Below are 72,089 nucleotides of genomic sequence, written 5' to 3' on the forward strand. Positions count from 1 at the left end.
GGTGATGCATGGATGTAATTTTTATGGCCTGCATGTCATGATTAAAATTGCAGCAATGGGTTGTCATGTTATTGTATAACAACCTGCCTGCATGTTAACTTGTGATGCTTGATATCCTCATGTAAACTGACTACTATCTATTAAGTGTACTAGCTTAGTACATGACCATATAAGCTTCAAGCATGATGGTCAGGTGGACAGGAAGCGTGGCAATGGAGATCACCATGTGAAAGGGCCATATTATGTCACAATTAATTTGATTATCTGTGATACTTATTTATTTTCCTGTTATAATATTGTTCCATGTTTTTATATGTTGTGGATATGATTATCATGATATAATAATTTTTCTTGGAAAAATTAAGAGTAATTGATGTCCTTCCAATAGCTGCATTTATTAAAATTTTGATCGTTGGGCGGTAGGTCTGCCAAAATAGAGTGCCCTCAACTATTGCTATAAATAGGGTGGATGTCAGACATCCACACGTATATTATTGGTTTACTTAACGAAGCAATTAAAATGGCTTTGAGCTTTGGGGCATAGTGTTGGGCGCTAGGACATTGGATGCCACCCAACAAACAAGAGTCACATATAGATGTGATTAGCTAATTGTTGCTTATCTACATCATTAGTTTTCTAGCAGTGATGCTAAAGCTAAAACAGTTATAGAAATATATAGTGGGAGTGTCTTTTATTTAATTGTTTAATGAGATATTTACATAAACATAGTGCTGAACTTTCATATTTATTTTCTGTTGTAGATCATGGCACCCATCGCTCGTTCCTGTTTTAACTTACAATTGATTCTTGAGAAAGAAAAGCTTAGTGGAACGAACTTTATTGATTAATTGGTATCATAATATGAGAGTTATTCGCATGCAAGAGAAAAAAGAGTATGTTATAGATCTACCAAATAATGCCACCTTTGCTAATCATAGAGATTATGAGAATCATTGTAATGACTCTCTTGATGTTAGCTATCTCATACTTGTCACTATGACCTCTAGGTTTCAGAAGCAATATGAGAATACCAATACTCATGATATGATTGTGCGACTTCCTGTCATGATTGAGAACCAAGATAGAGTTGAAAGGTTCAACTCCTTAAAATCCTTGTTTATGTGCAAGCTAACAGAAGGCAGTTTGATCAATCCTTATGTGATTATGATGATTAGTTACATTGAGAGTTTGAAAAGCTTGATTTTTCTCTTAGCCTAGATTTGGCTACAGATGTGATTATCCGATCTCTCCCTGTGAGTTTTGATCCATTCATTATAAACTTTCATATGAATAGCATGGAGAAAAGCACAGCTGTCCGGTCCCTCCGCCACTGGACAGAGAGCCGCTCACAATGCCAGATCTCCCGCTCGGTGGCTCCACAATTCTGACCCTCTCCCCCTCCTGCTAGGGTTTTTTTGCAATCCCTAATCACTGATAGGCTCACCCTCGGATTTGGTGAAGGATTGGGACTATTCCTATGAGACGAAGTTTCAACAGGAAGTCCTGAAGCATTTCAAATTGGTAGTACATCACCCTTCTTCCTCCATCCATGGATCTTTCTTTCTCATTGCATTCTTTCGGCGTTTTACATTACGTTTGACCGAGGAATTGGCCGGATTAGCTCTTCAATCTTTCTTGGGCAGTTCTGCTCCTAGTTTCCATGTGACTTACCTTCAAAAAGGCATTTTCATTTCTCGGTGGCATCAAAGGCAGTGGGTTTTCATGTTTATGCCTTGAAAAGATTCATTGGTACCAATTTCGATGTTTACTTCCATCTGTGGAACAATGGTGTTGCATAACGAGCTCGTGATGAGCAAAGGCATCAGGTCAAGTGTGACAAGGAATGGACTCATATTCTATCAAGGATAAGTAAGAAGCTAATCAAATCAGCAGAGAACAAGGCAAAAAAAAGGGTCAATTTTGCAAAGAAGATTGTGCAAGACTCCCTGCCGATCAAACACAAGCCGGATTTTTCTTCTCCTAATTCAATGATGAAATTTGGCTCTTTTTTCTTCAATCTGGATTCTGTCTCGTGTCATCTTTAAACTATGGAACAATGCATCCCGATGACAAGATTTTCTGGTTCTCTGTGAAAGGATATAAGGATTGAACCTCAATATCAAATTCATGCTATTCTTTATTCAAAGCAGCAGGTAGTTCAAAATTCAAATCATGGTTATGTAGTTCAAACAGCTTTAATTCTGGGAGAAATTAGCGTTCACAGTTGGAGGAAAACTTGCAAGAGCAACTGAACCAATACCTCTTGTGTTGCACCTATTGCCTAGCACTTGGTCACAACACGTCTATGTTCACACAACAAGTCCGGGGCTAGATTTGCTACAATTATAGTCATATATCTCGTTGGTGCTACACTAGAATCAAACCGCATATTCTTTGGTCCCCACGAAAATCAGCGCCTAATGATATTGCAGCAAATCAACCTGGCCTTGATTCTAGTGTACCTTATCCGGGCTCTTCGTCTCCCTCAAAACCCCAACTTGAAGCAGAGCCCTCAGCTACGCTACAATCCACAAGCACAAAGATACAAATCTACACCTCTTTTTTTCACAGGGCCACAAGTGTAGATTTCAATCCCTCCTTCAATGCAATATCTTCAAAAAACAATGTTCTATCCTCATCAAGTGAAATCACATCCTCTGTGCATCAAGCAACAGTGGGACCTCAACTGCCACTAGAAATTGTGTTTGCCAATATGCAAGCTCATTCTCCTAGTAGTAGCATGCATGAAGGCCACCATTGTTGCTGAACCACCCATCCTAGGTTTCCTCAAGAGGAGTTGGGACTCTGTTTTTCAGCCGATAGTTGTCAGCAAAGTGGTCATGGGACTAGCTCCCTCCCCTGGTGATACGGTACACAAAATGATTTCTAGGCGGTTGAGTTTATTACCCTTGAAGTTTACAACAGAAAGAAGGGAAAGACGAATTTGAGTACTAACTTCAAAGAGGCAGATCAATCCTTAGCTATTGTCCCATAAAAACCAGTCCTTGATGTTGTCTTGCTGCAAATATGGGCCAATATGGACAACAATAAATCACATGAAAAGGCAACAAAAACCTAGGATGGCCTAGTGTCACATGAAGACAATATGTTGGTGGATGTCAACTCACTACAATTGCTATCCTTCTTTTTGATATCAACTGTGAACAATAAAGTCCCCATATCTAATACTCTCGGCATTGGAGGCTCTTCTGATTTAGTTTCAGATGTTGCAGGCATGACTCAATTTGAAGTTATTGCAGCACCACATTTGGATCAGTCAATTTCAATAGGCATACCTCTCCTGTTGGCGTCCTCTATTCAGCAGGAGCAAGCTCAAGGTACACTGCAGTTAGGTACACACTATTCTGTTGCAGGTTCAGGCAATAAGTCATTGCCTCCTAGACCCCCCCCCCCTAAGAAAAAGGTAAAGCACAACTCTCCACACCTGTTAAAAAGAAATCTGCCACTCCCATTATGGATAAAGAGCTTAGGCGTAGCCCTATGCTAAATATTGACAGAGCAAAGCAAATAGTGCAGTAAGAAGATATACCTCGCAAAAGGTGCCGACAAATGCAACAAGTCCTAGTAGTAGTAGCTCTGTGCAGGGTTCCATGGCACAAGGTCAGTCTCTGTCAGACAAGAATGAAGCTCTTTCACTGGATGCTCCTCCTACAGCTAAAGCTATACCAAGTCCAATCCCACTACTGTGATGCAGAGGTGGGGGATTGAACAATGCAATGTTCCTCCTGGAGAGGTTACATATGAAGTCCTGCTCAGGGACACCAAGAGCAATTTTACCAATTAATCAGAAAACTAAACAAAGTATGCGGGGTGGTGATTTCTTTTGGTTGGTTTTCTGGTTGGCTTCCTTAGCTGTGAACTTGTTTTGGTTAATGGGTTAGTTTTATTTAGCATTTGGTATGGTTAGTGTGAAACACAATATTTTGCATTTATGCTTGTGTGGCTGTAACTAAAGATGGCCAACTGGGTCGTGCCTACTGGGTCGGCCTGAGGCATGACACTGTAGGCACGGTCGAGGCACGACATGACCCGAGGTAGGTGGGCCAGGCCAACACAACACGACTAGACGGGCTGTGCCTAGGCTGATGCCTCGGCACGACGGCCGACACAGCATGACTCGATTTAGACGGGTCAGCACGGGCACGGCCTGCCCCGCCCGGCCACCTCGCTAGTCACCCTGTCTCGTCATTGGCTGCCTCGCCCTGCCCCGTCACCCCGTCTAGCCGCCGTGTCACCCTGCCCGGCCATCATGCTGCCCCATCTCGCCACTGGTCGCCCCGCCTCGCTGCCCGACCGCCCCACCACCAGCCGTCCCACCCCCAACCTCCCCGCCCTGTCGCTCAGCTGCCTCACTCTGCCCTGCCGTCATGCTGCCCCACCCTGGCCTCCCTGCCTCACCGCCGTGCTGCCTCTCCCCCAGCCTTCCTGCTAGCCACCCTGTCCCACCCTTGCGCCACCACCCCACCTCGCTGCCTTGCCATGCCTGTCGGGCCACTGAGCCAACCATGATGCAACAGTGCCCGGGCTGACCTGACACGACATGGTGGTAGATGGGTGTGCCGTGGGCTGATGGCGCAGCACGCGGGCTAGCACGACACGACCCATTACAGTAGCTGAGCCAATCGGGTCATGCCATAATTAGGTCGTGCTGAGTCGAGCCTGTGCTGGGCCTACCCAAGTGGCCCATTTGGCCATCTCTGGCTGCAGTAGATCTTCTGATACTAAATTAATAGCTACTTGTGTTTATCTGCTTGATGTTTGGTTTCCTAAACTTCAAACCTGGGCCTTAGTCTAGGTTCAATCATGGTTCCTTTTCCAGGAATGCTGTGATACTTGCATGATGTTGTTGGTTGTTGATGTCGCCACTATTTCTCACTTCTACATATTGTCGGATGCTGACATCACTCTTTGGTATACCTGCTCCCTGTCATCTCCTGGGTCTAGGACCAAGATTGGATGCATGTGTTTTCTATCCGACATACTGGCTATGTTGTGATTCAATCAACTACAAATACTGTTTACCAATGAGTACAAACAATAGGGACTGGAATGTCATGTGCTGGAATGTGCGTGGAATAAATGCGGATGGTAAATGGAAATCTGTTAAAGAGAAGATTGAAGAATCTGCATGTTCCATTGTTTGTTTGCAGGAGACAAAAGGGAAACACTTTGATGCCAAATACATAAAGATTTTTCTCCATGTCATTTTGATAAATATGATTATATCCCATCTAGTGGTGCTTCTGGTGGCATTTTAGTCATGTGGAACATCTCACTTTTCACTACAGTAACAGTTGACAAACAAGATTTTGCTATCTCAATATAGTTTACATCAACTCATAACATACATGGAGACTAGTTACAGTATATGATCCATGTCAAAATCCGGCTAGAACAACTTTTGTCAATTGTCTAAGAGGACAACAAATACCACCTGATGAAAACTGGCTCATCATTGGAGACTTTAATTTTTACACATCATTATAAGATAGAAATAAGCAGGGTTGTAATCTACATGACACTTTCATCTTCAATGATGTGATTGGTCATCTTGTCTTGGTTGAACTACCTCTCAAAGAAAGAGACTTCCTTGGAGTAATATGCAGGAAGATCCTCTGCTTGAAAAAGTTGATGGATTTTTCACTTCACTGAATTAGACAACTTCCTCCCTAGATACAATGGTCCTCCCTTTGGCATAGATAGTCTCAGATCATATTCCTTGCAAGGTAGAAATTGGAACAAAAATACTGAAGTAAAAAATCTTCAGATTGAGAATTTTTGGATTGAAAACCCAGGCTTCTATGATGTGGTGGCAAACACCTGGCAAACTGTAGTCTCAAATCTAGAAACTGCAAGTTATGTGGCTGCGAAGTTTAAACATTTGAGAAGTCAGTTCAAAAATTGGAGCAAAAAGCTATCAAAGCTTAATTTGCTGATTGAAAACTGTAACAAAGCCATCCTCTTCTTTGACACTCTAGAAGAGCTCAAAGCACTGTTCCATCTAGAATGAAACTTCAGGATAATTATAAAGGGGCACCTACTCACTTTATTGCATCATAAGTAATTATACCGGAAGAAAAGGTACATAGTAAATAGGGTTAGATTTGGTGATGAGAATTCTAAATTTTTTCATGCTATGGCAACAAAGACATACAGAAAAAAACAAGATTTACGCAGCTTACAGATATTGATGGATGGGTGGTAACTGAACATGCAGAAAAAGCTGCTGTAATCCGGAATTCTTTCAGAAATAGAATGGGTGTCTCTACTTCCCCACAAATATAGTTTGATCTTCAATCCATCATTTCTATAGATATTGATTTCAACAGCCTAATTGAACCCTTCACAAAGGAAGAGATTGATAAAATCATCGAAATCATGCTACCTAACAAAGCCCCTGGACCAGATGGTTTTAATAGACTTTTCTTAAAGAAGTGTTGGCCCATAATCAAAGAAGATTTTTATAAGTTATGTGATGATTTTCAATTTGGAGATCAATCTAGAATGTGTCAATGATTCATACATTACTCTTGTCCCAGAAAAGAATTATCTAGAAATAGTGAATGACTTCAGGCCAATTTCTTCATTGAATAGTAACCTCAAGCTACTAACTAAAATTCTAGCTGAAAGACTACAAAGTATTATCCTAAGCATCATCCATCAAAACCAGCATGGCTTCATTAAGTCTAGAATAATACAAGATTGCTTAGGATGGTCTTGAGTACATCAATTAATGTCATCAATAAGAAAAAGAAATCATCATTCTGAAGCTTGATTTTGAGAAAGCCTTTGACACAATGGAGCATGAAGCCATCCTCACCATAATGCAGCACATAGGTTTTTCGCATTTATGGCCTCAATGGGTCAAGAAAATTTTGGGGACAATAACTTCTTCTGTCTTACTTAATGGGGCACCTAGCAAAAAGTCCAAATGCAAAAGAGGAGTAAGACAGGGGGAACCCCCTCTCTCCTCTGCTATTTGTCTTGGTAGCTGAATTATTGCAATATATCATCAACAAGTCCTACCACCAAAACTTGTTCAAAGCTCAAATTCCACAAAGTGCATACATTGATTTTCTAATAATTCAGTATGCAGATGACACTCTGATGATCATGCATGCTAATGATACTCAATTAGTCTACTTGAAGTCTCTTTTGTAAACTTTTGCGACATCCACAAGGCTCAAAGTAAATTATAACAAGTCCATGATGGCGCCAATAAATGTCCCACATGAAAAGATTGATATTATGGCACAAACATTTTGTTGTCAAATAGGCAAGCTGCCCTTTACATATCTTGGATTACCTTTAGGAACGATGAGGCCAAGAGTGCAAGATTTAACACTAATCATGGACAGGGTGGAAAGGATATTAGTGGTTGCATCCTCCCTATTATCCTACACTGGCAGGCTACAACTGGTAAATTCAGTCATGTCTTCCTTGTCTACATACGCTAGGAGTACTTGAAGTTGTCGCCTCCGGTCATTGAAAATATAGACAGAACAAGGAAACAATGTCTATGGAGAGGAAAAGATATTAACAAGAAAGGTGGAAACTTGGCAGCCTGGCATAAAGTTTGCAAGCCAAAGAATAAAGGTGGCCTTGGTGTTGTTAACCTCAAACTGTAGAATGATGCTCTTCTGTTGAAACATCTACACAAGTTTTACACAAAGAGATACCTACCATGAGTGAAACTTATATGGACAACATATTACAGAAATAAGGTACCCCATGGATCAAAGAGAAGTTGAATCTTTTTGGTGAAGGATATTCTTAGACTCAATGTGCTCTTTTGATGTATAGCTAGATGTACTATTGGAAGAGGTGACATAGTTTTATTTTGGGAGGACCTTTGGGCCAACAATATTCTTGCTGCTAAATATTCAAGTCTTTTTTATTATGTCAAAAACCCAAGAGTGTCAGTCAGAGACATAATAAACACTCAAGATCTTCCATCATATTTTAACCTCCCACTTTTGCAGCAGGCATATGACAAGTAACTGGCACTGCAAGAAGAAATTTTATCTCTGCATCTAGAACATGAACAAAATGATGATTGGGTTTTTATTTAGGGATCCAATTCTTATACATCCCAAAAGCTCTACAAGTTGGCCTTTGCTAATCATCTGGTGCCTTCACCTATAATCTGGATTTGGAAATTCAAATTTATGCCTTGGTTATAATTTTTCATGTGGTTTCTGCAAATGGATAGGGTGAATACAAGGGACATGTTGAGAAGAAGCAATTATCCCCAATTCGAACAGCCATCAAGTTGTTCTTGTGTTATGTGCATATGCAATATGGCTGAAACTAGAGATCACTTACTTTGAGTGCCCTTTAAGTATGAGATGCTGGCAGAAGGTGCACATTCAATGGCAAAATGCTTGTACCATATCTGAAAAGCATAGCCAATGCAAAGAGGAACTTTCATCATCCTTTCTTTATGGAAATGTTCATCATTGCAACATGGGAAATATGGAAGCTTCGAAATGGGAAATTTTTTTAAGGCCAACTCCCAACACTGCATCTTTGGGTCTTGAGATTCAAGAACAAGGTCTCCTGCACTTCCATAGAATACCAGAGAACCTCAAGAAAAGCATAGCCCAATGGCTAAATCAGATTGTTTATATCTCTTTCTGTTTGACCTTTCTTCATCTCTTTTTCTCCTTTTCTATTTTAATAAAATTTATATATGCACTGTGGGGAACTCCCCCATAGTTTTTGCTTAAAAAAAGCAGAAGAGAAAGCGCAAGTCCAAGGCCAAGGCTTCATGTGAGATCTCAAGCTCAAAACTAGCACTGCTATTGCTAATGCATGTCACGACTACCATAAGACTAGCCTTGGCAGAGGAATTGCAAGATGTACTTGGAAGAACTCAAGAAAAAAAAGGGAAGTAAAACTTTCTCATCAGGTATAAATGTTATAGAAATTAATCTTGCTACCCCTCCTAATGATTCATGGGTATTTGATACCAGAGCGATGATTCATACTTGCAATTTCTTGTAGGGACTAAGGACTAGAATTTTTGCAAGAGGTGAGGTGGATATTCGTGTTAGCAATGAAGCAAAAATTATTGTGGTGGTTGTTGGCACTTACCCATTGTCATTACCATTAGGATTAATTTTGGAATTAAATAATTTTATCATGTTCTTGTCTTTGGCAAAAACATTATTTCTTTATCATATTTGAAAGTAGATGGTGGTTTTAAAGTCATAATAAAGAACAAGTGTTGTTCAATTTATTTAAATTACATGTTATATGGTCGTTGTCCAGTAGTGAATGGATTATACAAAATCTATAACATTAATGCGAAAAGGCTCCGGTCTAATTATTTAAATCTCACTTTTATTTGGCATTAACGCTTAGGTCATATAAATGAGAAGCGCATGGAGAAGCTCCATAAAGATGGTCTTCTAGATTCATTTGATTTTAAATCATTTGACACATACGAATCTTGTTTACTTGGTAAGATGACTAAAGCACCTTTCACTGGTCATAGTGAGATGGCTAATGATTTGTTAGTTCTTGTACACATAGATATATGTGGACCAATGAAATCTATAGCCAGAGGTGGTTTTCAATACTTTATTACTTTTACCAATGACTTTAGTAGATATGGTTACATCTACTTATTGATGCACAAGTCTAGATCCTTTGAAAAGTTCAAGGAATTTCATAATGAAGTATAAAATCAAATGGAAAAGACAATAAAATTTCTACCATCAGATCATGGAGATGAATATTTGAGCCATGAGTTTGGTGATTATCTGAAGCAATGTGGAATTGTTCCACAATTAACTTTGCCTGGAATGTCTCAATGGAAAGGGATATCCGAATGGAGGAACCAACTTTGTTATACATGGTTTGATTTATGATGAGCTAATATGATCTTTCATTGTCATTCTAGGGATACGCTCTAGAAGTTGTTATGTTCATATTAAACACGGTTTCATCTAAAGCCATTGAGAATATGTCATATGAGATATGGATCGGAAAGCATCATAGATTGTCTTTTTTTAAGATTTGGGGTTTGTGAGGCTTATGTAAAATGTTTGATGTCTTCTAACAATATTCTTATGTAAAATATTTGATGTCTGATAAGCTCACTCCTAAACCTGATAAATTCTTCATTGTTGAGTATCCTAGGGAAACCAAATGATATTATTATTTCTATAACCGGGAAGAATGCAAAGTGTTTGTTGCCTAGAATAGTGTCTTTCTATAGAAAGAGTTTCTCTCAAAGAAAGTGAGAGCACTGTGCAACTCGAAGAAATGCACGAAACAACCAAAACTATTTTAGCCCCTAATGAACCTCAATGGGATATACAAGATGTTGTAGAACACGTTGTGGAGGAACCAGGCCCAAGTAGGTCTGAAAGGACGCGTCGAGCAACTGAAAGGTTAACACTATTAACTGTTGGGGGGAAAATGAACCAGCCTGAGGATAATGATTGAAGATTACTATCCAGGTCCCTCCGGAGCCTTGATCTTCGAACCCTCAGCTAAAGGCTCGACCTCCGAAGTCATCTGGTCCCTTCGCGGTACCTCTTCGTACATACGGAGCCTTCCCTTGGCTTTTGCTATACTTTGATCCTGAAGTGTTCTTTTAAGGTAGTTTCTACACTTTGATCCTAAAGTGTTCTGAAACTGTACCCTGTAGGCCTGTCAATGACGTCTACTAGAAGCAGCAATTTGTCTGGAACTAATGGAGAAGGTTAGCTTCCCTGATACAAATGAAATGCTTCATCTTTGTTCTGACTTCATCATTTCTAACTTATGCCGATTAAATTCTATGATTACTTGCATTTCCAAAACATTTCTAATATGATGATCACTTTAGCTATGCAGGCCGACATGTTGGGAGTACTACGATCAGATGGTCTCTTTGCCTAGCGGATCCTTATACATCCCTGCAGTTTTAAGGGTTTGTATGTGATATATTGGCTTTTCTTTCTTGGATTATTGGCATCATAAGTTCATCACCTCAGTGTGTTGTTGCTGCTCTTCTTCAGAAGAAGAATTGATTATTGGATTATTGTCATCATAAGTTCATACACAATGGTTATTTGATTATCATTATCGCCTGCGTACATGAACACCATGGAAGTGCCACTGGAAGAAGGAAAGTTCAACCAGAGACGACAAATTAAAGGAGTCAAAATTCGTTGATGTTTTAGTTATTTTCTAAACAATATATAGTTTACTTGCTTGCCGCAATTTTACAGTTAAGACATAAGTTTGGCGTGATTTTAGTCTAGAGTGGTCTATGTTGTGTGTACAGTTTTCAGTACAAGCTCATTGCTTTTTATAGCAAGATATGAGAATGTTGTTGCCTCTTGAAAAACAGTGAAGTTCGACCAATTTCCACAATGATTTGTGAGATAAAGAAATTTGCGATCGCTGCAATAGATTGGGAAATGTAGGTTGAAGCTGAGGTAGAACAGGAGAAGGTTGTTGAAACCATTGACCGGTAGGTGAGCAGTTGTAAATGACTATCATTTTCCGAAGAGAAGCAAAAGCTGCTTTATACAACTGTGATTGCGGCAATTTCCATTTTAGATAAAATGAGTATAAACATTACTACAACATTATCAATTCTCACTTGCGTACATTTTTCTTTTCAGTTCCTTGCTCCTTTATGTGTTACATTAATATATGAACCCATCTATGATTTATCTTGGTCATAGTGTTTTAGGATCATTGATGTCACCCTGGTTGCAGTAGCAACAGTGCAACCAAAACCAGCGTGTTTAGCTTCAGAGAACAGAGGTATTCAAAGTTTACAGTCGTGGTAAAACTTTTAATATCTCACTCCAATGCTCAAGTCAAATAATAATTTGCTAAATTTAAAATAAGCAAGGATTGGTGGGTCTGCATTATCAACTATTAGACTGATGCGATGCTCCCTAAATTAATAGCTAATGTTCTAATTCCGTATAACAATACCTTAGCCTGAGAGTGCCTGCCATTTTTTATGCTATAATTCAGCACTTGACTTTATGACTTTATTACCCATCCTTGTAGGCACTAGTATATATTTTTTTGCTTAGTGGATACTAGGTTTTATCCAATTGAATGTTATTATTATATGTAGTTTCCTCAGTAATGATTGTAAGTTATTGTGATCTAATTACGTTCCCTATGATGCAAAGTTCTAAAGTTTAAGAAGTTGTTATACCACTAGGCACTGACTATTTTACCATTCTGTTGCTATCATTACAATCTATTTTAGTGCCACTAGCCTCGCTGTGCAGCTGAGTTGAGTTGCTATGTCAAGAGCAAATAGAGAAGACTATCCATTCAATGCTCATTGCTGGGACTTTGTTAAGATTCAGTAGAACTTTGGCCTGAACTTTTTCTACATGCTCCAGAACGCAAAGAATAACTTCATTTGTGCCTTTTCAATGGAAACCATCTCAGCGCATATGTGCATTTTAGATTTTTTTGAACTATCTAGATAGAATATTTAGAATTTATGTCTTATGTCGAGGGTTAGCTTAGCGTAGGCAGCACGGGTCAGCGGGCGCGGCAAAGTCGCGCTGCTTTTCTAGTATGTCGTACTAGATACAACTATTGACTTGTGGTTTGGAAAAAAGTTGTCGGGTCGCAACCGCTTACACATGAATCTAACGGGTTACACACTTAACATGTTCAAATATTAAGATACTTACATGATTGAAGCTAGTGCAAGTGGGAGATTGTTAGTGATATACCCTAGAGGTAATCACTAATTCTAATTGGATTTGTATGTGAGTTTTACGGATAATGATCTGTGAGGGATTAGAACCCTAATGGGTTTTCAATGTGGGAGCCCATTTATTGAACCTCGATTTTAGATTACCCTATGCCTCCTGTATCAGTTCCTAGATCAATAACTGATATACATCGAAGTCATACAATCGATTAGAATGTCTCCTGTATCAGTTCCTAGATCAATAACTGATATACATCGAAGTCATACAATCGATTAGAATGTCTCCGTAGGGATTAAGTCTTACAAGGGACTTACACTTTAATACATTACAACAATGGTCGATAGGCCATAAGAGAAAACTGAAGAGTGGAAGGAATGTTATAGCATGTCACCTGCAGGCAACTTGGGTGCGGACACAGTCTTAGTCTTCTAATCACCATATCCATCCTAGGTGAAGTCATACTCCGGCTCCATCTGAAAGTAGTAAGGATGAGTGTGAAAGGTACTCATTAAACCCTAATACTACTCAAGGTTTTCATAGATGCATAAGGAGGATAAACAAGGAAGTTAAGCCATAGGGTTATAGTTTGAGCAGAAAACAAGTTTTATATGCAAGGTGAATTAGATATAACTAGCAATTTCAAACAGCTGAACAAAGCAAGTTGATCATTATGGGGGGGGGGGTGGCCCTAGGGGAAACTATCATTTCCCTGTAGTTCTCATATTTTAAGCTAGTGGAATCTAGTCCTATGAAGTTCAACGGCTCCATTCCGGTGTTCTTCCAAAACAAGGGCTCACACAGTCCACTCACACATCAAGGGATACACATGCCCGAAACTAAGCATTGTGTGGCCGACACTTCGTATGTCCATGATCGTGGACATGGCTATTCAAATAGATTGGTGCTCTATATAGTATACACCTTTACTCACATGATATACTCGATATCCACCTATTGCACTCAGAGAAGCAAGACATAATGAGGCTCCTCAACTCCTCCTTCCTCATTGGGTCTGCTCACAGGACACTCAGGGGTTTTTGACCTTCACAACATTTTGGCCTTATCAAATATTATGGTCTCCAACCTGATCGCAAGCCTCACTTAGGCGCACTTGGTCTTATCCTGGTTCCTGTTGCTCTCAGCCCTCCGAGCAATGGTCCCAATTTACTTGGAAGAGAGGAAGGTCCAAGCCCTTACCATCATCTGGGACATGTGGTAGTACGATGGTGGCTTAGTACGACGACACAACAATTTGATCCTTAAGCGGCCGGGGAAAGCATCTACAAACAAGCAATCCTCCCTAGAGAATTGTTCACATGAGGCACCCTCCCCAGAGGACTACCTCGCTCACCCCCAACAAAATAATTTTCCTTACAAAGTTTCTAATAACACCAAAACCCATTATTTTTACCCACACATGCTATCAAACACCACACTTCACACTTTTTGCAAAAGCATGATTGATTATAGAAGAGTAATTGTTCATCTCCGAAGAGATAGTGGTATCCATCCTAAGCATACTAGTATCAGGGTAACATCCAAGCATTATTATAGTTAATGTTGAATTATCCTATGTTTAGCATGGCATGTGCCATTTCAATAGACAAGGTACGGCCAAAACAATTAGGAAATAACTACTACAAGTATTTAAAGGAAAGAATATAGCATGCGAGCATATTAATGTTGTCATGTTAATCATTTGAAATCATCATTTCAACGAGATCAAGGAGTAAGGACTTGCCTTCTTTAAGGTGTTCTTCTTGTTGACCCTCCTCGTATCCTGTGATCTTCTCCAGATAAGTCTTGCTCTTTAGTTCCTTTATCACCAGTCGCATCTTTGAGCTTCTCTTCTAAATTATGCAATCTATCACAGACAAACAAAGAAACAACTAAAGAATAATCCAACTAGAAACCAAATAAACTCCAAATCCAAAAGAACTCCAAAGAAAGGGGGAACACCGAAGCTAAGCTAAGTTCATGCATCAGGTTCCAGAGGGTAGGATCTACTACTATATACTACTATGTGAATCTGAAGTATGAAGACTAGATATTGGTTATCTGGCGAAAACCAGATCAAGTTGTTATTTTTTTGCACTACTATATGAATCTTAAAAGAAAACCTAATCAAATCATTATAAAAAACTTTATTTGATTTTACTAAATAACTAGGGTTGTGGTGGGGGTACATGGGTTCACTATGTGTTGGTGAGTGCATGTGCGCTGATAAGTTATTAAGAAACTAGGGTTAACTTCCTAATTAGGGTTATTGACCTCAACTATCTAGTTTCTAAGCTAAATTACTATGCAATTAATTACCAATTAAACCATTTTCTATTCCTACTAAGATACTATCTAAAGCCTAATACAAGATTAATTAAATTAATCTACCCTAAAAACAATTTAAAAGTAGCCATAGGGTTTAATTACAACCTACAACAAAAACTGCTCAAACTAAACTAAATTAAAAAAATTCAAATGAACTCTAAAATTATAAAACTGGCATCGATGCATTGACTTGAATTGATATGAATTTAGAAAAAATAATCACCAAAATTGGAGTTGAAATAAAGGAGAAATGGCTTTATGAAGATCTTCCAGAAATGTTAATTCCAAAAAAAGAAAAAGGAAATAATATTTTCAGAATATTCTTTATGTTTTTAAAAGTATTTCTAATTAGATAAATGATTTCTAGAAATTGGAAAATAATGGGTCACTGACAGGTGGGCCCAAGTCAACTGCCATAGTTGATTTGATCGACGATTAAAGGTCATTCAAGGGGTACTGTTTTACGGACTGAGTTCATGGGTTCTGTGACCCAGGTCTATGGATCTGGTCTACGGCTCATGGACTCGGTCCATGGTCTATAGCCCGAAGAGAACTGCGGTGGAGCTACTGGTGGGCTCCACATTGCCGGGAGGTGAACAGACCGACGATGGCGGCGTGCCAGAGATGGCACGGCGGCTGCAAAACATGGACGCGCGTGTGCATCTTCAGGAGCTACAAGCGCTGGCTGGGGAGTTCGTACGCGGCGTGGTGAAGCTCCCCGTGGGTTGGCCCTCACCAGTAGGGCCTTCGGCGACGGTTGGCGACGAGCGGAAAGCGGTGGTGGAAAGGGTGCTCGGTGCAGGGATGATTGCAGTGTTCTGGTGGCCCTAGGTAGCGCTCGTAGAGGTGCGCGAGAGGTGCCGGAACGTGTGGAGGAACTCGTCAAGCAGAGGGATGGCAAGGAGGGTCGCCGGCGATGAGCGCTGTGGCGGAAAGCAAAGGAGCTTGTGGCGTTGCAGTGTTCGGGGATAGAACAGGTGAGACGAAGAGAGAGGAGGATCGTGTGGTGCTCACCGAGGTACGTTACGGGTGCAGCGGCGGCCGGAGGTGAGGAGGATGAGGTCGGCAATGGTGGCGGCTCAGCCGATGGGCAGCCCGAAGAGGCGTTTGTGACCTGGTGGACCTCGAGGAAAAGGAGAAGAGGCACGGGTTAGAACGCTAGACGGTGAATCCGACAAAACAGAGAATGGCCGGGGAAACTCAATGGAGAGAGATCGGCGACGAAGAAGACAACAGCCGGTGAGCCTTGGCCCTTGAGCTCCGTGTTCCCGGCCCTTGGCTGCCTGCCCAACGAAGGGCAGTGCACGTTTAGCCTCAGAGGAAGAGGAGAGGCGTATGGTGAGTTGGTGACGCGATTCATCGGGCGAGGGCTTACAAGAGAGATGTCGTTGGCGGCGGCGCTCGGCGAAGAAGAAGGGCGTACGGGGTGGAGGTTCTTTAACGGGGGAAGTGATGATGCGAGTAGAGAAACGAAGAGAGTAGAGCGAGAGCTTCATCTTTGTATCCATGAGGGGAGCGCTAGGGTTTTGGATGCGAGACTCCGGCGCGGGGTGGCTCAGAGCTGAGGTGAAGGAGCGGGAGGCATGTCCATCCGGCTGGCATTGAACGCCCTGCTGTGTGATCGTGCACGCGGGTTGGCAAAGGAGGACAGTGGCGTTGGGCAGCACATTGGCTAATCGCGCGCGAGGGCGAGGGCTCACGCGTGCGGGTTCCCGAGGCTTGACCTGGGCACACGAGAGGAGATCGAGAGCAAGAGACAAAGAGAGCGCGGGCGGCGGGAGGTAGGGGATAGGCTACAGAGCGTAGGGGCCCGCGTGTCGGTGAGGGAGGTAGAGGAGCGGGCGAACTGGGCCGTGGGCCTTGTGGTCCGTTTCGAGGGGGAAAAGGAATTCGGTCCGAGCAAAAGAGAAAAGAAAAAGAAGAGTGGGCTGGACTCAAAGGGAGGAAGAGGATAGATTTGGCCCGAGGTGGAAATTTGAATTAGAAATTGAATTTAGGATTGTCCATGGAATTGATCTAGAGTTTAATTTGGGATTTGAAATCGATTTGAAAAAATAAATAGGATTATAATTTAAGAATTCAAAGTTGAAAAGATTCAAATTCAAAACCGTAGAAGTCTGATGAGTTTGGAAACAATGTAATTAAATTTGGATTAGATCTAAATTTAAATGTTGCATGGAAAATTGAACGAGTTTGAGATCAAAGTGTTTAAATTTGAATTATATTAAAATTTAAACCTTTGCATCAGAAAGAAAAATATTTGATATGGGATTGTTTGTGAAACACAGGATTGAATGTGAAAGGAATTCAAATCAAAACACAAAGAAATCAGAAAACTCCAATAAACCAAAATGCATATGAACATTTGTCACACCCTGATTTTCAGATTTCTCAAATTTCTAAAAAATTTCAAGATATATTATAGATTAAATAATTAGAATAGAAAAAACCTATTTTCTAAATTCAAATTCAAATTTGAATTAGGTTATGATTGTTTGTATGCATTCATGGTGATTAATAGGCATCCAGGATTTTATTTTGAGTTGTTAAGTTTATCTGGATTTTCTTGGATTTTATTTTAGCTCTTTTGGAATATATTTTAATACATTTGTGCTATATTTAATTTTCAAAATATCAAAATGTTTTCATGAGTTTAAGGCTGTGTTTGTTTGCTGCTTCTAAAACTGCTTTTGCTACTGGCAGAAGCCAGAAGCCAGAAGCCAGAACAAATGAGGTTCTGGAGAAGTGGCTTCTGGAAAAGCCAGAAGCCTGTTTCTGAGGAAAATGAACTAAAGGTGAGAAGCTCGCTGAGATGTGCTTCTCTGAGAAGCTATGTGCTGAGAAGCCAAAAATTTATTGTAGAAGCCAACAACCTATTTCCAAAAGCAGCTTTTCAGAAAAGCCAAAAGCACTGCTTTTCAGAAAAACTCAAAAGCAGAAGCTCAAACAAACACGGCCTAAAATATTTTTATTTGGCTTCTAAATGTTTTCAAAAGTTTGGAGAATGTTCTAGAATATTTAGGCTTCATTTGAAGTTTTATTTGGATTTTATTTGCTAGCTTCCTTTTGTGGAAATTACAAAATAAAAGAAAAAATCTCTCTCTCACTGGCCTGTTTCCCCTCTCTCCCTCGGCCTGGCCTGCTAGCCCGAGCCAACATACCGCTCCCACCTTCCCTCTCGCATGGGCCCGGCCACCTTGGCTGACTTACCCACTTCCCGCCTGGGCCCCGCTCCCAGCCCAGCAGCCACGCGCAGCTTTTGTTGTTCCGCCAGCCCGCAACTGAAGGCACCCAGAGGCCGATCCCCCTTTGCTCATCGTCTCCAAGTTGAATTCGTCGATAGCCGCTGAGTCCGACTCGAGCACGAGACTGCATCGCCGCCTTGGATCTCACCCCACCCAATCTCTCATGCCCATATATAGGCCCATAGGTGCCCTCGACATCCGCACCGCCTTCAAACCTTAGAGCCGCCTCTTCTCCTGAGCACCCAAACTCTCGTCGAATCCCCAACGCTACTGACGCCATAGCCACCACCTTCGTCCAAGCTCGCCGCCAAGTCATTCTAGAGCCGCTTAGCCTTACCTGAGCCGCCTAATAGATCCACCACCACCCCCGAAGCTCCTGCTGCCATCAATTTGGTTTCCCAACCACTGGATCTGCCTCGCCGACGAGCTCCCGTGTCTCATCGCTGCCTTGACCATCGCCGACCCTCTTCTTGAGCCACGCCACCCATGGTAAGCCTCCAAACGAGTTCCCCACACCCTCCCGTAGTTATTCCACCGCTCACCGTCGCCGCCGACAAGCCGAAGCTCGATTCCGGTGGAGCTCCGGCGATACGCTACCGCACCATGCTCGTTGTCGCCCTCTGTCCTCATTCATCGGCCGCCTCCCTCTCCCTGGTTGTTAGATCTAAAGGCAACAATTTAGATTAAACCATCCAAATACCCCTTCGCCAGCGAATAAAAGGCTCCCATGTGTCCTTTAACCGGTCAGCACTTATGCACAGTCAGTAGCAACCTCATACGCCACCTCATCATCCATGTCAGCATCTTTGCCGATGTGTCAACCCATGTGTCTGCCACCTTGGCACAACCAAACCTAGTCAACATGTCCAGTGAGCATCCACGTTAGCCAACCGAGGCCGAATAGCCTTAGATTTATATATAGGTCCTTGGCTAGTTTAAATAATTAGATTTAGATCTCGTATTTTTAAATAAAACTCCCTTTACTTTAATAAATTAGATTTTAGCCCTGGCTATTTTGCAAAAAGGCCCTTAAAACTTCAAAGTCTCATATCTTTTTTGTTTTAGCTTTGATTTGAGTGATTCTTGCGCTCAATTTTTTTCTAAAAACATGATCTATCCAACCATGCTAATTTTAGAAATCAATACTCATATCTCTATATTAGTTTTCCCTTATTAACATCTAGATCCCTACAATATGAGGATATTATTTTTGATTAGTAAATTTATCTTTATTGCATTGGCATTTAGGTGTTGGCCAGATATACATGTCATTGTATCACAAATATGAAATTATGATATTAAAATAATATATTAATTTTGTAGGTCGCACATATTAATACTTCAGTCAATCTTTTCTATCATTTCATGTGAAGTTTTAGTTCCTATCCCTTTATCTTTCTTTAAAAGAATTTTAGTCAATTTTGTCCTCTTTGTCCAGCCCAATCCAAGATCCTAGTATATTGTTCTATTCCTAGCATTTGTGCAAATTGGATTTTATTTGGTATTTATTCGATGTTGCTTTTGTTTGCCGATAGAATTTGTGATTAATCGACAACGCTTCAGATATGTTTAAAGGATTTCAAGACCAAAGTTCGACAACACTAAGTAGCACTGGGTAAAAAGTAAGTATACTTCTTGATCATATTGCTCCCATATTTTAAACTATTTTGTTTTACAAAATTGCATGCAGTGCCCACCTGATGGGTAGTCACATATGGTAGGGTTTACCTAGATATTCCCTTGTCATTCCTTGAAGCTTAAGTGGTTTATCGTTAGGTGTTTTTATGGAAAGAAATGTTTAGCCATGCTGTTAGGATATTAGGAAGTGTCATATACTTGACTAATGAACATAATCAATGATGATGGTTAATTTGTTAAAGATTTAGCAATATGGAACCTTATGCCTTGAGCAGATAGGTGTTGGTGATGATGATCATAGTTATATTGTTGGTTTAGTGTTTCCTCAAGTAGCCTATGTAAGGACCAGTTTATGAAGTAACAAACTAAGAAATAACATATCAACCACGAGCCCTATGGGAGGAGGCCTGACTTATTAATTAGTGGGTTTCAGTTTATGTGTGCCAAATGGTAGGAGTGGATGTGTGGGGACAACTCTTGAGTCAAACCATTTGGTAAGTGGTAGTGGACGTTTGGGGAAGGGATCTTCGATCCTCTGAACCATCTAGCGCAAGAAGGGGCTTCTAGGTTGGAAGAAGATTTCGTAAACCCTTGCGGTGAAACCTTAACGACATACACATACTGGAAGAAATTTTGTAACAGCCTTGCAGTGATTTTCTAGCCGCACACTTTAGGTAGTGTGATATGTGCCTGATTAGCACTGGCAGAATGAAGACTTTAGTCACTTGCTTGTGGGTGATGAAATCACTTCTCGTGGGGAAAACTGGACAACCACTGCAGAGTATAAAAAATATTATAATAGTCGTGTTCGCGGTTATGGGAGACTTAGATCCTTATATGATTAGTTGGTTGTGGGTATATAATGGTTATGGTTATGGTATGGTAGCACTGGTGGTACGAGATGGTTATGGTTTGTAAAGTGGGTAGCCTTGAGTGATAGTTATTGGGTCGTTTGGGTTACATTCATTTAACAACTGTTTAATGCTTTTCAATTACATTACTATTTTCTTTAATTGCATTTATGCAAATATACCATGTATCAACTTATCATTGATATAAATCTACATATCGTTATCCTCATGTATACTTGTTGAGCGCGACATGTGCTCATACTTGCTATTTTTTTTATGCTATGCGACATGTGTGGTGCTGCTCAGTGAGGAAGATGTTGAAGACTATCAAGATGAGGTTGTGATGTTCTAAGCGCATGTCTTCCGCTCGGTTGCCTACGGTGTTATTTGGCATCAGTACTTCTGTTCTGTTGCAGTTATCTACATAGAAGATAATATATATCAATTGATGTAAGAGTTAACGTTTATTCTATAAAAGTATTTCTTTTTTTCACTTCACCTGTCATGTCCTTATGTGTGTTGAACATTCTGGACACATATAAACCGTATCTAGTTTTATCCGTTAAAATCGGGTGTGACAACATTTTATACAAGTTTGAAATTATCAAAACCTAAATTTGAGTTGCACATTGCTTAATAAAACTAATAAAGTTCTAGTTTCATACTGATTTATAAAAAGTTCAATTTTTAGTGAAATTTGGCTATTATTCTAAATGCTAAAATTCAGATGTTACACCAATAGCGGGTCTATATAAGTGGCGATGTGAGAGCTATGGGCGAGACTAATTACACCACCCCGAAACCCTAGCCGCCATCGCGACTTCCCAATGAATCCTAGCTAGACAGACGGCACTAGCATACCGGTGTACAATGTTTCACCCCTGAATATGTGGATACCGTAGAGACACTGTTGCCATTGTTGCGATGTTGACCGGTGACAAGGACGGGGGAATACGTTCGGTTCATAACGAGATCGACTATACCCCCTACACCAATGCGCACGATATTAGATTGATCTTCTCCAACTATTATTTCGTTATACTATGTATCTAGTGATAATAATCTATACCCCTACTCATATAGTTTTTTAATAAATATAATAAATTTTTTATTTTACGCTAGCGTAGCCTACCCCGCTCCGCAACATCGAGATGAAGCGAGACTTTCAAGATCATCTTTTGCTTTACTCAAGATATCCCTCACGTGTAAGCCGTACTTTTAATTTATTTTCATATCTGCCGTTGTAAATATTTTTTGTTTCTTTTACATGCTAAAGGAGACATCATCCTCTATTTTAATACTCTAGTCACAAGAGAGTGACGTTTTAAAGAGTGCCATTAGAAGAGTAGGATTTATTTTCAACAAACAATGGCGGGAGGTATCATTAAAGGAGTGCCATACAACACTGGACACAACAGAGATGTAGTTGGTCATTCAAACCTTTTTTCTTTATGAGAAAAATGTGTATGGTTTCGGTTTAATGAATGGTTATAGTTTCAGTAATACAGCTCCAAAGCTAGACGGTTCCATTTGTGCCCTGGTAACAGAGTGTGTGCTCCGATAAATTTGACATTCCTCACCTATATTTTGTTTTCAAGTAGAGAGAGCTTTATTAGCTACTCATAGAAAAGTTACAGTGACACGGAGCGGCGAACAATCGCACCATACTATACGATGACAACCATTTCGCTAACCGTGCGAGCTCATATTTCTGCTCTCCGTAATCTGTATATGTTTAACTGCTACTCCTACCTTTGAAAGACGGCCTGCAAACTCAGCGGCCCCCCGAATTGTGAAGCATAACTCCGATCCCTGCGCCCTCCTCCGCCTTTGACCCTCTGCGCCTATTCTTATCATGGTCTGACAAGTCGAGTGGCTAAACAATGTGAGGCCAAAAGCTGTTCGGCCCCTTCAATCAAGGACGTCGTTAAGCTTTCCGTACCTCTGCACACGCCAAATTACCCTTGATCTCTATTTTGTGGCAAAAACTTCAATATTAGTTAAATTTGGCGCCTCGTTCTCTCTGTCTCTGTCGAGCGAGCTAAGGACGAAGTTGGCGCTCATTGCCGGTGGTGGGATTCCGATAAAGCATTCAAGCATGCCGCGGATCAAGCTGGTGTTCTTTCTTGCGCTGCTCGCGGCGGCGGCCCAGCGCAGGGCCATCGATGCGTTGATCGTCGACGGCCTGCAGGTGGGGTTCTACAACAGAAGGTGCCCGGAGGCCGAGGGCGTCGTCCGCGACGTCGTCAACTCTGAGGTGGGCATGGACCGCACCATCGCCGCCGGCCTCATCCGCCTCTTCTTCCACGACTGCTTTATCACGGTAACCAATTAACATGCTCAAACCGTCAAACGTACTCATCCATGCACATGACACCCGATCGTGACCGTTCGTGTCCATGCGTGTGCCGCCGGCCGGTATGTGCAGGGCTGCGACGCCTCCATCCTCCTGGACGAATCGCCGGCGGGCGACGTCCCGGAGAAGGAGTCGTCGGCCAACGGGTTCACCCTCCACGGCCTCAGGACCATCGATATCGCCAAGTCGACCCTCGAGGCCATGTGCCCGCGCAAGGTCTCCTGCGCGGACATACTCGCCTTCGCGGCGCGCGACGCCGCCGTGGCCGCCGGCCTCCCCGGCTACGACGTCGCGGCCGGCCGCCGCGACGGAGAGCGCTCCAACATGGACGACCTCCCCGGCAACTTCCCCGTGCCGGGCCACCGCGTCCCGCGGCTCACGGAGCTGTTCAATCAGCGAGGCCTCTCGCAGGAGGATCTCGTGGTGCTATCCGGCGCGCACTCCATCGGCGGCGCCCACTGCTTCATGTTCTCCAACCGCATCTACGGCTTCGCCAACGGCGTCGAAGTTGACCCGGGGCTGGATCCGGAGTACGCCGCGCGGCTCCGTCAGGTCTGCCCGCCAAGGACCCCCAACGACGACCCGGAGCGTGCGCCCAAGGTGAACTTCGACGCGCGCACGGGGGAGAAGCTCGACAACGCGTACTACTCCGAGCTGCTGGCGGGGCGCGGCCTGCTGACCTCTGACAGCGCGCTCATCGAGGACCCGCAGACGAGGGCGACGGTGGAGCTCTTCGCCAAGGACAACGCCCTGTGGCAGCAGAAGTTCGCCGAGGCGATGCAGAAGGTGGGCGCGCTCGACGTGCTCGTCGGCGAGGGCCGGGGGGAGGTAAGAAGGCAATGCCGGCTGGTGAACAGGGCCCAGTGGCCGCATCATCCGGCATTCCCGCGGCGGCCGTTCCCGCGGCATCCATTGGCCAACCTGATCAACGGATTCTTCCATGGTTTCCACTGAGGGCCAGTCTTGGCCTCCTTGGGGTTGGAGCAGCTTCTGCGGTGGGGTTACAACATTTTGCTCTGGAGATCCGTTACGTAGCTAGTTGCTCACGAACGTTGATCTCCAAAATAAGTGATGGCGTTTAGTACATGTCTTGATTTTTTGTTCTTTCCTTTGTTAGTGTCCGCGCAGTGTTTGCTATACAACATACGGCATTTATTTATTTGGGATATCTCAACTTTGGATCTACCTTTAGATTCATTCGTCCTCTGGTGACGATGAAGTTCTTCTTGGCCAAAGGAAACGTTCCCAGACGAGAGGCGGCGGGGGGGGGGGGGGGGTTCATATTACTAGCATTGACTTGACAGTGGGAGGAAAGGGGAGGGGAAGACGATGTGGGCCGTGTGAGTCGGCAGGAGGGGATCTGGTAGCTTGGCACCACCAGACACGGGGGAGAAAGCACCGTAGCAGTGGTGGTGAATGGTGGAGGACCAGGCGGCGACAGCTACCACATAGAGGGGCAGTAGCTGGGACTAGGGGTTGTAGGGCGGACCGGTTCCGTAGACAGCAACAAGGAGGCCACATCTGGGCGCCGCGAGTGTGTATGGGAGTCATAGACCCAATTCTCTTATCTGCTCTTAGCAAGTTCAATTTGTGCTCTTGGATCCTGTGGTTTCTCCTGACCTAGCCCAGACCCTTCATGTGAACCATAGCCCTAAAGTCGTTGCTGCCGCCTGCGGAGAAGGCGATAACCACATTTTCAGGCCATCTCAGCAATTCTGTATCAAGACATAAAACTTCTAGTTGATTGCTCTTAGCAATTCTGTATAAATAAATACTAGTGGTTTAGTAGAACATCACAGAAAGCAACATAAATAGCGCCAGTTGCCATCCAAACATCACCACCATTGTTTTTCTATCCTGGCACTTCCAAGTTCCAATAACAGGCACCACCAAGCCATCATCATGCCATACTCTCACTGTCAAGCCAAGACACAGCTTTCTGGGCTTTCCATACTCTCACTGTCGTCACACAGTTCCCCTGCCCGGAGAAGAATGCACGGACGGATGGGAGAAGCCAGAACCCTCCTACGGCGGGCTGAACAGTCACCAGCAAGTGCAGGCACCGTGGCACGCTTTGCTCTGCCATGGCCACCGCGAAACGGCAAGCTGACATTCATACTTTCCCCACACCCCAGGAGCAAGCAATATGTTCCATACCCTTGCTGGCAGTTGAACACTTGGGTCCTCTCCCCAGGTTGATGGGCAACGGACCAGATCCCTCTCTCAGCACCAGCAGCAGCACCATAGCACGCACTTCCGCTGATAGTAGAACGGTTACACCAGCACATCAGATTCTGACGATCATGACCATACCCTTGAAGCAGGCAAGCAGCGAAAATGAATAAGATGGACAGAGATGATCCTTTGCATGTGACATGCAACACAAGCTATACATAAACACCCACACACCATTCAGAACAGCAAATGCATATAGAAAGCATCAACACACGGATAAAAACAAAGAAAGATGTACATATAAGAGAAAGAGTCTCACTTTAGATAACATTTTAACAAAAGTAGTGGAGGGTGCAGAGGTGCAGCCCCTCCCGCATTTTAGTTTGTCTAGTTACTACGCAATAGATTGGAAAAAAGTGTACTACGTATTGCTTACTAATATCAAGAATGTCTCATCTAGCTTGTAGCTTTACAAGACAAGCATGCTGTTTGCGGTGGGAGCATAGTTGCAGTGGACGCTGGCTGAACTACTACATAGCATATATGACCACAGACAAATAAAGGCCTTCCTCCTGAACAGAAGTGATTTTGCTATCTACAGTGACATGTCACCACCCAGTTCATCAATGACTTTCTCAAGCTTGAACAACATATCTAGGGAAAGAAAAGCACCGAATCAATACAAGTGCATGAAATGAGGACTTAATGTACCGGTAACAACTAAAAAGAATGCTGGATTGCAGGTTAGCATGTATCAGCAATGCAAATGACAAGAAACCATTGTTCGATGCATTATGAAGGGCCAGGACATTGAGCAAGAGAAACATACCATGAAAGGATTCGTCAGTCATATAAGTCTGCAGAAGCAAAACATATGATGTTAGTACATAAAAATATGTAACATCAGGAAAAACCAACCAAAAGAATGTTGATGAGAATGTTACCTTTATCCGTGCCATTATATCACCTGTTACTTTACTAGCATCAATTCCCTCACCAGTATCCCTTCCTTTCTCAGCAGTCGTTTCTTTAGTGGCAACTGCAACTGCAGGAGACATTGTTTAGATATCAAGTGAAAAAAAGGCATCAATATGAACAAGCCCAAGATGAAGTTCAGATTATTCATACTATCATGAGAAGTATCCACTGCATACACCTGAAAAAATTACAAACATCAAAATCATTCTTAAGTAGAAACCAAGCAGGATTTTTAGATAGCCACAGCATTACCTCTTGAGAAGCATGGTTTGTAGTCACTGGATAGGGTTCCTCTGCATCTGATTTATATTTGTGTTACCAAATGTATAGACCAACAAAATCAAAATAAAGATACAACAATGTAATCGTCATGGAGAATTAGTTTACCTTTCTCACTCTCAGTTGAACAATTTGTCAGCATGTGAGTGAAACTAGGAGGGAAACCAGAGTAAATGTTATCAATGTTTCTAGCAAGGAGAGGTTCAAGAACAGGCCGCTCTGGTTCCTTGTGGTAGCTCAACGCTGGTGCCTCTGTAACATGATCTGATGCTGGCTCCTCGAAGCTTGAAGCATCATCGGGCCTAGGTACAGAACATTATGTTATAATAGCGGATACATTCTGCAACCTATAAACCTGAAACAGTTCAACTTTTACCTGTGGTGAAGTCCTTTAGAAGCAATATATTCAGTTGCTGATGAATCTTCACACATGTAGTCACTTCCGGATGGTATGATATCCATGGTTTTGCTTGAGCATTCCTGTATAATCCATCACAGAAATGCATTTAGTGCTTCAAAAACATTATACAAAGGAAAAGGCAAAGCTAATATAGTACTTAATCTTCCTTGTTTAGTCTGTCCATTAAATTTGTATCAGGCACACTTAGTAAATGTCACTACTATGATTCCACACCAAGTAAATCATCACAATTGTAATTTGGGTTGTGCAAGGATGGTAAACTATCACTGCTAGTTCATGTCAAGTTGGTAAACGAGAGACAACCTAAAAGGCATCATAAATGCTTTAACCCAATCATTATCCTTGCAATGGCAAAAATTAAGCTGGGATGTATTGTCTAACAGGAAGAAATTGATAAATCCTTCAAGGTTTGAAAGTAAAAGACTTCAGAAAAGTACAGCATTGAATAGAAAAACATTTTTAGAGTTGTTGACCAACAACTTCAAGTATTATTAGTGTTAGGAATATAGAGTTATTATCCTTTTTCATACTACTAGAGTCTTTATCATGTACTCCTCATATTGCTCCCATGATTATTATTAAATACAAATTACTATTACTAATATGATATTAGAGCTAGTCTTTTTTGAGACACTGCAACTCATCCCGTACATCTAACCCCCCGCTGGCCCCATCTCGTTGGTTGGCTCTCTTTCTCTCCCTCTTGGTGGCTTCTGCTTATCCAGCCAGACCGCCTCCTCCAATGGTTGGATTTGCCTTCTTTGCATGGATCGGTCGATTTGCCGCCGCCGTGGCTCCGCCTGTATGATCCACGACTCCTACCTCAATGCTGGTGTGCCGGCCGATCGCCTCTGCTGCCGCTCCCATAGTTGGCTCGGCCCGCCAAGTCGTCGGCCTTGTCCATGGAGTCGACAGCGGGATGGCGATGCCCATAGATGTGCGGGCGAGCTCTCCGCTCGGTCTTCCGCAGTTGCCGGCGGCCTCTGGGCACCTCTACAGCCTTGCTTCCCTTTGGCATGGGTGCCTGGCGACCTCCGCAACTCTTCTCGTTGTTGGCTCCACCTGGCCTTGCTCCTCTGCGGCCACCGGCTCCTCCAATCTGCTGCATCCTCCACCTCCTCCATGGCCGCCCCCGAAGTGGCCCTCCCCGAGCTCAACCTCGTGGAGGCGGATCCGGTCGTGGGGGCCCTCCCCGTGCTCGACCTCGTGGTGGCGGATTGTTTGTGTGTTGCAACTGCTCTGCTCCGCCAAGATGGTGGTGGAAGGGAAGTTGGTCGTCGTTGTTTTTGCAGTTGATCAGAGGACTCAACTTGACAGTTGTAATCCTAAGGGATGTTTCAGTATCGGGCTTCCATCTAAAACATCACTTCTCCAACTACAAGCTGAACGGATTTTGTGTATTTAGAAGCTGGATGCTCAATTCACAGATGCCCCAGGTGGCACAATGCAGATCCACTACAGGGTACTCTTCCATGTGTATCTCCTGATGGAAGATTTATTATGGAGACTGCTTCATTTGGAGGCTTGTAGTGCTGGTGATTTAGTTTTGGTATTATCTTGTTGTTGCTTGTTGCTTAGCTTCTTTTTCTATGATTAGCTTTTGTGTGACTAGCATGTGCTAGTATCTCGCTACTGCCAGTTAGTGTCTTAGTCTCGTATTAGAGTCTTTGCAATTCCATTGCATCCACATCTAAGTTTTAGTCTCTTTGTGTTCATCTATGTCGTGCGAGTCCACATATTCCTTTGTTAATTAGTTGATTTTTTTTGGGTGTGTCTTTGTTTAGCTAATCCTTTCCCGTCGTTATTGATACATTTGTGTCATCTAGGTCTTTCCGTAGCTTCAGTGACAACTTTATTTTGTTGTCTTGCTGCTTATCGTTGTGATTCTTGACCAAGGGTCTCTTTTGTTGTCATCATCATGACTCTACTTTTGTGCTTCGCTTTGCACATCCTCAGCTTGATTCGATAGGATTACCAAGACTCTACTCTACGACAACTTTGAAGAGACGATTTTTTTGGATGTATTAGTCTAAGTTTATTTCTTGTGTCACCTCTTTAAAATACAACGCTATTGCATACGTCTTGCATTTAAAGAGATGTTAGGAATATATATTCCTTATCCTTTACGTGTAGGTTACTAGAGTCCTTTCTCTGTACTACTAGAGTCCTTATCATGTACTCCCTCATGAGCTACTATGAATACAAGTTGCTATTCCTAACAACTAGTATTGTGGATCTAAAACTGCTGGTGATCCTTTGAAACATGAAAAATCTTCATTGCTCCAAAATATTTTTGTATGATGAATATATTCCTTTCTTCATTGAAAGAAATTCATAATCCAATTTTGTTTGGTATATTACATTTTCATTTATATAAACAGGAATGCAAGATGAGCAAGTACTATGAAAAGATGTCAAAATACAATCACAAATGTTCTCATGACATTCATGGATGTCTCCAACCATAACTTGTGAACATAAATTTCATTGTACTGTAATAACATGAACTTCAATTGCTAGATAAAACAGTATACAATATCCTAATGAACATTAAAAGAAAACAAAAGTCATCCAGGACAAATGAAATGCTCATAGAAACATACAAGATTAGAACAATGGCATCTGAAAATATCCAAAAAATAGGAGATTGCACCTTCACACAATTTAAGAACGACTCTGCATCACTGAGCTGTGGGAAACGTACAGCAAACTTCTGAATCTGCAGATAGATGTCATAAATTTTTTCTGCCATTAGAAAAGTGATCATGAAGTTAATTTTATACGTAGAAACATCTCATAGGAACTGAAACCCAACTAATGTGAATATATTCAGTCATGCAGGTCTACACAAGTTAAAACTCGCAAGATAACAGTGCAATGATGAAATCATTCAACAGAACAGTTGGTAGAATCACATCATGAACAAGAACACCTGCCTGTTTGGACTTATCACAAAAGCTCACGAACACCACCCTGCTACCTCTGATTGGGCACTGTGTCACACAGGTAACCTGAGGCCATGAGAAGTTGAGAATCGACATGAAGTGCTCCTCCTGTGCCATGGGCAACAAGTTAAGTAAGAAAAGGGAACATTTGACAAAATAAAAAGAATGGAACCGTATATGAAGTTACTAATACAGGAACAATACTTTTAAACTTCCATAACATCTGTGAACTGATACAAGATACTGCATTTATTGAGCACAATTTCACCATAGGAAAGTGGCAGGACATTCATAAACCAATGACTAACTGACGACCAGTGTTACCGGGACATGGGTGCGGGAGTCAGAGTTAGACTCGGGTGCGGGTGTTTGACTCGGCAAACTCGAGAATATAGGATTTGGGGATTCTTCTAATATATTGTTGTTCTTATTATTATTAATGTTTTAAACCTAAGTATATACATAAAAGATATGTATGGCATAGAGATATACATCTTCTTTAATACGAAGGGGAAATAAAATCATAGATTCGTAGTTCTGATTTAATCTACTAGATTCATCAAGGCTAAAAAGGAAAAAGAAAATAGAAAAGAATAAATGTTGAAATGGGCCGTCATTTTTCTCCTGCGGCCCTACTTTCTCTCCGTTGCCCTAACTCCTCCGGCCCGGCGGTCCCTTTCTTCCACGCCGCCATCGCTTATCATCTGTCATCTCCTCGACTCCCCGCTGCCCCCCTCCCGATTCATACCTCTCCCCCGCCGCCGCCTCCTCCTCTCCCCTGCCGCCGCCTCCTCTCCTCTCCCGCGGCTTGGATTTGGACGACGGCCGGTGAAATAGGATGGGCGATGTGCGCCAGGCCATTGGTGCGCGACGACGTGCTCGGCGCTAGCATGGCTTCTCGCTGCAGGTCTGTCTCCTCCTCTCCCAGTCTTGGACACGGCCACACGTGTCGGATGCGTGTCGCACCGCATCTGACGTGAGTCGACGCGTCGATACGTGTCGACGGAGCAAATTTTTTTGGACACGCGTGTCCCTGTAACACTGTTGATGACACTTACATACAAAGGCCTAACAAACACATATCCCACCCTAGGTCACAAAATGATGAATAGATTAGTACAGATTCAACTTCCCAGTCATAAAAGATTATTCAAGATTAACTTTTGAGAGGAAGTCTAATCATGCAACCAATGAGATCAGTCTACTGACAAGTTGTAGACTTTCAACTAAAGGAGCTTTCAGGCTTCTTCGATCTTATAAATCAAGAACACAATGTAACAAATATTAACTTTCCTCTGCGTAAAGGCCTCACATGACTCAGCAGGTGCATTCCTCCACACATACTAGTCCATTGAGAAAACATTTAGCTGTAGCACTTAACAGCAGAAACAGATACATCACTAACGCAATCATGCATAATGGTTACAAAAAGTCAGTGATACTTAATAGAATGATTAACAATACGCTGAGACAATGGGGCATCCAGACAGGTTACACAACATTAAACCAAGACAGACAACAGTGATTAAGGAGAACAACATTAATCAACACAGGACAACATAGCACAATATCCCACACATCTGAACCAGATTGATTAACAATCTGGCACATCACTCGTCCAAAAAAAGAATGACTCAGTTTATTTGTTGAGAGATCACAAACGGACCAGGGGCACGCAACATGCACAGGCACGAAAAATTAGGACGCTAATTGCTAGCATGTAAGCAACGACAGATAACTTAAAGCCTATACTACGATGGAACTTAGTACAGACAGGTCATGCTAATTATCCAAAACCATGCCATGAACTGAACAAAACCAGAACACCAACACATCCAAGAGCATATCATTCTATCACCATTGCGCCAATTGCTCGTTCGCGTGCGGACGAGCTAAACTTATCAAGAGAAACCTTGAAAAAAAACATGTACTTACAAGATCAAGCCACGCACCAAAATCGACATCCTCACGTGTTCTTGAACAAAATCAACCCACAGCACACGGCCATTTGCTCACCAAAAACCCTAAACCCCAACCAGGACACGCATTTAAAAAAAAACAGCAACGCGCGCGGAAATAAAAGAGGGAGGGGGTTCGGTACGGACGAAGGCGACGTCGCCGATGGAAACGGTGAGGATGGGGACCGCGAAGGGGAGGCCGGGGCGGGATACGCACAGCAAAGCGGGGGAGGCAGCGGGGAGCCAGGTGCCCTGGTGGCGGAGCTTGCCGCGGATAATGTTGCGGAGCCCGGGCGGCGGGGGCGTGGAGGGGTCCCGCTGCGGCGTCGCGAAGTAGCGCGCGTACTCCACCTCCCACTTCTGCCGCCGCAGCCGCGGCGGCGCCGCGGAGGCCGCGCGCGAAGGGATCAGCGCCCTGCTGCTGTCGCCGGCGGCCGCCATCGCCGTTGCGACGATGAGGATGGCGGAGGATGGGGGGGGGGGGGGGGGTTTGCTATTACGGGGCGGTTGGGGGTTTGCTATTACGGGGCGGTTGGGGGTTTTATATCGAAGGAGGGATATGGAACAGTGGAGATGTTTGTAGCGAATTGGTCCGTGCTGCCCATGTGAAAAGTGTTAGCAAACCATTGCTATACAGTATAATCCAGTAACCTATTAAAAAAATAATTATAAAATAGGTATAATATAGAGAAAAAACTGTTTATTCTTTATTTATCTTCGTTTACAATATGAGATATTGTCTCGTATATATAGTATTAAAAACCTCTAATAGATAAAATCAAATTTTTAAGAGATCGAGATAGGCTCACATTCGGTTGTAAACTTCAGGCTTTCTAACATTTTCTTGGGCATTTCTCATGAAATGAACATGTCTCATTAAAACTCTCCAAAAAATCAATGAAAAAAATTGAAAAAAAGAGTACATAGCTCGCGATATGGTTACACAAATTGCCTCGTTAAAAACCTGCACATAAGAAACTTCAGAAAAACTCATCCAAGGAAAAAAGAGTACAATCCATCTAAAATGCTTCATATAATCTTATGATTAGCTTTTGGGCACTTAATCTTCTTGACTAAGATTTAATTCCTTGTATCAGTATTATGTGAAAATTTTCTCACCCTGAAATGTGCAACTCTTTAAGCCTCATCATTCCAATGCCACAAACATATCTTTCAAAACTAGACGCAAGAACAGACTTAGTGAATAAATCTACAAGATTCTCATATGACTTGGTATATATTACCTTTAATCTTATGCAATTCATGAGCATTAAAGAACTTAGAGTTGATATGCTTCGTTTCGTTGCTTTTCACATATCTCGATTGCACTTATGCAACACATACAATATTATTTTTATAGATAATGATGGGGGTGTTATTAGTGTTCAAATCATATGACCGCTGGATATGTTTGATCACTCTTTTAAGCCATGCATATTTCCGTGTGTCTTCATATAAAGCTATTATTTTTAAGTGGTTCGTCGAAGCAGATACAAGACTTTGCTTTGATGATTTTCAGAAAATTACAGTTTTACCACGTAGAAAAACATAGCCAGTCTGTGATTTAGCTGTATGCGGGTCTGATAGATACCCGGTATCTGCGTATCCAACCAGACTTAAGTCCTGATTCTTTATGTAGAACAGACATATATCTTTTCTACATTGCAAGTAACACAGAATATCCTTAAAGGAATTATATTGGGCTCTGCACTGTATCATAGAAGTAGGTTTACTGCAAATGCTATGTATAACTTAGTGCAATTAGCTAGATACATCAGCGCACCTATTACACTTAAGTATGAGAATTCCAATCCTGATACTTCCTCCCTCTTCTCTAGGTCTATAGGGATCTTGATACGCTTGCAATAACCTTTAGACCATGGGGGTTTTGGCGGAAAATGATTTTTTAAAACCAAACCGCTCTAACATCTTTTGATTTTATCTGTCATATGCTCTAGCTACAGGCCTAAGCAAAATTTAGTTTTACCTAAATCTTTCCTTTCAATTCAAACTTCAACGAGCTTGCTTCCTCAATTTCCTCTTCTATACTGATGATATTCAGATCATCTAGTTATACAGATATTATATAAAATCCATTCTGAGACCTTCTTATGAATACACAAGAATAATCCGTATAATTTGTATAGCCTTGTTTTCTGAGAAATTCACTCAAACAATTGTACCTTTTTCTACCTGACTGTTTCAACCCATATAGAGACTTTTTTACACTATAAAGATATCTATTTCTTCTATCCTGATTCGGCAATGGTATTCCTTCAGCTACCTTCATATAAATATTCGAATCAAGGCTCCCATAAAGATATGCAGTCACAACATCCATCAACTTCATTTTCAACTCTAGGTTCACTGTCATCGAGATTAAATATCTAAAGGTAATACCACCCATCATCAGAGAATAGGTTTTTTCATAATCAACGCATTGTTGTTGAGTGAAACCTTGCGCAACCAGTTGTGCTTTGTATCTCACAATTTCATTACTTCCATTCCTCTTACGAACAAAAATCCACTTGTATCTACTGAAGGTGATATGCCCCAATCATAAACATGATTATATCACACGTCTATGTTAATATACTTTTGAATAATATATTATTCCAAGAATGAATATCTTTTACATTGATTGACAAGTATGTGACTTGTTTATGAAACTCTTTATTTATATCATGATGTTATTCTTAGTTGATCCCTGGTCATATATCATTATGATGATACATAAGACCGGTACATATATTGATTGATGATCACGTTTTATGGATCATATGTATAGAGATACCAAGTCAATAATATGGATATTTATGTTAGAGAACATGATGTTAGATAAACCCACTTTGAGATACTGCTGGGATTGTTATTTATGATGTGCCATCAGTTGTTATCTCAAATGGTGCACATGCAGGATCCTTAGACCTGAGATCGTCATTGATTCCCAGAATGTGTAGTGACATACTTTGAGGCTACAAAACGCTATTTCGTAACTGGTTAGTCATAAAGGTAGTTTTCGGGCTTGTCATAAAACATGTCATGGAGTGTGAGCAATCAAGATGGAATTTTCCCCTACTTGATAACGGGAGAGATACCTCTGAGCCCCTCGAGGTAGTTGGATCGAGAAAGTGCATGGCCATACCAATATGATTAAAGAGTTAGTCATGATGAATCCACTACTTGATCGAGTGAATGGTCGAGCTATCACAAGGGTGACACGTATCTCGCCTTGAGCTTAACTAGTATCGTGAGGTGAAGGGATCAGTGCATGTGTATATCAAGGTTCAGCCGATATGATCTTTTGTGTATACTCGGGAGTCAACATGTCCTGCTAGGGACCGATATTGATTTCGGTTTGGAAAGGATTTCTGAGTCGTAGCCGTTTGTACATGAACCTAACGGGTCACACACTTAATGGGTTGAAACAAAATATGCGAATTGGATTCGTATATGAGTTTTGATTAATTTGTGATCTATAAGAAGTTAGAGTCCTAAAGGGCTTCCAACGTGGGAGCTCATTGACGAGATCTATAAGGAGAGGTGTGGAAAGGGCGTGCTAAGGTTGAGCCACTCTGAAATCCTAGTCACAACCTTTTACACGATCTTCAAAACCTTAGATGCGCGTGCGGTGCTAGCACATCGGCGCTCGGCGTTTTTGCCCAGTACATGTGGATATCGTAGAGGCGTTGCTGCTATTGCGGCGCTGATCTTCTCGGCGAATTGATCGCGATGTGTTCAGGACTGGTCGTCGGTCGTGACAAACTGGTCAATGTACCTACTTGTCTGATCGCGGAGCACAACGCGACTACTTGAATCTTGTCGGACAGCACAACACTACCACTCAAAACTAGTCGAGGATGTGACAGACCTGATCGGAAGCTGGTCGAGGAACTGGTTGAAGAGCACGACCACCTGCTCGGAGTTGGTAGGGGAGCCTGACCACCTGCGCAGGGCTAGTCATGGATCTGATCGAGAAGTTGCTCGAGGAGTTTGACACGCATGATGTTGGATTGGTCTACTCCAATTCTTCTTCTGCTGCACTGCGCATCGAGCGGTAACGATCTATGATCTCCTACTAGCATGGTTTCCTGGATGAATGTGGTAGAGAAATTTTGTTTTAGGTTTGATGTTGGGAGGTGTGCGGCATACTGGCAAAAAAACCTCTCTTTGTTCAGGAACAATAGTTCAACTATTATTGCCTGATGCTAGTCTTCCTAATCTTACCTCATTCTACATTCAATGAGCGATGCAGTCTCAGAGTCATGATCTATAATTTTGGCAATTTTATTTGCAAACTATGAGTCAACTATTGTGGTTGCTATGTTCCAGAATTCCCCTGAATTCACATAGTTTATTGCTATTTCATCATGGGTTGCACTTTCAGGTGCTTCTACATCTTGTTCTACATAATTCCTTACTGTTGGAGCAATGTTATTTTGTTTACCAACATCAATTTCAGCGCGCACATTTTCGCCGATTTCTTCCTATGTGGGATGATTCAAATCCGATATGCCTATTTCCTTAGGTTCCATACCATTACCATGTCTTAACTGGCTCTCCCTTTTCCTTTGGGGTATTTTTTTAATCGGCTATGGTAAGCTCTCATTTCCCACTTTCACCAGACGTCTCCGGTTCTTTGAGACTTAAGAAACCGAATTTCTTGTCCTTTTATTATTTTTCGGAGTTCCTAGAATAAGATGAGGAGTACCTTCTTTTGATACTTCCTCTCTCTCCGGTGCATTGTGTCCAGGCATATGTGACTTAGTCACGCTCTTCAAATCACAAAAATGATTAGCAGATCATTTGCTAATTTCTACAAATCAATATTTTTTTGTATTTCATCATTTGCTTCACTAGTGCGAGGATCATGTGCCACAATTCCTTCGGTTTACTAAATAATTTCTCATCATTTTTCATCCAAGGGTATATTTCTTCCCCATAATGATGGAAAAATATTTTTATCAAAAATACAATCAGTGAAGCAGGTCGTATGCAGATTTCCAGTTGTTAGTTCTAAGTATCGAATTATGAATGCAGTCTCATAACTGACATATATTCCAACTTTTTGCAAATATCCTATAGCGGTTCGCTGTGGTGGCGGTATTGGCATATAACGATATGTCCAAATTTGCGTAAATGGGGAATCTTCGGAATTACCCCTTACACTAGTTGCATAAGTGAATATATGTTATATGAGGATGGTCTATAGTTAATGAGAGTAGCCACATGTAAGACTGCATGTCTCCAACATGTAGCAGGCAAATTACAGTGCTGCAACAAAGGTCTAGCACTGAATTTTATTCTTTTTATTAGTCCTTCGGCTAGTCCATTTTGAGTGTAAATGTGCGATACAAAATATTCAATTTTAATTCTCATACCAGTGCAATAATCATCGAATGTTTTAGAAGTAAATTCTCTAGCGTTGCCCATTCTAATGGATTTCATGCGATGATCCAGAAAACTATTCCTGATTTGTATGATCTGCGAGATCAATACAAAAGCATGGTTGCAGATAGATAATAGACATACATGTGATCACTTCGAGGATGCATTTATCAATACCATAAAGTACCGAAACAGACTAGGAAGAGGTTGAATAGGACCACAAATATCCCCATGGATTTGGTCTAGGAATGTAGGGATTTCATCTTGTACCTTTAAGGTAAACAATCTTATAATTAATTTGCTGATAGCACATGCAGGGCATACAAAATCTTCATGATTCGGGAAATTCTTCACATTTATACCATGACCTTATGAGTTAGTAATTATGTTCCTCATCATTCTAAGGCCAGGGTGACCTAATCTATCATACCATAGGGAGAATAATTTTGTACTATAAAACATAGTTTTCAAGATAGTGAACACTTATGGTACTTTAATGCGAGTGTAGTACAAGCTACTGCTCATGAAGGGAAGTTTTTTCTAGTATTCTCACTTCACTATCATGCTTAGTGATGAGTAGATACTCCTTACCATCTTCTTTACCAGTTTGTATATGGAAATCGTTAGCGTGAATATTTTTAAAATTTAAAAGATTTCTTGTAGATTCAGTGTACAATAATGCTTTTTTAATATGCAAAGTAGTTCCCATATATAGTATGACTGAGGCTCTTCCAGAACCTACTACACATTTATCACTTCCAATGACAGTAATCACTTTTTCAAAGCTATTTGTAATAGACTGAAAATACACCTTTTCTTTTAATATGGTGTTTGTGGTTTCACTATCTACAATACATACTTTATCCATACGAATGCCACACATATTTTATAAATAAAGCATTCAATTCATATGCGAGGAAGTAGTAACAAGACTAAATGCTTTATTAACTATCGAAAAAATATTGTTTGCAGCTAAGCTTGGTCTTCTAGAGCCTACATTTGTTCATTCAATCCTCCTAAATTCAGCAACTAAGTAAATGGCTAATGACTTTAACTCTAGATAGAGTCTGCGAAATATCTGGTCACTTCATCTTCAATGGCTTTCTTTTTCGCTTCATCCTTCATGACATCTTCTATGATAGTGGAGGAGGGCAAAGTAGATGCCTATGTATCCTTCATTTGGAGGTCTTTTACTGCCACTGTGGGAGCATCATCAACTTTCATATGAGATGTTTTCCCCCAACTACTACTGTTTTGTCCACTTCTAGTCCCATTGCAATGGTAAGGTGTGCTTCTAGCTGCTCCTTCTTCTTCTTCCAGTATGCCTCTACAACATGTTTTGGTGCTTTGCAGATTCGAGACCAATGGCCCCAAACACCGTACTTATAGCATGTTTGGTTCTGTTCACTGTATGGCTTGACTTCTTTCTTTGTCTTGCCATTACCATCACCAGCATTGACCTTATCTGCCACCACTTTTCTTTTTCCATTCCCACTCTTCTTATTGCGGTTCTTGCGTGTTTTGAAAGAGCTATGATTGACTTTTATGCCACTGCTCTTCCCTTGAGACTGGGATAAAAAGTTCTTGTTTATGATTTCATCATGAACTTTATGAAGCTGTAACACATTAATCAGTTCAGAATACTTCTTGTATTTTGATTGATGGTGATTGCGTGCGGATTCTGCTGTATTCGGGTGGAAAGTGGAGAGAGTGTTCTCAATTTTCTGCTCTTCTGTGATCTCTTTCTCACAGAGACACAGGAGTGTGTACATACGGTGCAACACCGAGTTGTACTCTCTGACATTCTTGAAGTCATAGAAATAGAGCCAGACCTATTCTTGCTCTGCAAGAGGCATGATGGTGTACTTAAGGCGCTCAAAACGCTCCTGCAGTGCGTCCCATAGTGTCTTAGCGCTAGTCATTGCCATGTACTTATCCTTCAAAGTGGGGGAGAGATGGTGGCGGAAAAAATAAAGTGCATGATCATTCTCATCCTCCGTGGAAACCATTGCACTACTTGTTACTAGGCTAATGGCAGCACATAGCTTTTTCGCTCCAAGTACAATCCAGACATTGGACGATCAAGTGAGATAGTTCTGTCCATCTGCACTAAGCTTAGTGAACTCATTGTTTGTGATGCGTGCCATCTACACAATTAATAATGCAAGCTTACTACTAGTAAAGTTGCATCATGTTGCTAAATAGGATGATTATAAATTTTCAACATCTTTTATGCTATTATATGAATTTTACTAAATTTAAATGCATAGCAAGCAATTTAAATAGTAAAAATAATAATCAATAGCATAGAAACAATAATAACAGAATTAAGCACTGCATAATTGCTACAACAGAAACAAAAATCATATTCTAAGGTACTTCTATGCAAAACAGAGGCACTGGATAAATTTCAGAACAACCAGGGGTCTAAATGCAAAAATTTAGGATTGCGCTCAAATAATGAAAAACCCTGGGGGCTAAATGCAAAAATCAGAATTTTCCTTTTCTTTTCTTTTCTTTCACCAGATTTTCCTTCTAACTGGCCAACCTGCTTACATCTTGGGTCGGCTCGGCCAATCCGGCCCGCGCGCCCTACTTATATGTGGTAGCTAGGGTTTGGAAACCCTAGGTTCCTCCCGATTCAATTTGAGTGGCAGCCGGTGGTGCATGATGTGGGGTGGCACCGGTGGTGCTCTGTGCCTGTGCGGGGGTGGCGCTGGCATGGCTCGCGGGGGGCTGTAGTAGCGCATGGTCCGGGCTGCGGCTGGTGGCAGCATGCAGTTGTGTCGCTTCGGGCAGTTGCGCATGCTAGCGACGTGGCTGGCGGCACGCTACAGGTGGCCTGTATGGAGTGTGGTGGGGCCACTTCAGGCAACAGGTGGTCCACCAGAGGCTGTAGCAGTGCAATATCCCGACGACGCCGCTTTAGGTGGCGCATGCATGAAGGCAGTGTGCGACAGCTTCAAGGTAGTGGCGCACGGTGGTTAGGGTGCACGGCGGGGAGCGCTCAGGGCAGTGCCGGTGGTCCTCCAGGGGTGCATCGGCATGACAAAGCAAGAAAGCCGTCGGCTTCCATGCCGGTGGTGTGACCATACACACCCCTTTTTTCCCCGATCTATGGTAGTGGCCTTCGAGCCACCGCATACTTTGCTTGAGGACAGCAACCGAATTTGGCTGGCGGCGTGTTCCTTTGTTTTTTGATCTTTGTAGAGACGACGACACCCAGTACTGACCAGCGGCGAGGTGGTGGCTGCGGGCCCCACCAGATCGGATTCGTAGAGTTCATGCAATTTCACTACTGGTCATCCATAAGTCCTACTGTTCATGCGAGATGTGATACTGTGATGATATTCATGAGGACTTGCTACTATTCATGCGATTCAGATCTATTTTTTTACAGAAAATAAATAGTAATAGCGAGTATGCGTAAGAATTGATTGTACCTTTCTATCCTTGCGAGCGATACGATCCGATTCCCTAGCTTGTCTCTGGCAGAGCTTCGTATTAATAATGTGTTGAGAAACTGCTGCTACCAAGTGTAGTCCAGCGACCCCTCGATAGAACAATTGCAAAGGAGACACAACGTAGCGGAAAACAGCTTATTCTTTATTCATCTCCATTTACAATGAGGGGTACTGCCCTGTATATATAATGCTAAAAATCCTTAAGAGATAGAATCAAATCTTTCAAGAGATAGGGACGAGTCCATATTCGGTTGCAAACTTCAGGTTTCGTAACGAAAAGCAAGAGTTGGCCAAGGAAAAAGCTTTTCTTTTTAGGGCTTGGCTTAGAGCAACGCTAGTATTGCCATGTTGGTTCTTACCGAACCTGACTGGTGAACCTAAGAGCATCTCCAGCAGATACATTTTCCTGCTCGCCATCGTCCCTTTTGGCTGCAGCCCAAGAAAACCAAAGTCCAGCTGCATCACCAAACGCCTCGCCATCATTGTGCACTCGCCACTTGCGTAGTGGCTCAACAAATATAGCTGCGTGTCTTGCCTCGCTATCCAGAGCTCCAATGACCCTACGTTTGTTCCTGTGGTTGACCTCCCTGTTCCAGCGCGCCAGGAATAGCGTGAGGAACATAGGAAGCTAACTAGCTATGTGTACGCATGTGTTTATTTTTTTATTTTATTGCCTTATTCTGTTTGATGATCTAAAAGTTGCACAATTCAAACCAATTTTTGTGGTAGCAACATAACTTGCCAAGAACCCATTTTGACAAGTTGCACATAAAAAATCTAAGCCAAACTTGAACAAAAATTCTTCAAAATGGGCAGCTTTTCAACTTTCACTGAAATTTTAAGAAACAGCCGTTTGACAAACTAGCTGTTATGAATAAAATATAGGTAAATAGGATATAGGGAGTAAGATTTAGCTAGACTGCTAGAATGTGAAGAAATATAGAGAGATAATCTTTTGGATTGAATTGCAAAATAGAGATATGCAAAGTGAAATTTAGTTAGCCCGCTGAAGATGCTCTAATATGCTTTGATCTCTCCGGTGTGAGCATCTATTATGAGGCCCCATTTAAGATTTCTCTCTTACTTTCCTCAACCTACTCCCCGTAACCACTGCCACCACTCAATCCATCACCCCCGCTAGCTGCCATCACTCAAATCCACCACCAAAATCAGTTGCTTCCCCCTGCTGGTTACAGATCTGTTTGTGCTACTCGATTCAGCTAGCCACCTTCTCCTTCCTCCTTTTCTTTTGTTTCTGCTCCCTCCTCTTTCATCCATGGACGCATGAAGTCAATTTTTTTAAATAACATTAATTTAATGGAGAATTGCAAAAATAATATATATTTTTGAAAAGTTATAAAAATAGTACCTTGAGTCGCTACTCTATTATTTAGCGAGGACAGCTAAAAAAACCCGGCTCCAACCGATTCGCTACTTTCATCCCCACTTTTACCCATTCGCCATATCTGGGGAGACCCTCCCCTTCGCCATTGAGCAACGGCCGTCACGGATTCGATCCTTCCCGCCACCACCCAGTAGATGAATCCTTATCTCCTTCCTCTTTCTTTCCAGTATGGGGTCAATTTTGAGGCTCTCGATCGTTGATTTCACCGGATCTGAGGGAGAGAGAGGTCGGAGAGGGGAGGAGTTGCCATAGAGGATGCCCGCTAGAGCTCCCGCTGCCCTCGAGCTCACGCCACCCGCGTCGTCCTTGAGCTCCCGTGCCCTTGAGCTCGCGCCAACAGCTAAGCTCCCACCGCCCTCGAGGTCATGCCGCCCGTGCCATCCTCGAGCTCATGCCACGCGCCCCCGCTGAGCTCGTTCCACCTACCGCCCTGGAGGTCACGCCATTGAGCTCGTGGCGCCCTTGGCCCACCCACACTTGGCCTCGGTGGTTCTCCTGGTGCTACATATTGCTGGTGCCTGCGTAGTGTTGCATGTTGTTGCTGGCTTTTGGCTGTGTGTACATGAGAGATTGCACAGCTTGGATGCGTGTTGTTGCTGGCTTTTGGCTGTGTATTGCTTGGCTCCGTGTGCTGCTTTTTGTACGTCTGTTGAGTGTTGATGAGTGCTACTTTAGTTAATAATGTAGGTAGCTTGTTGAATAGATGGATAGCTATATGCCGTTGTTGAGTGGTCAAAATATTGGGAGCAGCCAATTTTGGGATGACAACCAATTTGCAAGTCCACCTGAGAAACAAGCGATTGAGGAAATAGAAATTGTGCAAGGTACACTGGTCGTGAAACCAAGCAAGAAGAGAAGAAAAAAAATTAGTGAAAAGGAGGACATCCTTTTGTGTTCGGCATGGCTAGAAATCAGCATGGATCCTATACAAGGTGTTGATCAACTCGCACTATATATTGGCAGAGAATTCATGAGTACTTTCACAAGCACAAGGACTTCGAATCTGATCGTTCTGTCAACTCTCTCACGCACCATTGGTCTACCATACTAGAGAGTCTTAACAGGTTTTGTGGATGGTATGCTTAGATTCAAAATAGGAGGCAAAGTGGGACAACAAAGCAAGATCAGGTATATGTTGCATGCATGTGATTCTTCTCTAATTTTCCATAACCGTATATGTTCCTTGCATGTTTAACAACACATGTTCACTTGTGTAGGTACTTCAAGCATGTGCAGTGTACAAGGACAAAGAAAAGTACAACAAATCATTTAGCTTGTTGCATTGTTGAAATATCTTGCAGCATGATCAAAAGTGGAATGATAGATGCTCTGAGAAGAAATAGAAGATAACCGATCATGCAAGTTCGTGATCCTCTACTCCTGAAACCAATGGAAGTCGTCATGATGAAGAAGGGGAGGGTATTACTTCAGAGGCTGTGGTTCCAAGGCCAGATGGTAAGAAGAAGGAGAAATAACGACAACGTCGAGATAAAAATTCTGTTTCTCCTGGAGATAACCTCTACATGGATGCATTGGAAAATTTGTGAGGCAAGAAGAAAGAGGCCGAAGACATGAAAGAGATGAAGAAAAAAGAGTGCAATGATGAGAGACTTGCATTAGAGAAGAAAATCAATGATGAGAGAAATGCAATAGAGAAGAAAAACTTGAACTGAAAGAAAGAGATCTAGAATTAAGATGGAGGATTGAAGATGATAAAGTGATGAATCTGCATACCCCCACCCTGCATCTTCCTAACTCTCTTTTTATTCTTCCATTGCACAAGCAGCATAAGTGGCCAATCTCTTTCCACTACAACCTGCAGGTACATTTTCCATACTTAATTTTTCCTGAGCGGATACACCTCTCAGTACACATCATCTCTCCTAAGGTTGCTCATAATGCTAATGATAATCTCTTGTACCTCAGGGTCTATTTTGGAACCCCGCATCAACCAATCGAATAAATGCTCGACACTATTGTACATAGGTCTTAAAATACCCTTGTCCATTGACTCAAAGATCGATAGTACTACCCCTTTCGGACCATAAAATATTTTATTGTCCCCATAAAAATTATAAACTACCACCTATCCATTATACCTGCCAACCATTGACATAAAATCCTACCATTATTCTGGTAGAATAAAAAAAAAACATAAACCGACATCTACAATATTGCAACATTGATTAAAAATATGGTCCAATAGTTACTCTACATTGCCAAAAAAAAATCACCGAGTCACTACATTTTAAACCTCTAAATCCTACATCTATTACCTAAGTTCTATCTAAACTATGCCTAAATCCTACATCTAATACCTAATATATGTTTACATACTACATATAATTACTAACATATGCATACATACTAGATCTAATTACTAAACTAGTTCTAAACCTAGATCTATATTCTGACCTACGTCTAAACCCTATATCTAACGTCTAACCTATATCAAAACCTAGCACTAGTGACTATCCTACCAGGTTCTAAAAAACCGGTGTAAAAAATTACCTTTTTTTCTCCAACAGGGCTTCGCCTCTGATTCTTCCTCCCACTCATCCCTCTCTCAATGCGTTCTCTCCCTCTTGGCTGGGCGCAGAGCAAATGGCTATGTAGACATTGGCTAGGCGCGCATGGTGCTATATATATAGAAAATGTTTTTCCTGTTCAACAAACGACACCTTGTCGATGGGCCCGTAGGGGCGCGCGGCGCTATGTATACCAAAAAAGGTCTTGCCCGTTTAACGGGTGACACCTTTTTGGTGGGCTCGCAGGGGTGCGCTATGAGGAAGGTGTCACCTGTTCATCGATGGGCTCGTAGGGGCACGCGGCGCTATATATACCAAAAAGGTCTTACCCGTTCAATGAGTGACACCTTTTCGGTGGGCCCAGGGTGTGCTACGAGGAAGATCTCGTCCGATAAACGGATGACACCTTAATATGGCCGTCAGGTCACCTCCCTTATTAAATTTGGGCCGGTTTGACTGTGGGGCCCACAAGTAGTCGCCCGTTAAACAGACGATACCTTGCTCTCACCCATTGAATGGGCTATTGTAATCTAGTGTTGCAATTTGAAACGGACATATAATTTTGTAAATGTTATATATATATATTGAAAGTGCCTAGAGGGGGGGGGGGGTGAATAGGCTTTTTTGAAAATTAAAACTAAAACAGTGAATTAAAACTGCCGGATACTCCGGTGAAGGTCGGATACTCCGGTCTGGTCCGGAGTATCCGGTCTAGTCTGGAGTATCCGGTCTAGTCCGGAGTATCCGGTTTATACAGGAAATCAAGAACAACTATGAATTAAGGCGAGCACAAAGCTTCAAGAGTAAAGATCACAGCGAATGCTCGAGAAAGAACTCAATTGCTCAAGTGGCTTAATTTCACTCCAAACCCAAACTCACTAAATTTTGCAAAACTTAGCACTAGAGGTGGTTGGAGGGACTTTGAATGCTCTTAGAATGCTCAAGGAGTCTAGAGTTCACCAGCAACAGGAAGCATTTAATACCAAGGGGTGTGGGAGTATATATAGCCCTCTCTCAAAAATTAGCCGTTACTATTCTGTCAGACCTGACCGGAGTATCCGGTGAACACCGGAGTATCCGGTCCCAAATCCAAAAACGGCGTCAGAACGGTCACAGAACGTGTCAGAACTAGCCGTTACAATTCTGTTAAGTTACCGGAGTATCTGGTGAACACCGGAGTCTACGGTCCTGACAGGGCTATCAAAAAGACTAAGTCTGGAGACTTACCGAACCCTCCGGCTTCTCCAGGTACCGGAGTATCCGATGAACACCAGAGACTCGGTCTTTTTATCAAAAAGAATAAATATTAACTGAGACACCCCTATCGGAGTCTCCCTTGGAGACTCCGGTTAAAACATTTTCTCCTACCGGAGTATCCGGTGAACACCAGAGACTCCGGTCTTTATTTAATAAAAATAAAGGCCTAACCGATCGACCTCTGGTGGAGTCTCCCTCGGAGACTCCGGTCTTTTTCAACAAAAATAAATCGAAACCGAGCACCCTCTGCCGGAGTCTACCTCGGAGACTCCGAACTAAATACTGAGTACCGGAGTATCCAGTGAACACCGGAGACTCCAGACTTAGTGAACTTTGCAAAACAAACCCGGTGTTCGTGGGTGAGTGTGTCTCTCAACTTGTTGGTTCTAAAGGATATCTTGAGCATTGAGACACTAATAAAGCAATCAAATGCAACCCTCTTAATAGAGCGGCTATCCTAGACTCAATTTCAAAAATAAAAGAATTTAAATCCTATTGAGTACTCCTAGTTGCTTCTCCTTTCTTTTCGAAGAGCATCAAACGTCATATGTCTTCTCAATTTAGACCTAGACCTGTTCATAACTTAGATAAACATATTGGATCCTTAATCGTTTTGTCATCAATAAGCCAAAACCCACTTAGGGGGCCTAGATGCACTTTCAATCTCCCCCTTTTTGGTGATTGATGACAACACGATTAAAGCTTACAAAAAGATATTTGAAACAGGATTTTGAATTCTAGAAGATATGGTGAGCTCCCCCTAAATGTGTGCATTGATTTAAGATTGAGTTACACTCAAATGCACATATTCAAGATTTAAATTTGCAAGAGCTCCCCCTATATCCTAGGATCTGTGGGATGCAATATTAAGTAAACAAGATGCATATGACAAGATATAAATCACACTTAATTTAAGAAATATGACAAGCATCACACTAACATGAAGAGTCTTACAAATTCAAATAAAGCACATGGTTCATCACATAAACAACAGAGTCCAAATGTCCAACAGCGATGAAATAGAATCCAAAGCTAGAAAAGAAAGAAACTAAGGAAATTGAGAATCGGATAACTCTCTCTCCCCCTTTGGCATCAAGCACTAAAAAGAGAGAGAACCTAATCGCTGCTGGCTTCGTCGTCGTCGTCGTCGGTGTCATCATCATCATCACTTCCATCATTGTCGTTGCCAGGAGATGAGCTTGCTGCAGGAATGGCGTCGGAGGAGTCATCTTGAGCTTGAGCTCGAGAGCTCTCGGCAGCTGCTTGGGCTTCATCATACCATTCCCATGGATTTTCAAAGTCAACGGGTGCACTTTTCGCTTCATCCGAAGCGATGGGTGAGCAAGGTGGCTGAAGGTTCATGGAGGCATACATAGCTTTCTGACGCTTCTCCATTTTCTTCAAATGAACACTTTGGTCCTTGATCTGTGTAGCATTATGAGTGCACACATTGAAAATAGCTTTGAGAGCACTTTTGATAAAAGATGACCCTCGAGGAGGAGCACGTCTCAAGGCAATCTTCCTTGAGCTTGGAGGAGCATGAGGAGGTGATGACGAGGGAGATGGAGCTCGGATGTTAAGGGGTCTCATCTGATAGGGTTCATGTTTTATCTCCTTCACAAAGGTTTTCTTGGATACTCGCTCAATGATAGACATGATATAGGGAGCGTATCCACAACTCTTAATGGGCGATTTGGATGTGAACACAATTTCCTCCCAAAGAAAATACGCCATACTGAAAGGAGCATGATCATTGGATATGGCGGCAAGGAGATTCCTAGAGATGATCTGCACAGTAGTCGCATCCCCGCTCTTTGGTGCCAAAGTGAGTCGAAACAAGGAGTTCAAGCATCGGTAGAATGGTCTCATTCCTGTAAGTTTTCCAAATTCGACTCGTCCATGGTTAAGATACATGAACCCAAGCTCTTCCAAGGTAAGTTGATTCTCGTTATGGATTTGATCCTTGTGTGTGTCTTGAGTATCAAAATGGAAATGATGAGCAAATCCTCTGAAGCTTATTTTGTACTAAACTCCCTTTGTCATCCAATGCATAAAGGGATTCTCCGATCCCTCGAACCAAACTGTGGCATAAAATTATGCGATGACTTCCTCGCACCAATCATACTTAAATGCCATTATGTTCTTGACTTTCTTGCTCTCACATGCAGCGATGACTTCATTGAACACGTGATCATTTTTCTGTGCCATGTAGTTCCAATCAATCCACTGCATATGTGTAATCGGCTTCTTCTTTGATAGGATCACCGTTTCATAAAAATCTGCTTGGAAGTCATTCCAAAAGTGATGATCCGCAACATTCTTCTCATAGTCATATGGGTTGTTCAATCTCTCATTGACCACCCTGGATGCATGCCTCATGTAATTCATTGTTTGCTTTGGAGTGTCAAAGATAGAGGCAGTCCTTAGGGGTCTATAGAGTTTCAAAGGTCCAATCACATCATCAGCTTCCTCTTCTTCCTCATCCTCTTCCTCAGCTTCATCGGACTCAGAACTGTTTTCCGTGGCGATGCCTTTGCCTCTCTCTTCTCGAGAAGGCATCCCACCTCTTCCCCTTCTTGCTGTCACCCGGGCTAAACCCTTTCCACGACCACTTTCCCGGCCCCTCATTGCTTGACTCTTGGTCCTACACAGAGTGACAACGTCTCTTTGAGAATCTTCAGCAAATGTCCCTTCTTCTATGTGAATTCCTCTTTCGATGGCCACTTTACGGACTCTCTCACCGCTCGCATGCCCACTCCCGCTATCCTCTGAATGGGCCGGTGCTCTCACCTCTTGAGCACGAGGATCACTCTTCTATTTCTTCTTCCTCTCAAACGTGTGACCCTTCACAAAGCGATCTCCGGCCATAGCAAATTACCTGAGAGAGATAGAAGGAATAAGGAGGATACGAAGAAACACTAATGAACAGATGGCTGCTAAAAAACAGACAGACACCAGAGTATCCGGTGTTCACCGGATACTCCAGTCAGCCCAAGAAAACCCCCAAAACCTAGGGTTTTGGAAGATTTGGCCGACAAGAGTTGAATCTGGTTTAGGAACAAGTTCTAGGAAGTATATGGAGCTATTCTACCAAGGGAAATCGATACTAGATGAGGGCATTGATAGATCAGGAAGATTTGGGAAAAAGTACCTTTTGGAGCAAAAATACTCCGGAAATTTTGATGAATGGAGTTTTCCGGAGATTCCAGCCTTGAATCCAAGTGAGGAACGATGAAAATCTTGAAGCTCCTTGGTTGTTCCTCAAAAATCGCCGGAGAGACTCAGTTTGGGAGAGAGGAGTTGAGAATAGATGAGTTTGAGGAACTGTTCGGGCAGAGGGGTATATAAGAAATCTGGAGACCCCGGAGACTCCGGTGAAGACCGGAGACTCCGGTCCTAGTACTTTACCGGAGACTCCAGTGAAGACCGGACTATCCGGTAACTGGAACCTGGACAGGAATCAGCTGGAAAAGTGAACAGTGTCAGGTCCGGATACTCCGGTGAACACCGGACATTCCGGCACCTGGAACTGTTACAGAATAGATTGAAGGCTGAAATTTGGGGAGGAATTTTTCGGGAGAAGGCCGTTGGACATAAAAGACTAATTTGATAAATGTGATCAGCCAACAAGCAATATTATATAACTATGATCACAAATTGTAAATTATGATCGAGAGATCAAAGAACCAAATAATTTTGAGAAATTCACTCAAAAATGCAGTTTTCACAAACTCCTAGCTAAGAAAACTACAAATCTATAACAAGCAAATGTATGCAACAGTTCAAGCCACGTTTCGAGAATCTAGGATATTTAATTCACTTCTCAACTCGCAAAACCTTTGCTCGTCTAGTGGCTTAGTGAGGATATCGGCTAGTTGTCTTTCGGTTCTCACATGGCGAATATCGATATCCCCTTTTGTTGCATGGTCTCAAGAAATGATATCTAATGTCTATGTGCTTGGTTCTTGAGTGTTGTACGGGATTATTGGCTATTTTGATGGCACTCTTATTATCACATAAAAGTGGAATTTTGGATGTTTTGTGGCCATAATCTCTTAGCATTTGCCTCATCCATAGGAGTTGAGCACAACAAGCTCCCACGGCAACATATTCGGCTTTGGTGGTGGATAGGGCTATGGAGTTTTGTTTCTTGGACAACCAAGACACTAAGGACCTACCCAAGAATTGGCAAGTCCCCGAGGTGCTTTTTCTATCTACTTTGCAACCGGCATAGTCGGAATCCGAATAGCCGATGAGGTCGAAGGATGACCCTTTGGGATACCATAAGCTAAGGTAAGGTGTATGAACTAAATATCGAAGAATCATCTTAACGGCCATTAAATGACACTCTTTTGGAGCGGTTTGAAATCTTGCACACATGCATACACTAAGCATGATATCGGGTCTAGATGCACAAAGATAAAGCAAAGAACCTATCATGGAGCGATATACTTTTTGATCCACGCTTTTTCCTTCTCCATTGAGATCAAGATGTCCCTTAGTTTGCATAGGTGTCTTGATAGGTTTGGCATTCTCCATGTCAAACTTCTTGAGCATGTCTTTAATATACTTTATTTGGCAAATGAAGGTTCCTTCCTTGTGTTGTTTGATTTGAAATCCGAGAAAGAACTTCAATTCCCCCATCATAGACATCTCAAATCTCTTTGTCATGATCCTACTAAAATCTTCACAAAATTGTTGATTAGTAGAACTAAATATAATGTCATCGACATATATTTGGCAAACAAATAAATCATTATCAACATTCTTGGTAAAGAGAGTAGAGTCGGCTTTGCCTATTTCAAATCCCTTTTTGATAAGAAAATTTCTAAGGCATTCATACCATGCTCTAGGAGCTTGCTTTAGCCCATAGAGCGCCTTATGGAGTTTGTAAACATGTGCGAGATGCTTGGGATCTTCAAAGCCGGGCGGTTGCTCCACATATACCAATTCGGAGATTGGTCCATTGAGAAATGCACTCTTCACGTCCATTTGATATAGCTTGAAATCATGGTGAGTAGCATAAGCTAATAATATATGAATTGACTCAAGTCTAGCTACGGGAGCATAAGTCTCACAAAAATCCAAACCTTCAATTTGAGTGAACCCTTGAGTAACCAATCGTGCTTTGTTCCTTGTTACTATCCCATTTTCATCTTGCTTATTGCGGAAGAGCCATTTTGTGTCAATCACATTTTGCTTTGGCCTTTCCACCAAGGGCCAAACTTCATTTCTTTTGAAGTTGTTCAATTCTTCTTGCATGGCCATCACCCAATCCGAATCATCAAGAGCTTCTTCTACCTTCAAAGGCTCCAAAGAGGAAACAAAAGAGTAAAATTCACAAAAATTTGTAATTCTTGAACGAGTAGTTACCCCTTTTGTATATCACCAAGTATATTGTCCACGGGGTGATCTCTTTGGATGCTTTGATGAACACGAGGGTGTGGTACTTGAGATTGATGTTGAATATCTCCCACTTTATCATCCAAAAAGTTATTTGGGTCTTCATAGTCTTGATTTTGGTCTTGTGGTCGTTTGTCGCCTTGATCTTGAGTTGATGTTGATGGTTCCACTTGCATCGATGAATATAGTTGATCTTGACCATTTTGAGTCTCTTGTAGCTTTTGTTGCTCTAAAAGCTTGATTTCACCAATTGACATCTTCTTGATTGCTTCGCTTGGTATTTCTTCATCACCTAGCACATTAGGATCAACTTGCTCCACTTGGGAGCATTAGATTCATCAAATGTCACGTATCTCGCAATTTCAACGCAACCGGTGATTTTATTGAAAATACGGTAGGCGTAAGCATTTGATCCATAACTAAGCATAAAACCTTCATCTACTTTTGGAGCAAATTTAGAACTTCTTGCCTTCTTATTTAAAATAAAGCATTTGCTACCAAAAACTTTAAAGTAGGAAATATTTGGTTTGTTACCGGTTAGAAGCTCATATGCGGTCTTGTTCAATATCTTGTGTAAATACAACCGGTTGATGGCATGGCATGCGGTGTTGATTGCTTCCGCCAAAAATTGATCCGATACCTTGTATTCATCAAGCATTGTTCTTGCGGACTCAATTAGAGTCCTATTTTTCCTCTTGACCACTCCATTTTGTTGAGGGGAGTAAGGAGCCGAGAATTCATGCTTGATTCTCTCTTCATCAAGAAACTCTTCAACTTGTATATTCTTGAACTCACTTCCGTTGTCGCTTCTCACTCTTTTGATCTTCACTTTGAACTCATTTTGGGCTCTTCTTACAAACTTCTTGAAAATAGCTTGTGTTTCGTTTTTGTCATGCAAGAAGAATACCCAAGTGAAATGTGAAAAGTCATCAACAATAACTAAACCATATTTGTTATCTCCAATACTTATGTAGGCAATCGGCCCAAATAAGTCCATGTGGAGGAGTTCTAATGGTCTTGTAGTTGTCATCATATTTTTAACGGGATGAGATGCTCCAACTTGCTTTCCCGCTTGACAAGCACTACAAATTCTATTTTTCTCAAAAGAAACATTTGTTGGTCCTAGGATGTGTTCGCCTTTTTGAAGTTTAGACAAATTCCTCTTGCCAACATGAGCTAGTCGGCGGTGCCAAAGCCAACCCATGCTAGACTTAGCCATCAAGCAAGTTTTAGGCTTCACTTCATCCGTTGAAAAATCAACAAGATAAAGTTTATCCTTCAACTTACCGGTGAAAGCTATTGAGGCGTCTTCCCTTCTAGAGACAATCACACCCTCATTGGTAAAAAGACAATTATAACCTATCTCACATAATTGAGACACGGATAACAAATTATAATTAAGAGATTTGACTAACAAGATATTTGAAATAGAATGATCATTTGAGATGGCGATTTTACCTAGGCCTATTACCTCTTCTTTTCCATTATAGCCAAAAATGATGTTTTCATGAGGTCCTCCATTTTCTTCAAAAGAGGAGAACATACTCTTTTCTCCGGTCATGTGATTTGTACATCCACTATCAATGACCCAATTTGATCCACCAGAGGAGTATGCCTACAAAACAAAGTTATGCCTTTATTTTAGGTACCTAAATTTGTTTGGGTCCTTTAGCGTTAGTCACAAGCACTTTTGGTACCCACACATTCCTTTTAACAATTATATCTCTTGTGCGGGGACCAACATAGAGAGCAACCACTTTACCACGGTGGTCTCTCTTGAGCATATATGAGGCATAGAATGAGCATTGAGGAGCATGAGCCTTTGGTTGCTCTGTTTGAGCCGTGTGATCAACTTGTTTGCCTCCCTTGACAAACTTGAGGCATTCCACTCCATTCAATAGCACACGACCATTTGGTTTGCTCGTGTATTGGTCAAATCCAAGACCTCTCTTTAGCTTGTTATCCTTGGCTTGGATGGTCTTGTAAAGTGCATCTTTTGATTTATAGGTTTTGATGCATCCATATTTGACCAAGGCATTTAGCCTCTCATTCTCCTTTTGTAACACTTGCAAGGATTCAACATTAGTCGTACAAGCATTTATATCAAAATTGAAACAACGAGAGCATCCATTGCTAGTAGATGCACTAGATAGTAAATTAGCTTCATTAGAGTTGGATGAGCCTTTCTTAAGGATATCAAGTTTTATAATTTTTATCCAAACAAGATAATTTCTCTTGAAGCAAGAAATTGTTACTCTTAAGGTCGGCAATTGAGGAATTGGCCAAATCATAATCATTTGACAATTTCTCAACTTTCTCCTTCTCTTTAGCAAAGAGCTCCTCGAGTTCAAGGTTTCTCTCCTTTTCAAGGATGAGCAAGTCCTCTTGTCTTTCGAGGGTCTCCTCATGATTATCTATTGTATCCATTAGCTCCTTTATTTTAGCCATGACATTTTTATTCAAACCTTTAAACAAGCTATCACAATCACTATCATATTCACTATCGCTATCTAAAAGCTTGGATTGAGATTTTACCTTGCGGCTTTTATCCATGAAGCATTTTGGGGAGTCGTCATCATCATCATCACTCATTAAGAGTGATTTTCTTGGTGTTGGCTCATGGATGGCAATGGTGGCGACTCCTTCATCATCGGAGTTTGAATCCCACTCTTCTCCAATGTGTGCTTGGCCCGAATACTTCTTCTTGTATATCTTGTTCTTGTCCTTCTTGTATGGCTTGATCTTATTGTCTTCTTTGTCCTTTCCTTTCTTCTTGTTCGGACAATCGGCTATGAAGTGACCAACTTTGCCACATTCATAGCATGCCCTTCTTGATGTTCTCTTCTTGGGAATATCTCTCTTGTATTTTGAGTAGCCTCCCTTTCTCACGAACTTCTTGAATCTTTTCACAAAGAAGGCCATTTCTTCCTCTTTGGAGGTTTCCTCTTCACTTGTACTTGACACTTGAGCTTTCTTGCTTTTGCTTGCCTTGAATGCAACCTCCTTGTTCTTGGAGGTTGAGCTTTATTTGGCATGAATCTTCATTTCATTTGCTTCTTCTTCCATGAGCTCATGAGCAAGGATCCTTCCAAGCACATCGCTTGGTGTAAGCCTTTTGTAGTCCCTTCTCTCTCGGAGGAGTGTCACCAAAGTGGGGTTTCTAGGAGCAAATGCTCTAAGCAATCTCTTTACCACTTTGTGATCATCAATGTCCTCACTCACGAGCCCTCTTAGCTTGTTCACAAGCACCATCATTCGATCATACATGGCTTGAGGAGTTTCATGATCTTCCATCACAAATCTTCCTAGCTTGCCCTCAAGTAGCTCTATCTTGGATTCTCTTATGCTTATTGTCCCTTCATGAGCAACTTGAAGAGTATCCCAAATTTTCTTGGCTTCTTCAAGTTCATCCACTTTATTGAATTCTTCCGGACTCAAGGCACTAAGCAATACACTTGTGGCTTGAGCATTGCAGTGCATATTTTGTTCTTCACTTGAGATGAGCTCTTGATCTTCCTCCGGCAACTCAAATCCTGTGCAAACAATCTTGTAAATACTAGGATGAAGAAAGATTAATTGCATTTTTATTTTGTGCCTCCAAGCGGCATAATGTGTACCATCAAAAAATGGTGCACACCTGGAAGGCACGGAGATATAGTTGCTTGAAGAATTTAAACGATCATAATTGAAAGGAATTTCACTTCCATTTCCTTTACCATTTCCATAATCATTCTTTGATGGATCATCTTTAAAACTCCTCGGACTTCCGGATGTCGACATTATAATTTCCTCCAAGCGGTGAAGCCTTGTAGGAGGTTAGGCTTTGATACCAATTGAAAGTGCCTAGAGGGGGGCGGGATGAATAGTTTTTTCTGAAAATTAAAACTAAAATAGCGGATTAAAACTGCCGGATACTCCGGTGAAGGTCGGATACTCCGGTCTGATTCGGAGTATCCGGTCTAGTCCGGAGTCTCCGGTCTATACAGGAAATCAAGAACAACTATGAATTAAAGCGAGCAGCTAGAATCTAAAGGTGAAGCTATGTCTACTAGATATCACAAAGTTAAAACAACAGTTAATACTATCAAGATGATCACTAAGGCAACTTATATGTAAATTCTCAAATTCACACGATTAAGTAAATTGCACAAATAAGAACGCAAGGGATTATCTCAGAGTTCGGCCACCTCACAAAGAAGTGCCTACGTCTCCATTGAGGAGCTCACAAAGAGTCGGGTCTTTTCCAACCCTATCCTCTTCTAGCGACCACAAAGATCAAGCTAGAATTTCCTTACTCAATTTGAAGTCGATTACAAACTTTCCGTGGCACTCCACAAAGATTGGGTGCTCTACAGGCGACGCCTTGCCGTTTAGAAGCACAAAGCTTCAAGAGTAAAGATCACAGCGAATGCTCGAGGAAGAACTCAATTGCTCAAGTGGCTTAATCTCACTCCAAACCCAAACTCACTAAATTTTGCAAAACTTAGCACTAGAGGTGGTTGGAGGGACTTTGAATGCTCTTAGAATGCTCAAGGAGTCTAGAGTTCACCAGCAACAGCAAGCATTTAATGCCAAGGGGTGTGGGAGTATATATATCCATCTCTCAAAAACTAGCCCTTACTGTTCTGTCAGACCTGACCGGAGTATCCGGTGAACACCGGAGTATCCGGTCCCAAATCCAAAAACGGTATCAGAACGGTCACAGAACGTGTCAGAACTAGCTGTTACAATTCTGTTAAGTTACCGGAGTATCTGGTGAACACCGGAGTCTCCGGTCCTGACAGGGCTATCAAAAAGACTAAGTCCGAAGACTTACCGGACCATCCGGCTTCTCCAGGTACCGGAGTATCCGGTGAACACCGGAGACTCCGGTCTTTTTATCAAAAAGAATAAATGTTAACTGAGACACCGGTTAAAACATTTTCTCCTACCAGAGTATCCGGTGAACACCGGAGACTCCGGTCTTTATTTAATAAAAATAAAGACCTAACCGATCGACCTCTGGCGGAGTCTCCCTCGGAGACTCCAGCCTTAAAACTCACCAACTACCGGAGTATCCGGTGAACACTGGAGACTCCAATCTTTTTCAACAAAAATAAATCGGAACCGAGCACCCTCTGCTGGAGTCTACCTCGGAGACTCCGGACTAAATACTGAGTACCGGAGTATCCGATGAACACCGAAGACTCCGTACTTAGTGAACTTTGCAAACAAACTCGGTATCCGTGGGTGAGTGTGTCTCTCAACTTGTTGGTTCTAAAGGGTATCTTGAGCATTGAGACACTAATCAAGCAATCAAATGCAACCCTCTTAATAGAGCGGCTATCCTAGACTCAATTTCAAAAATAAAAGAATTTAAATCGTATTGAGTACTCCTAGTTGCTTCTCCTTTCTTTTCGAAGGGCGTCAAACGTCATATATCTTCTCAATTTAGGCTTAGACCTGTTCATGACTTAGATAAACATATTAGATCCTTAATCGTTTTGTCATCAATAAGTCAAAACCCACTTAAGAGATCCTAGATGTACTTTCATATATATATATACATATATATATATATATACATATATATATATATATACACATATATATATATACACTATATATACACACACACACATATATATATATATATATATATATATATCAGGCCAATTGCAAGTGCACATATATATCCTGGGTGCAGCCCCCGTGGGAGATGAGTGGGATAGCATATGGGCTGTAGAGGGAGTTGGCCCGATTAGGAATGGAAAATTCTTTTTATTTACATTTTGGAATTAGCACGACCAAGCAGGCTCAGAATGAAAAAGAAAAAGAAAAAAACAAATAAACTCCATAAATTCGAGCAAAACAATATTTAATAATATTTGAAAATTTTGGATGTTACAACTAGGAGCATCCTATTTAGCCTGTAGATGACATGATAATGTTGGATAGTACATTAGTGCCAACCATGCTGCCATTGTAGACAAGGACATGATGCATTTCTTTTCATTATTAAGGTCTATATTTCTCATTCTTTGTTTGTGCAACAAGTTTCCAAATAAAGCTTCTATTTCATTTCTACTCTTAGTGCTTTCTCCCACAATATGCTATCCGCATCCACTCATTTCTTTTCTCTCATACTTAAAAAGTTTATATTAAGTCCCATGTCCACCCCGAATCTCACGCCCACCCTTTAAATATTCTACTCAAAATGTTTGTTAACCATCTTTCGTTAGCCCAAACCTTTGTCCGATTCTTCTTCTGTCTTCATCGGTCGACCACCCACAAGCAACATCGTCCGTCTGATCCCACCCGCCCACCCACACGGACGCATCGTTCGCCCGATTATTCTTCGTCTGATCCTTCGTCCACCCACACTGACGCACACCCGCATCACGCGTCCATTCCTAAAACCTAGCGCCAGACCTCCATGCAACCAGACCTCACGATACCTCCAGCTAGGTTCTCCCTTCCAAAGCCATTCTCCTCCAAACTCAAGCCCGAGATGGCCTGGTTACTACCCATCCTATGCGTGTGCAGACATGCTCAGTGCAGCACTAGAGGCAAGACGAGCTGCATAGGGCGGCAAGGCGAGATGAACCGGTGTCCTTGCGAGGCTGTCGGGAGGTTCCAACGCTCGCTAGCGCGATTCCGGATTCTGACGATGGATCTAGATTGACGGCACCGATGCATCTTCGAGTGGCTCAAGAAGGAGCAATAGAGACCGGCCAATGCGGCAAGGGGAGCCCATGGGTCTGGTTCTCCACCATCATGCCTCCATGGGGTGTGCTAATTCGCGAGCACGTGACTTCCCGGCGCGCTCACAAATTCCGACAGCTAAACGACAAGCCTCCCCGCCACCTCCATCCTCCTCCGCCTCTGGCTCTGGCTCCCTAAATATGCCTGCCTCCGCCTCTGGCTCCGGTTCCCTTGACATGCTCCCCGCCACCCGTCTCTCCTTCTTCCTCGCCTCTGACGGCCCACAACTTGCCCCCGCCTCACCCTCCTGCACCATCTCTGGTGGCTCCCCGCCGTCGGATCCACCACCGCCGCTCGCTGCCACACTAACCCGGTGTTACCAGGCTAATGCTTTCATGTCCCTGTTGCCAATGCCACCCACCGGTGGTCCTCCACCACCTGGCTGGCGGTGCCCACGCCGCCCCCCCCCCCCCCGCCCACCACCTCCGCGTCGCCTGCAGCCGCCCCCCAAAATCTCCTCTAGGCCCGCTAACTTGGGTCGCACCCCTGAACCCCTAATCCTAACCCCGAGTGGGTCACACTTAGGCTGTAGGGTGGGCCGTGACTTCCCAAGTCACGGTCGCCTGTGAAACAGAAATTTCGGTGCCTCCACCCTAGTTCTCCACAACCACGCCCAGCCGTTCGTCGCGCTGCCGCCCAGCTGAACCTCAGCCTGGTTCACCATCAACGTGCTGTAGTCGTTCGACACCCCTGGTGCTTTCGACCCGGTCTGCATCAATGCAACGCCGCCACCCAGCTGCGCTAACGCCCTAAGCCTGGTCCACAATCAACGTGCCACCAATGCTGCCTAGCTGCTGAGCCAACCCATTGCGCCACCAACACGCTGCACTACCGTCTGCCACCCCTTCTCCTTAGGGAGATCTTGCAACGGAAGCAACCGCGAAGGAAGCTTTCCCCTCCTTGGTCAGTGCTTCTCCTCTCCACCCCTCTCCACACCAGCAGGTCAGTGCTTCTCCCTCTTCTTATCTGGAGCCCTCGCGCTCACCGGCCGTCGAGTACTTTCCATGCCAGAACCCTCGGTTCCGCACTGGATGGGAAGCCATGGAGGTCACCAGCATCTGTGCCTGTTCCTGCTGGTGTGGTCGATGCATCAGTAGTATAAACATTCTTAAATTGTCACTCACCTCAAATGCAATTACAGTTAGCAACGTGGATGCTGTTAAGGAGTTCGCAATGTAAGATAGCATGTTCTCAATTTAAGATAGATAAACATGTATCCACTTGCCGCACAATTGCCGCTGATTTCCCGTTGCTGCTAAAATGTGCAGGTCACCCCCGCCTCATAGACCGCACGGCAAGCCTCGATATTCCTGTTGGGTGACTATAGCTGGTCATCAGGATAGCAAATAGGATGATCCAATGAGCTCTTCAGTACAACAGGAAGGATGAGATCAGGCAAGCGATCATAATGAGGATTATTAGAGCGTTCTTGGTGGTGTTTGTGAGGGATAAATGGCCTAAAGGTACATATAACTATCTTTAAAAATACTTCGATTCCATTTGTTTGTCTACTCAGATATTATCTCCATCATTATTCTTTTGTACTAATGCAGAACAAAAACTGGTGCATATGCATAAACCTTTTGAACATTTGATTGCCCTCTCGATCTCTACCATGCATGTTTCATTGGCTTTCTAGCATAATTTATCACCATTGGGTAGGAAAGGCCAGTCAGTGGTTAATCATAATCACACGTTTGCTTTGTCATATAGATATGAAAATATTAGCTTTCACTGGTTTGCTTTGTTAATAGACACTACTATAGAACCGGTCTTATATGTCAGCCCATCACTACCGATTTCTAATAAGCCAACAGTGACGGGGTATCACTGCCGGTTCATAAGCCGTGCAGGAAGAATTTATCACTATGGCTTACAAACCGGTAGTGAAGAGGGGAATCATTGCCGGTTGATGGCTTGAGCCAGCAGTGATGCCCAGCTTCATCATCACTGCCGCTGAAGCTACCGACCAGTAGTGATAACAGGGCATCACTGCCGGCTTGTTATATGAGCCAGTATTGATATCTCGGCTATATAAAGGTGGCCCTCTCCTTCCCCAAGCCCGAGCACAACAGAGAGGATCTCTGTTCTTTCTCGGTGACAGTTATTTTCGGTCACCTAGTTCTTAGGGGCTTCAAAATTTTGAGGAATCCTCGTACACTAGGTGTTCCAAGGTATATAACTTCATCTCCAGTCTTTTCTAGTTGAATTTTATTTGCTAAATTGCTCTAGATTTTGAAATGGAGATGAATATATGACCATGATGTTTTAAGACAATGTAAATGCAATTATACCTCATTTATGATATAGGAGCTTCAATTAGTAGCTTATGGTGGAAAGTGTCTGTATTATTGATTTACATTAACTATCAGTATGAGCATATTTATTTTTGATTTTTAATGAATTACAAAATTAGCCATAAAATTAATGTATATAGCAAGCTCCAATTATATTTTTCATATTTTAATCAATTAGCAAACTCCAATATAGAAACTTTAGGTATGATCAAAATAATTTTATTTTTTAATGAATTAGAAAATTTAGCCATGATATTTAGGTATGTATGATCAAAATTATATTTTTATATTTTATTTAATTAGCTAACTCTAATATAGAAACTTTATGTATGAACATATTTATTTTTCATTTTTACTTAATTAGTTCTACATAAGAGTTGAATAATAATGAAAATTTAGCCATGATATTTAGGTAGGCACCAAGCTCCAATTATATTTTTTTTATATTTTAGTTAATTAGTATGCTCCAATATGGAAACTTTATGTATAAGTATTTTTATTTTGATTTTTAATGAATTAGAAAATTTCACCATGATATTTAGGTATGTAGCAAGATTCAATTATAGTTTTTATATTTTATTTAATTAGCAAGCTCCAATATAGAAACTTTATGTATGAGCGTATTTATTTTTCATTGTTTTCTTAATTAGTCATACATAAGGGTTGAATAATAATGAAAATTACTTGGGATGGCACCAACAAATACTCATCAGAGGTGGATGCAAAAGCATACAAAAGGCAGCTCCCCCATTTCATGCCAATTACCGGTAGGACATGGCATGGTAATTTATTTATTGGTGATTGTAAAATCTTCTAGATATTTTGAATATGGATTTACAATAATGGTATAATTGTAGATGGATAGAAGATTGATGTACGATGCAAGCTGTGTGAGCACAGAGTACAAGAATGGCATTGAGTATTTCCTGTTAGCAGCTGTGGTGCACAAATCAAATACAAAGTCTTAATACATGTGTTGTCCATGCGTTAGTTGCAAGAACAAGAAACAATTTTCTAGCACCTAGCAGATACATTCTCAATTGATACCAAGGGCTTTATGCCTGGCTATACCTGTTGGACCAAGCACTGTGAAGCTGAGATCGTACAGGAAGGGCAACACATTGGTAGAGAAGACGAAGACTTGTGCACCGATATGCCGGTTGGCGAATACACCAATATGCCGCTTGTCGGAGATACGTTGGTTGATAATGATCTAGAGCGATGTTGGATGACAATGATGATGATGATTTGGAGCAAATGTTGCGTGATAGGGATAGGAACTTTGCCAATGAAAAAGAGTTTTAGAAGTTTCAGCGTATGATAGAGAACTCTAAAACACTGTTGTTCCCTAGTTGCGAGAAGGAGCACACAAAGTTGCATATCATGCTTTCATTGCTACAATTGAAGGCAAGCAATGAGTAGTCTGATACAAGCTTCACATAATTGTTTCTGTTTTTGAAGAAATTGCTTCTTCTAAAGGGGAATGTGCTGCTAGAAAACACGTACCAGACCAAGAAAGTTGTATGCCCATTGGAGTTGGAAGTACATAAAATGCATGCATGTTCAAATGATTGCATGTTGTATCACGAAGAGTATACATACTTAGAAGCATGTCTCGTTTGTGGTACAGCATGGTACAAGCATGACGGTGATGATCTTGATGGTGAAGGAAAGAAGAAAGGCCTCCCATCAAGGTGATATGGCATTTTTCTATAGTCCCCTATTTGAAGCATTTATTCGTGAACAAAAGGCATGCCGAATTGATGCGATGGCATGCCGAGGAGTGTAAGGATGATGGAATGCTGAGACACACCATTGATTCTATGCAGTGGAGAAATATCGAGGAAACACAAGAAACCCTTTACAGAAGATGTGAGGAATATAAGATTTGGATTGAGTATGGATGGGATGAATCCTTTCTGCAACATGAGCAGTAGTCATAGCACTTGGCCTGCGACAGGGCCGAGGCAACTTGGCATTGATATCGATGTCTACTGAAACCAATAATGGAAGATCTTGTAGCACTATGAAATGATGGTGTGCGGGTATATGATGAATACAAATGAGAGAACTTCATCCTACGCGTAATGCTATTTGTAACAATCTAAGATTGGCCAGCCCTTGGTAACCTATCGGGCTAGACTATCAAATGCTACTTTGCATGCGTGCATTGCTTGGATGAAACAAAGAGCTTGTTGCTGAAGACCTACTAAAAAATGGTGTATCTAGGTCATCGTAAATTTCTTCGCAAGGATCACCCATACCGCAACAATAGGAGAGCTTTTGATCGGAAAATTGAGATGCAATCACCTCCTAAGCATCGCACTGGGAGACATGTATATTAGATGGTAAAGAGACTTAGGGTTATCCTTGGAAAGGGACGCGGGAGTACACCGGTTCCGAAATCTAACCTTAGAGCTCCTATATTCAAAAAGAAATTTATTTTTATGACTTAGCTTATTAGCCAAATTTAGTGGTTTGACATGCAATCAATGTCATGCACATTGAGAAGAATGTGTGTGATAGCTTGGTTGGTACATTACTAGATATATTGGTAAAACAAAGGATACACTCCAGCACAGAAGGACTTGAAATATTTGAAACTCAAACAGGATCTACATCCCAAAGATATGGAAGAATACGATAAATATCTTGGTCCCGTTAGCTACAGTCTGAGCAAGGCGGAGAAAATTGCAATGTGTAAGTGCTTGCATGGAATCAAAGTTCCATCTGGTTACTCTGCCAACATAAAGAGACTAGTAAACATAGTAAACATGGAAGATTTGAATTTAACTGGCATGAAGTTTCATGATTGTCGTGTGATGATGACACAGATGCTTCTAATTGCAATTAGAGGTATTTTGCTATCGAAGGTCTGAAACTCAATCATAAAGCTGTGTTCATTCTTCAACGCGATATCACAAAAGGCCATCAATCCAACCAAGCTAGATAAGCTGCATAAAGACGTGGTCGAGACTCTTTGTTAGCTTGAGGCGTGTTTTCCTCCATCATTTTTTGATATCATGGTGCATCTCATTGTTCATATTGTGAAAGAGATACGGATTCTTGGCCCCGTGTTTCTGCATCATATGTAACTTTTCGGGAGATTCATGGAAGTTCTGAAGAAATATGTTCATAACCAAAATCAGCCGGAAGGCTGCATGGCCATGGGCTAGGGAACTGAGGAGGTCATTGATTTCTACGTCAACTACATGAATCTTAACTCGATTGGTATACTTGTATCTTGCCATGAGGGGAGGCTATAGGGGAAATGGACGATAGGTGCAAACTCATTCCGCACTAACAACTCCATTTCATTCACGCAAACATATTTCACAGTCTGTAATAATCAGTTGTAGTGGGCCCATATGTCAAAGAACACCAGAAGATGCTACACACTAAAAACCTAGGGAAGTCTGATGTTTGGATCATGTGAGAGCACCGAGATCATTTTGGCTCCTGGTTAGGTAGACAGGTGATGAATAAGCAGGTAGAATCTGGTCAGTTGAATGTGTTGGCTCATAGACCGTCAACTACAATCCTCATATTCCAAGATATGACATAAATATCTATACATTTTATATGAGAGAATACAAGATAATAAGAGCACCAACCAAAATAGTGGTGTCCGTATAGATGCCTACGACTGCAATGGCAATAGGGAGACCTATTATAGACTCATAGAGGAGATCTGGGAGCTCGACTATAGAGTGTTAAAGGTTCATCTTTTCTGGTGCCAATGGGTCTGACTCTTAGGGGGCGTGAAGATCGACAAGTATGGTATGACTACAGTGGACCAAAAACTCGTTAGATACAGAGAAGAACAATTTGTACTTGTGAAAGATGTTATACAAGTCTTCTATGAAAAGGATTCAAACCCAGATAACAAAGAGGAGTGCCGCGTGCTTCTTCAAGGAAAAAGAGGGATTGTCGTAGTGGAGAATGTTGTCGATAAGGAAGACTATAATCAATTCGACATGCTACCTCGTTTCAGAGAGGATATCGATCTAGGTCTCAGAGAAGACATCGATAAACCTCCATATGTACGCCATGATCATAATGAACGGTGAATCGTTAAGCTAGATTAAGTAGCTTTATTTGCATATTAATAAAGGATATGAATTACTATGCATTAATAAAGGACTAATTTCATTTGTTTACCTAATGAATTAAAAACATTTATCCATAAAATTTAGGTACATAACAAGCTCTAAATATATATATTTTAATTAATTAGCAAGCTCCAATATAGAAATTTACGTATGTGTATATTTATTTTCTATTTTTAATGAATTAAAGATTTTATTCATGAAATTTAGGTACATAACAAGCTCCTATTATATTTTTTAATTAATTAGCAAGCTCCAATATAGAAATTTAGGTATGTGGATATTTATTTTCCATTTTTAATGAATTAAAAAATTATCCATGAAATTTAGGTATGTATCAAGTTCTAATTATATTTTTTAATTAATTAGCAAGCTCCAATATGACAAACTATAGGTATGAAAATACTATATGTAAATTGTTGGGAGAAAATAGACCAGCTTGAGGATAATAGTTAGCAGTTGTTATCAAAGGTCCATCTAGAGCCTTCGGCCTCTAGACTTGTCTGACGGCCCCATCCCTGGAGGCTGCAAGTCCCTTCGGACCACCTCTCTGGCTCATACGTGGCCTTCCGAAGACTCAGAGCTATAGCAAGTACCCCCGGAGCCTTCGGCCTCCGAACTCAATAGGAGGCCTTATCCCTAGGGGCTGCAGACCCCTTCGGGCCGCCCCTTTGCTGCCCATGCGGCCTTCCGAAGCCTAAAAGCACGACCAGCCTCCGGAGATAATATTGGGAAGAAAGGACACCCCAACACGATAAATGCCGGTGCAAGTGATGCTTATCTTGACAGCCCAACATGATGCAAGTTGTCCTGACACCCTCGGCAGAGCGGTGTCGGGCTGTAATTGGCAGCCAGCTCACCCTTAGGGGCAAGCACCAACATACTATAGTAGATATTTATCTTCTATGTAGGGTAAAAGATAGTTATCTAGGATAAGACCCAGTAATTCAGCCAGGTCCTAGATATTTTTACATCGTGATAACTTGTACACTAAGCTACGTACTGTCTTATAAATAGGAGGTCATGGTCACCTGGAAGAAGGAGGAAAAAAGAGGACACGCTCAACATAGCACGGAGGAGCATAACCGCAGAGTTTTTCCTGTGATACTCCCCCTTAGCCCAGTCTATATCTTTACAATCAATACATTCGTGGTGTTCCTTCCTCTTAAACTTCGTCTTCAAGCTTGAGTCTCCTTCTTAGAAGAAACTCTCGCCGTACTTGCTGGGGCAAGATGATCTCTTGCTCCAACATAAATAAACATTTTTAGCACCAACATCAATGAAAACACTTGAGTAGTGTTGTGATTTGTTTGTCCATACTTGCGACAGGTCGTGGGTTCTATGTTCGGCACGTGCGCGATGCGCAAACTTTTTTGCTCCCCCTGCATCGGTAGTGAAACGGGTTTCACTGCTAGCGGACCGTTTAGGCCGGCAGTGAAAGTACTTTCACTGCCGATCTAAGTTGTGTGCCAGCAGTGAAGGCTCCCATTCACTGCAGGTCCACATATTAAGCTTGTAGTTAAGCCCCTTCCCTATAAAAAGTTGTACGCAGCCGACCAACACTTAGAAAATTTTTGCCACTGTCCCCATCCTCATCCCTGGAGCCCGCGCCACCTCATTGCCATCCTAGTTGCCACCTACCTCCAAGTTGCCGTCCCTGAGGCTGCCTGCCTCCATGCCACCGTCCCCGTTGCCATCTTCCTTTAGGTCGCCACCACATCGAGCCCGAGGAGCACGCGATAACCAGAAACAACGAGGTCGCCACCGCTTCACCTAGACCTCCTTAGTTACCCAGCGTATCTACCACTGCCAGATTCCTGAGCCAACCTATCCCCCGGAAGGAACGAAACTGGCGATGATCTATGCAAAGGCTCGGCACGTCGGTCATCCAAAAAACTAGCCATCGCTTATGAAGGGGATGAAGAGAAGCGGCTTAAAGGCACGAAGGCACACAGACACGTGGTCCCCTGCTCGAAGGACCCCCTCACACTTCGGCCAAAAAAGAGATACAATCGCCCCCAAGGGTCCAAATTATATTATTAAACAAATCGTGCATCCGGAGGATGCGTACAAAGAGAGAAAACTACGGGGAGAAAGAGTGCAAGGTGGCAAAAGATAACTATGACCTGCGGTAGGGCCATAGTCGGACAGCAGGATAGGGCTGTCCGTGAAGCACCCATGAAGGCCACCTTCGCCTCCTATGGATCCCGGTAGGGGCCACGCATGGAGCGGCGTATACACCTCATCCGCGGCTTGTCACCACGGAAGCTGATGCAGTAGCCGACCCCCAAGCTATCAGATGACGAGGAAGAAATCGAAGGAGCCACTGTTGGGTCCTCCTCCTGCTTCTTACCAGCTCTCACCACTGAAGTCCACTCCTCTTCGTCACTCTCCCTCCGCAGCAGATCCTAGTCAATCCCCACATCATCGTCGGAAATATCGATGATCTCTTGAACTGGGGGTTGGGTAGGGCAACAGGCAGCTGTTTGCCCCGTAGGGACGAAAGTTGGACAGCCACTGGCGTCACCACCGGTGGCCAAAACGGCCCAACCCCAATAGAAGTAGTCCAGATCATCGATGTTTCCGAAGAGGATGAGGAGGAAGATGATGCTCGTGGGGCTGTGATAAATCCAGCCGGATGACCCCCGCTTTATATACGGATCGAGCGGCCACATCCGCCCAGGAAGAGTAGCGAAACCAACTCAGTGTCACTCCATGGAGTCCCTCATTAATCTCTAGAAGCCCGTGGCCATATCCCGATCATCCTACACCAACACATGGCAACATCCCACAGCAACGCCTCATTTTCTCGCACGAATGTCCTGTCGGAGGTTAGGTAGAGCTGATGCTTTAGGTTGTTTGCATGGCATAATGGTTGTATTATTTCTTGATTCCAGCTCATTGCTTTTTTTTTGGGCAAATATGTTGTGGCCATGGCATTGTACTTTTTTGGTTAAATGTGGTCATAATGTACTCATTTACAATATTGTATGTGTATGCATTCTCTCTATCGAGTTCCTCCCGATTATCTCACTATTTTACCAGTGTCTCTCCCTCCCTGGTTGGCTTTCTCTCTATCTCCCTCCTTCCTCAGCTCTCTATCTGTAGAACACTCAATCGCTCATCATCATTGTATGTAGAACTCTCAGGAATGGATGGTGCCACCAATCGCTCGTCGCCATCGTATGACGAACACTCATGAAGGTGGCTCCTCCGATTTGGCCCAGGTGACGGAAGGAGATTAATATGAATATATTGTTCCATGTACGTCCCTCTTTACAGTTCAGCAATACATCTTTAAAATCAGGATCAAGCACATATTGTTCTTTTATTGAGTCAAGTCCAAAAATTCTATAATCAAGTTGGGACAACAAAGCATATCGTCTAGACAAAGCATCAGCAATTATATTATCCTTCCCTTTCTTGTGTTTGATAACATAAGGAAAAGATTCAATAAATTCAACCCACTTAGCATGTCTACGATTCAGATTATTTTGAGAACGAAGATACTTAAGCGATTCATGATCTGAATGTATAACAAATTCTTTAGGCCACAAATAATGACGCCACATCTCTAAAGAACGTACAAGTGCATACAATTCCTTATCATACGTAGAGTAATTAAGAACAGGGCCATGCAATTTTTCGCTAAAGTATGCAACTGGCTTACCTTCTTGCATCAAAACACCTCCAATGCCAACTCCACTAGCATCACATTCTAGCTCAAAGGTCTTACCAAAATTTGGAAGTTGCAGCAATGGCGCGTGCGTAAGCTTGTCCTTCAAAGTGTCAAAGGATTCCTCTTGTGCCTTACCCCAATGGAACACCACACCTTTCTTTGTCAACTCGTGTAAGGGGGCAGCAATGGCGCTGAAATCCTTCACGAAACGACGATAAAAACCTGCAAGTCCAAGAAAACTTCTCACCTGTTTGATGTTTTGGGGCACCGGCCAACTCTTTATGGCTTCAATTTTCATCTCATCCACCTCAATTCCCTGTGGAGTAATAACATAGCCAAGAAAAGAGACTCGATCCGTGCAAAAGATGCACTTCTCAAGGTTACCAAATAAACGTGCATCACGTAAAGCATTAAAAACAGCACGTAAGTGATCCATATGTTCATCCAAAGACTTGCTATAAATCAATATGTCATCAAAGTAAACCACCACAAATCGTCCAATAAAAGTTCTTAAAACCTCATTCATCAAACGCATGAAAGTGCTAGGTGCATTAGTTAAACCAAAAGGCATTACTAACCACTCATATAATCCGAATTTAGTTTTGAAAGCTGTTTTCCATTCATCTCCAAGTTTCATTCTAATTTGGTGGTAACCACTACGCAAGTCGATCTTTGTAAAAATTACAGAGCCACACAACTCATCAAGCATATCATCAAGTCTAGGAATAGGATGGCGATATCGAATAGTAATGTTATTGATGGCTCTACAATCAACACACATACGCCAAGTACCATCTTTCTTAGGAACCAAAATCACAGGAACAGCACAAGGACTAAGGCTCTCACGTACATACCCGCGGTCCAAAAGCTCTTGGACTTGCCGCTGAATTTCCTTAGTCTCCTCGGGATTGGCTCGATACGCAGCACGATTTGGCAATGTTGCTCCCGGGATCAAATCGATTTGATGCTCTATCCCTCTCATAGGTGGCAGTCCCGGGGGTATCTCAGCTGGGAAAACATCCTCATACTCCTGCAAAAGGTTAGTGACAGCAGGAGGTATCGAACTAATAACATCATCAAGCGAATACAAAACTCGTTTGCAAACCAAGGTGTAGCAAATATCATTATTAGAAATTTCAGCAAGGTCACTTTTTAGTGCAAGCATAACACCACCCTTCAATTTTATGCCCTGTACCTTAGAACTAGGTGCAGACGTATCCTTTTTAGGTGGGTAAAGAGAATTAGCAACTTGCTGATTTTCAGATTTAGTATCACGCAAATTAGCAGCTCGTTCTTTATCAGCTTGTACAATTTCAGCAGGGGTCATAGGAACCAAAGTAATTTTCTTTCCTTTATGCATAAAAGTATATGTATTACTTCTACCATGGTGTATAGCATCATTATCAAATTCCCAAGGTCGACCCAATAAAAGTGAGCAAGCTTCCATAGGTACCACATCACAGTCAACATAATCAGCATAGGAACCAATGGAAAAAGAAACTCTGCAAGTTTGTGTTACCTTAGCTTTTTCAGCATCATTAAACCACTGAAGATTATATGGATGGGGGTGTTGGCGTGTGGTCAAGCCAAGCTTCTTGACCAAATCTGAACTCACCAAATTATTACAACTACCTCCATCGATGGTGACACGTGCTTGCCGATTTTGGATGACGAAGAAAATCTGGAACAAGTTATGGCGTTGCAGCTTCTCTGGTTGTTGTACCTTTGTGCTGAGCGCCCGCTGCACAATGATGCTCCTATAGGTCGCTGTGTCATCACTGCCCAAGATTTCGTTGCTCTCCTCAACAACTGGTTCTTCTTCTTCTTCAATGTCAGAGGCGCTGATGTACCCATCTTCCGTTGCAATGTATGCCCGCTGACTTGGGCAATCCTTCTGCACATGACCGAATCCATGGCAGCGACGGCATTGAATGCCAGAGGTGCGTCCCGTTGATGCAACAGAGGAAGCACTCTTGGAAGGTCCCTGCAAAACAGAATTTTTACCTGAGCCCGAAGGTCGTGTAGTGACAGGATTTGGTGCCGTAGCTGCTTGTTGCTTGCTCGCTGGTGAGGGAGCCCTGTAAGTGGATGGTTTGGACAGCCCAAATGATGGTCCTGTGCGCGGCGTGTATGTGGTGCTAGCCTTGTACTTGCCCTGCTGCTCACGCCCCTGCAACTCCTTCTCTGCAAGCATAGCAAACTGAAACAACTGGTTGACATTGTTAAATTCTTTATAATCAATAATATCCTGGATTTCACGTTTCAAACCCGAATAAAATCGACAAATAGAATCTTCGTTTCCCTCTACTATGCCACAACGCATCAAGCCCTTTTGAAGCTCACCATAATAATCCTGCACAGATTTATCTCCCTGTTCTAAGCGCATCAATTTCTTACGCAAGTCTCTATGATAAGATGGGGGAACAAATCTATCACGCATAGCAACCTTAAGCTCTTCCCATGTACGAGGTGTGGCACCATCTGCAGCTAAACCAGTCCACCAAATAATAGCAAAATCTTTTAACTCACTAGTGGCTTGTCTAACTCTATGTTGTTCAGGTACTTGATGGGCACTAAATTTTTGCTCTACTGTCATCTCCCAATCAAGATATCCCTCAGCATCATAATGTCCCGAAAAAGAAGGTATAGTAAATTTAACCTTAGCATAAGGATCTTCAGGAGCTCGATTATACATACCTCGATGGTGGTGGTGATGTGGAACGCCACCCATACCTGTGGTGTTAGTGCGAAGACGACGCCGTAATATGTTTTGCAATGTCGCTGCTGGATCAACATTAACATCGTCATCATACAACTCATCACCGGTGTTGCTTCCATTCACATCTTCGTTGTGCACAGGACGGTTTTCCAAAGCATTTACCCTGTCGGTGAGCTCGGATAACCGTTTGTCCACCCGCTCAACCGCGTTTGCGAGTTTCATCTCAATTATCGCTTTAGTGACAGCCTTGATGACTGTCTCCCTCATCTCCTTCTAAGCATTGTCTACAACAGCTTGTAGCTGCTCTTGGCTGACACACTCCTTGAAGTCCTTTGGCGTTTTATCTCCTTCAACTGACATTGTGGAAACAAACACAACAACAAACAGTGAAGGTTATCCCTAATAATCGTACTACAAAGATGGAGTGGTGCCTCTCAATCAAGATCAACAAAGGTAGACACCTTACCAAGCTCTTACCAGGGTTCTTACCAGCAAAGCAAAGGATACCTGGAAGGCGTGCGAGCGATTGCAGGGATGCAAACCAGTGCTGTTCAGAAGAATCTGTGGGGCTTGGAAGGCACACAAAGAGAACAAATATGTATATGTGGAACACAAATCAGGAACAGATAGTAATGCTGAATTATAGTCCCAAGTACTTGTTCTCGTTGCTGGCCTAAAGTGTTGCAAGTACCAAGTATGTGTGTTAAACAAGGTGGAGAAACAAGTATGATGGATAGCAAGAGCAACAGAAACAAAGAACTAAACAGCACACGCTAACACAGCTCACTTTGCCCTTCTCTATGTGCTCCTCTAGATATTGTTCCTCTTTTGCCCCTCTCTTTTTTCTATTTTTTTGGGCTGTCGTTGTTTTTTTGGGAAAATTCGACTTTTTCTTTTTATTTTTTTGATATTTTTTTTCACTTAGGAGCACACAAGAGGGAACCACAGAAAATTTGAGCTTAAACAAGTGAAAGACGTGACCTGTAGAATTTTCTGAAGTTCAGCCGCAAAATGAGAAAAATATTTGGAAATTGAAAACTCAAACTTCGGAGGCGAATTTGAGAATTCTGATTTCGCCGAACCCAGCAAAGCTGGGGACGAACGGATCCGAAACGCTGTTTTGATGCGAAAAACTCTATGACTTTTCTGAAAACGGAGTTCGTATGCGAAAGTTATGCCCGATTTGAGAAACGACTCCGAATTAGAGG

At 42.2% G+C, this 72,089-nt stretch overlaps 2 protein-coding genes across 8 annotated transcripts; one reads left to right on the forward strand and one right to left on the reverse strand.

Annotated features, from left to right (window-relative positions):
* The first annotated feature begins 22,850 nt into the window (after positions 1-22,850).
* On the forward strand, positions 22,851-24,203 carry LOC133883658 (peroxidase 5-like). The gene is made up of 2 exons (XM_062323029.1): positions 22,851-23,099; positions 23,205-24,203. The coding sequence occupies exons 1-2, from the start codon at positions 22,875-22,877 to the stop codon at positions 24,084-24,086; spliced, it is 1,107 nt and encodes a 368-aa protein (XP_062179013.1). The 5' UTR covers positions 22,851-22,874; the 3' UTR covers positions 24,087-24,203.
* A 691-nt stretch (positions 24,204-24,894) lies between these two features.
* On the reverse strand, positions 24,895-32,359 carry LOC133930051 (protein POOR HOMOLOGOUS SYNAPSIS 1). 7 transcript variants are annotated; one of them, XM_062376755.1, is made up of 10 exons: positions 32,036-32,359; positions 29,922-30,038; positions 29,639-29,704; positions 26,941-27,044; positions 26,673-26,866; positions 26,538-26,578; positions 26,436-26,463; positions 26,252-26,346; positions 26,137-26,164; positions 24,895-25,446 (listed from the first exon to the last, which is right to left on the reverse strand). In XM_062376755.1, exons 1-10 carry the CDS (start codon positions 32,327-32,329, stop codon positions 25,052-25,054), a joined length of 1,362 nt encoding a protein of 453 aa, XP_062232739.1. In that variant the 5' UTR covers positions 32,330-32,359; the 3' UTR covers positions 24,895-25,051. The 7 variants fall into 7 exon arrangements, with proteins under 7 accessions (XP_062232739.1, XP_062232738.1, XP_062232737.1 ...); XM_062376754.1 differs by having other exon boundaries at positions 24,896-25,446; positions 26,252-26,352; XM_062376753.1 differs by having other exon boundaries at positions 24,896-25,446; positions 26,538-26,584.
* Between the last annotated feature and the right edge of the window lie 39,730 nt (positions 32,360-72,089).

The sequence above is a fragment of the Phragmites australis genome, chromosome 10 (assembly GCF_958298935.1).
Source record: "Phragmites australis chromosome 10, lpPhrAust1.1, whole genome shotgun sequence".
Taxonomy (NCBI): domain Eukaryota; kingdom Viridiplantae; phylum Streptophyta; class Magnoliopsida; order Poales; family Poaceae; genus Phragmites; species Phragmites australis.

Bases quoted from the DNA above. Each gene is read 5' to 3' on its own strand.
- LOC133883658 (XM_062323029.1), top strand. From the start codon at position 22,875: ATGCCGCGGATCAAGCTGGTGTTCTTTCTTGCGCTGCTCGCGGCGGCG. The intron at 23,100-23,204 runs GTAACCAATTAA...CGGTATGTGCAG, and splicing joins TCCACGACTGCTTTATCACG to GGCTGCGACGCCTCCATCCT.
- LOC133930051 (XM_062376752.1), bottom strand. From the start codon at position 32,329: ATGGCGGCCGCCGGCGACAGCAGCAGGGCGCTGATCCCTTCGCGCGCG. The intron at 26,867-26,940 runs GTAAAAGTTGAA...TTCTGTACCTAG, and splicing joins TCTAAAGGACTTCACCACAG to GCCCGATGATGCTTCAAGCT. The intron at 26,353-26,435 runs GTATGAATAATC...TGTCTCCTGCAG, and splicing joins AGTGGATACTTCTCATGATA to TTGCAGTTGCCACTAAAGAA.